Genomic DNA, 72089 nt, shown 5'->3' with positions numbered 1-72089 from the left:
TTACCGCATTCTCCGTACCATGGGTATCTCAGGATCGAGTGGGGTTTCTTTCACTACCTTCCAGCTTTGAGGATCCACCTATGAGTGGTGGCGCACCAATGAGTTAAACAGTCCAGATGAGGCTGCTTCACTGACTTGGACTCAGTTTTCAAATCTGTTCCTAAGAGAGTATATTCCTCAGAGCCTCAGGGATGCATGGCACGCAGAGTTTGAGCATTTGTGCTTGGGCACTATGACTGTCTCAGAGTATGTTGTCTGTTACACTAGTTTGGCTAGGCATGCGCCAGCCTTGGTTTCTACTATCTACGAGAGGGTTCACCGGTTTATTGAGGGCTTTATCCCCAGCATCAGATCTAGCATTCCTCGTGAGTTGGAGATGGATATTTCTTATCAGTAGGTGGTGAGCATTGCTAGGAGGATCGATGGTATGCATGCTAGGGAGAGAGAGGAGAGGGAGGCCAAGAGGTCTCGAGAGTCGGGCTATTATTCTGGTGCTCGTACCCCAGCTGCAGGTCGTCATGTAAGGGGTTATATGAGTCACCCTGTTCATTCAGCTCTTCCAACAACTAGTAGTGCTCCAGCTCTTCCTAGACTTTAGGAGCCTTATTATGCACTACCGGTATCTAGCATGCCTCCTATGCGAGGTGCTTTTAGAGGTCAGTCCACTAGACCTGGCCCCAACCATTCACAGCCACCACGTCCTCCTAGAGCTTGTTTTGAGTGTGGTGACACAGGCCATATGGTGAGGGATTTCCCTAGACTTGGGAGGTGTATAGCTCCACAGACTTCTCAGCCACAGCGTGCCCCGCAGAGTTATCAGGCTATGGTTACAGCTCTAGTTGCTACCCCACCTGCTCAGCCAGCTAAAAGGTGGAGGTCGGGAAGGTAGAGGTTGCCCGAGAGGGGGAGGCCAGGCCAGATACTATGCCCTTCCTGCTCGTACTGAGGCTGTTGCCTTCGATTCTGTCATCACAGGTATTATATTTGTTTGCCACAAAGATGCATCGGTTCTATTCGATCCAGGATCTACTTACTCTTATGTGTCTTCTTATTTTGCTCCGCATTTGGGTGTACCTCGGGATTCTTTGAGTTCCCTTGTTTATGTTTCTACTCCTGTGGGAGACTATTTTGTTGTGGACCGCATTTATCGGTCGTGTTTGGTTGCTCTTAATGGTTTTGAGACCAGATCCAATCTATTGTTACTCAGCATGGTTGATTTTGATATTATCTTGGGCATGTACTGGTTGTCGCCCCATTATTCTATTCTTGATTGTCACGCCAAAACCGTGACGCTGGCTATGCCAGGTGTACCGCGTGTTGAGTGGTGGGGTACTTTAGATCACATTCACAGTAGAGTTATTTCTTTTCTTAAAGCTCAGCGTATGGTTGAGAAGGGGTGTGTCGCGTATTTAGCTTATGTGAGAGATGTCAGTATTGATACCCCTTCACTTCATTCAGTTCCAGTAGTACAAGATTTTCCCCATGTGTTTTCAGCTGATCTTCCAAGCATTTCGCCTGATAGAGATATTGATTTTGGCATTGATCTGTTGTCGGGCACTCAGCCCATTTCTATTCCTCCGTATCGTATGGCTCCTCCTGAGTTGAATGAGTTGAAGGATCAGTTACAGGAATTGCTTGATAAGGGTTTTATTCGACCCAATGTTTCACCTTGGGGTGCTCCTATCTTGTTTGTGAAGAAAAAGGATGGTTCTATGCGTATGTGTATTGATTATAGACAGTTGAACAAGGTTACGGTGAAGAACCATTATCCTTTGCATCGTATTGATGACCTGCTTGACCAGCTTCAGGGTGCACGAGTGTTTTCTAAGATTGATTTGCGCTCAGGTTACCATCAGTTGAAGATTCGGGAGCCAAATATCCCGAAGACTTCTTTTCAGACTCGGTATGGTCATTACAAGTTCCTTGGCATGTCATTTGGGCTGACCAATGCCCCAGCAGCTTTTATGCATTTGATGCATAGTGTGTTCCGGCCATATCTTGACTCATTCATCATTGTCTTCATTGATGATATTCTGGTGCATTCCAGCAGTCAGGAAGATCATGAGCAGCACCTAAGAACTGTGCTTCAGACTTTGAGAGAGAAGAAGTTATATGTTAATTCTCGAAATGTGAGTTCTGGTTGGATTCAATGGCATTCCTAGGCCACGTGGTATTGAGTGAGGGTATTCAGGTGGATCCGAAGAAGATAGAGGCCATGTAGAGTTGTCCAATACCATCCTCAGCTACAAAGATCCACAGTTTCCTTGGTTTGGCTGGCTACTACCGTCATTTTGTAGAGGGGTTTTCATCGATTGCAGCCCCTATGACCAGGTTGACCCAGAAGGGTGCACAGTTTCAGTGGATGGAGGAGTGTGAGGCGATCTTTCAGAAGCTCAAGACAGCTTTGACCACAACCCCAATTTTGATACTGCCTACAGGTTCGGGGTCTTATATGGTCTATTGTAATGCCTCGAGGGTTGGCCTCGGAGCGGTGCTGATGCAGGACGGTAGGGTGATTGCATACGCATCCAGATAGTTGAATATACATGAGAAGAATTACCCTGTTCACGACCTTGAGTTATCTGCCATTGTTCACGCCCTAAAGATTTGGTGCCATTTCTTATACGGTGTGCCTTGTCAGATTTATACTGACCATCAAAGCTTGTAGCACTTGTTCAAGTAAAAAATATCTAAATTTGCGCCAGAGGAGGTGGTTAGAGTTGCTAAAGGACTATGATATCACTATTTTGTACCACCCGTACAAGGCCAATGTGGTGGCTGATGCTTTGAGTCGCAGAGCAGAGAGTTTGGGGAGTTTGACTTATTTACCAGCATCGGAGAGGCCTATGGCGATGGATGTTCAGGCCTTAGCCAGCCAGTTTGTGAGATTAGATCTTTCGGAGCCTAGTCGGGTTCTAGCTTGCGTGGTTTCTCGGTCTTCCTTATTTGATCGTATCAGGGAGTGGCAGTATGATGACCTTCACTTGCTTGCCCTCAAGGACAAGGTTCAGTACGGTGATGCCAGAGATGTGACTATTGGTGATGATGGGGTATTGAGGATGCAGGGTCGGATTTGTGTACCCAATGTTGATGGGCTTTGGGAGTTGATTCTGGAGGAGCCCCACAGCTTGCGGTATTCCATTCATCCAAGTGTCGCGAAGATGTATTAGGATTTGAGGCAGTACTACTGGTGGAGGCGGATGAAGAAGGATATAGTTGGATTTGTAGCTCGGTGCCTCAATTGTCAGCAAGTGAAGTATGAGCACCAGAGACCGGGTGGGTTGCTTCAGCAGATAGAGATTCCGGAGTGGAAGTGGGAGCGGATCACCATGGACTTTGTAGTTGGGCTCCCACGGACTTTGAGGAAGTTCGATGCTATTTGGGTGATTGTGGATCGGCTGACCTAGTCCTCGCATTTTATTCTTGTGTGCACTACTTATTCCTCAGAACGGTTGGCGGAGATCTATATCCGGGAGATTGTTCGTCTGCATGGTATTCCGGTTTCCATCATTTCAGATAGAGGTACTTAGTTCACATCACGGTTCAGGAGGGCCATTCAGCATGAGTTAGGTACTCGGGTAGAATTGAATACATCATTTCACCCTCAGACAGACGGACAGTCCGAGCGCACTATTCAGATTCTTGAGGATATGCTCAGTGCGTGTGTGATTGAGTTTGGAGGGTCTTGGGATAAGTTCTTGCCATTGGCGGAGTTTGCTTATAACAACAACTATTAGTCCAGCATTCAGATGGCACCATATGAGGCTTTATATTGGAGGCGATGTTGAACTACGGTGGGTTGGTTTGAGCCGGGTGAGGCTAGACTATTGGGCACAGACTTGTACAGGATGCTTTAGAGAAGGTTAAGGTGATTCAGGATAGACTCAATGCAGCCCAGTCCAGATAGAAGAGTTATGCGGACCGGAAGGTTCGTGATGTTTCCTATATGGTTGGATAGCGGGTTCTGCTTCGGGTTTCGCCTATGAAGGGCGTTATGAGATTCGGGAAGAAAGGGAAGTTGAGTCCGAGATTTATTGGCCCTTTTGAGATATTGAGGCTTGTGGAGGAGGTTGCTTATGAGATTGCATTACCTCCCAACTTGGCAGGAGTTCATCCGGTATTTCATGTTTCGATGCTCTGGAGGTACCACGGCGATCCGTCGCACGTGTTGGATTTCAGTTCAGTCCAGTTGGACAAGGATCTATATTATATTGAGGAGCCAGTGGCAATATTGGACAGACAGGTTAGAAAGTTGAGGTCAAAGAACATTGCATCAGTGAAGGTTCAGTGGCGGGGTCAGCCGGTCAAGGAGGAGACCTGGGAGACCGAGTGGGATATGTGGAGCCGTTATCCCCATCTTTTCCCCGACTTAAGTAATTCTTTATTTTATCCGTTCGAGGACGAACGGTTGTTTTAAAGGTGGAGAATGTGATGACCTTTTTAGGTCATCAGTTGTTTTAAAATAAAATTCTGCATTCCGAGGCCTTAAAAACCTCTTTTAACATCACCTTGATTTGCGTGCATAGTCAGGGCATGTAGCCGGAAAGCCTATATGTGAAATCTGTGAAAATGATAAATTTTGTCTATAAAATGACTTAATTTGACTTCAGTCAACGTTTTGGGTAAATAGACCCAGACCAGTGATTTGATGATCTTGGAGGGTCCGTAGGAAAATATGGAACTTGGGCGTATGCCCGGAATCGAATTCCGAGGTTCCAAGCCCGAGAAATGAATTTTTAATGAAATTATTTACTAAAATTGTTTAAAGGATTTGGAAATGAAATTTGATTAGAACATGTTGGTATCAGGCCCGTATTTTGGTTTCGGTGCCCGATATATGTCTTATATATGATTTAAGTTAATTCTGTGATGTTTGGTAAGAAACGGAGTCCGTTTGACGTGATTCGGACCTAATTGGAAAGTTCGGTGATTAAAGAAGTTTTGAGAAATTTCATTGATATTGAGGTTTAATTCAAGGTTTCTGATGTTATTTTGGTGATATGATACACGAATAAGTCTGTGAGATGTTTTTGAGGTTGTGTGTATATTTGTTTTGGAGCCTCGAGGGCTCGGGTGAGTTTTAGATAGGCCGCGGGGTGCATTTTGAAATTAGAAAATTACAAAATTTTAGCTGGTATGCCCAGGCCTGCAGGCTTCGCAAATGCGAGCTCGCAAATGCGAAGGCTGGATCACAAATGCGAAAGTCAACCCAGGCCTGCCTTGTTCGCAAATGCGATACGAAAATCCCTGTTCAGCCTTGGGTCGCAAATGTGACCCATTCTTCGCAATTTCCAAGTCCAAATGCGACATGCTGTTCGCAAATGCGAAGGTCCTATTTTCCTGAAGGGTTCGAAAATGCGAGCCCTATTTCACATTTCCCAACATAGTATTGCAAACCCCTGTTCGCATTTCCCATACCTGTGACCTGCAACTTTTATACTTAACCGATTTTAAACTCATTTTTCATATCCTCTCAAAACATAAACACCCTAGGATGATTTTTCAAAGGCTTCTTCTTCTCCAAATCAATTGTAAGACATTTTTAACTAGTTTTCTTCGATCATTAACATCTTTTAACATGATTTCAACTCAAAATCAATGATTTTCATGGGGAAAATTGGGTGTTTTGGGTAGAACCTAGGTTTTTCCAAAATTGGGGATTTGGACCTCGATTTGAGGTACGATTTCAAAACAAATCATATATTTGAGTTCGTGGGGGAATGGGTAATCGGGTTTTGGTTCGAATCTTGGGTTTTGACCATATGGGCCTGGGGGCAATTTTTTGACTTTTTGGGAAAAACTTTAGAAAACTCATTTTCATGCATTGGGGTTGATTCATTTAGCGTTTATTGATGTAATTAAGTAACTTGTGACTAGATATAAGTGAATTGATGGTGGAATTAAGGGGTAATGCTATAGTTTAATCGTGAATTGTGTTCGTGGCATCGAGGTAAGTCGCTTGTCTAACCTTGTGTGGGGGACCTTCCCCTTAGGATTGGTATATTTGGTAATTGAAATGCCTTGTACATGAGGTGACGAGTGTGTGCTTGTGCTAATTGTTGGAAATTCGGTTTTCTTTAAGTACTTACTAGTATGTTTCCTTTCCTATTTCTATCACTTGCACTATTAAGCCTGTTGTTAACTTAGGAAAGCATGTCTAAGTGACTTATTGCTTCATTTGATTTAACCTGCCTTACTTGAATTATGTGCAGCATACTACGCTAGAATCACTTATTGCCTTCATATGAATTTTGCTATTTCTATTTATCTTCTTGCTGCTGCTGTGTATTTATTTTGGGACTACAGATGTGGGATTCCGGTAGCTCCCCCTTGTCTGTTTACTTTGGGACTACGGGTTAGATTCACGGTAGATCCCCCTGCACAGTTACTTTGGGACTACGGGTTAGATTCTCAGTACATCCCTCTGCACAGTTATATGGAACTACGGGAATGCACCCGGTAGATTCCCCTAGTACTGGGTATTTACATTTGGGACTACAGATCGGGATTCCGGTATATCCCCGCGCATTGATAGTTGGACTACGGTACGGGATCTCGGGAGAACCTTTGGACATATATATGATGGACTATGGGACGGTATCCTGGGAGATCCACTGGACAGTTGTAATTGGGACTACAGGACGGTATCTTGGAAGGTGCCCCAATTGTTATCTCTATGTTGAGCTGTATTTCTTTCCGTGGCTTGGTTTGTCTCTGTTCTAGTTGTTGTTGTCCTATCACTTCTATGTTATTTCTTACTGTTGAACTTATTTATACTGTTTTATTCCACACTGTTAAACCTTATATTGTATTTAACCTCAGTAGAGCCCTAACCTTCCTCATCACTACCCGACCGAGGTTAGGCTTCGCACTTATTGAGTACCGCTGTGGTGTACTCATGCCCCTTCTGCGCATGTTTTTCATGTGCAGATCCAGGTACTTCTACTCAGGCCTACCATCCTTGAGGAAGGCGACTACTTAGAGACTTCGAGGAACATCTGCCGCGTCCGCAGACCGAGGAGTCCCTTTCTATTCTTGCCTTTTAGTATTTAGCCCTTCTGTACTTTCTGTTCTTATTAGATAAATTCCGGAGTTAGAGCTATGTAGTGTTTCTTTTTCTTAGCTTGTGATTCGTAGGTTTCCGGGTCTTGGATTTAGATATTGGTTTTGAGATCTATATAAATATGGTGTATGCCGAGCGGCACATTTAACACTGTTATTGCTTTATTTCTATTTTTAAATTGTTTTACTTCTGCAAGTTTTGGCTATCTTCAGCAAGTTTAGGCTTACCTAGTTGTAGAGACTAGGTGTTGTCACGATGGTTCACAGGGGGCGAACCGAGGTCGTGACATATTCCATAACTATCAAGTATTATAGCTCGGACCGTATTTTATCCTAAATTGATAACCTTCAACGAAACTCATTTTCTTTAATTCGTGTACCCTTTATCCTTCATGGCACTTACTTATCGCTTGTTGTAAATAGAATAAATATTCTAACCTCGGGATAATCTCATTTTCGAGATTTTTTTAATTTACTTATGGCGTATTTCTACATACAAAAATGTGTGGTGTAACATCACTCCCCCCTTTGGAATATTTGTCCCCGAATGTTATCTGATGAACTTATCATTCTCATAACCCATAGCTCCTATGAATACGTTAGTGCTTTTCTTTCCATCTAGGCAATTGTTCTGTGAATAAGTTCAAAGTCCAGGGCACTCCCCCCTTTAGGCCATTTTTTTACACTACGACTTATGGTCGGAATCCTTCCAGTCTCGTAACTGTTGCTACCTTTTATCATGCAGCCTGTACCACTCTGACCTTGTAAGTGCGCTTATGCGTCTCTTCTTTCCTTTTTCCTCCGATTTTTAGCCATTACTGAAGTTCTTCGCTCGGTATTTTGCCAAACTTACGAATATTGCTATATCTTATTTCATAGACCCAGTTATCCATCCGTATGACTTTACTATATCTAAGTATGTCATTTTATACCATAAATCTTACCTCGATTTCTGTTTACTGAGGTCTGCTACCAAATTCCAGGTTACTTTCATTGCTTATCCAATATGTATAAATCTATGTCCTTCAATGCTTTCACATTACCGTTCATCTTAAGAATGACGACCTAATCTCATCTCATACTTTATAACTTTTCTCCATCCATTGTTGATTCACCTCAATATTGATCTATAATCTACCCCTGATATCCTAACCTTTTATGTAATACTGCCACTAGGGTTCACATTTCATCGGGGAATATCTGAAATGATTAGACCGATCCACCCGGGGTGATACCATGCTTTCATAACCGTATCTTATAGCATCCCATTGCGATTCACCTTACGTGGGTATTATAACCCTGGCCAATTCATGAGATCCCTTTCTTTTCTTCGTCAGATCATTACTCAGTCGAAGGCCTAAACATCATCCTTTATCTATCACAATTACACCATCATGCTATTACCAGGGCAACATTCCATCTCTTCTAAATGCTATTAGTCTTAGACTCTTTTCAGTTCATTCAGGCTATAGTGAGCTTTGTATAATTTAGAGAAATTATCTGCTCTTCTTGTTTTCATGGGCTTAATCTTGAGGACTTGTCCATTTTCATTACCTTCTCACTCGCCCGTTCTTATCCTTACTCCTATCTTCTAGAACCTTGTCGTTTCACCATACAATAGCTTGCCACCTACACAACTCTATTTATATTACTTGCAATCTTTCAACTTGCTTGCATTATAGATTTCCTTATGTCATTTTGGAACGTCAAACGAGACATCACATCGTCTCTAACTCTTCTTTACTCTCTCAGTCAGGCTTTTCGATAGGCTGGAAGATATGCTACTGACGACGCCACTATTATTCTTAGATACTGAATCCCCGCGCTTTTACTCTTTTATCTGAAGAATGGACTATTCACGATCTTCTGCCTTTGAGTATCTCGTACATTATTCACCTTTACCTTGCTTATCTTAAAATCTCGCATCGTATCTTCTATCTCTTTCATGACCTCCCTTCCACCTAGGTGTAATTTACGTCCATAACTTGAAGCTCTACTATAATACTTGCACCTCTAGTGCATACATAATCCGATGGAAGTTTCGTACTGACTTCTTATGAGGCTGGTACTTTTCTAATTGGCTTTATCATAAGGCCGTTATAGAATATGGTTGTTGCACTATCCCTCTTGTACCTATGATATTAAGAGTGACCCTGTAATGTGCTTAATCACGATTTCTATGATTTTCTGGGTCCAATAATCAGATTCCTGATTTACTTCGTTGATGTAACTCTTTAGTTTCCTCCTTCTTCTGATCAACCTTTATGTAGGCTTAAGCTATCTCTAATCTGTAGTTCATGGTATTAGTTATTATGTTTAGCCTTTTATGGGCGCTATGGAATATTCATGATATAATCCTTTAACAATTCGATCTATGACCTGGGCTCAATTCTTTCTTTTAACTGATACTGGAATCTTCCACGGTTGTATATGCAGCAAGTATAAAACTCCAAACTCTTAAGTGTACCCATAACGTAACTAAGTCCAGATTATTGAGCGAATAATTCCTTTTTGTTCCTTCTCAGCTTTCTTTAAATGTAAGCTTTTACTTTTTCTGGTCTTTCTTCCCCCTTTCGTGTGCATACTTAGCTTACCTTAGTGCCCACGCACATTGGAATTCCATACAAGTCATATGATCTGGGATATCACTTCTGATTTCACTTCCCGTTCATTAGCCACGGTAGGTGCCACTTTCTTATGGAGTGCATACAATGTTGTTGTGATACTGTTGTTACAAGACCATTTCCTCTTTAGGTCAGTATGCTTAGGCTGAAGCCTTCTTCGTTATTCCCTCGGCTAGTCTTTCGTTTTAGTACTTAGGGAGGACCCTCTAACTCTTGTATTACTGCGAGCTTATTACATCGTATACTCGACGTACCTTTTGATGTCCTTCGTTTCCTATAATTATCCATAGTTACTTACCTCCATGCCCTTATGCTTGTAGGGCTGCTTCTGAACTGATATTTTGACTGTCTTCCAAGTGGCACTCTCTTTTATTTCTGTAACACTTATATGATGCCTTTAACTATCCCAACTCCTATCTGAATATTTCTCAAGGGTCACGATGTCATAACTGCAAGGATGAATTCCCCATGTTGGGGTTCCCTATGTTTATCTTGCACGATCTGCTGATTTGTCTGCAACCTCTTGTCTGGAAATAACTAGGCTCTTACCGAATCAATTATTAACTACTCGTTGACTCATTCTCATATCAATATTATGCATAATCCTTCTTGGGTTATTTCCTTGTCTTAACTTACCTCTCGCACTGGCTCCTTATTTCTCAATAACATTCCGGGCAGGAACCCTTACTTCCTTTCTTTGACGTCGCATTTGCATAATGTTCTGGAATCGTAGCATATCTGTAGGATTTGATAAGTGCAATTTCATCCCTTTTTTATTTTTATCGCGTTCCTTTTTTACCACTCTATAGTTACTAGAACCACTTAATTTTGACTTAATACCACGTTACTCCATATTCCCCCTTTAGGGAAGTACTAAGATTTAATGCTATGACGATCTACCTATAGATGTTTTACCTTTTCATCTTTGGCATCTTGTCACATCATCGAGGACCCTTACTTGCCTTGCGGTAATTCTTCTGTACCAAGGATAACGAAATTCCTTACTCGTGAGGGTGGCACTTAGTGTAACTGGCACACATAGTCCCTTAAGCTTAACTTTACTCACATTGCTTGCTTTAGGGAAGCGTCTTCCTGAATGACCATTCTCTGAATTTCTCATGAATCTTCTTCTGTTGTCCTTTATATTATCGCCAGAGAAATCTGAAATTCTCATGATGCCAACTATCATCCAATCACTCAGTCGCTAATTCACGTTTAGTTTATTTTGTTCACCAACCCATACTAATTTCTATTACTTTGGTGGTTAACTCTCCCTTTTGGTAATCACATTGGAGTCACGAACTTATTCCTTGAAATGAGGATATGCCTTTATGGCCCATACTCTTTTGTTATCTCAAGGACTGTCACCTTTCGTCTTTTCCTTCACTTGACTGTAGATTCTATAATACTATCTTTTTTTTTACCTAACATTGTCATCCATGTATCACATCTTACTCATAATGCTTCATTAACTCTCTTCTTATTTCATGCTAACATCTATGTCTATTACTTTATTCTGAAAACTCGAACAAGACATTCTTTTGCTATTAACTCCCTTTGCTCCATCCATTGGCTCTTTGAATTGCCTAACATTCCTCCTCTACTAGGGGCGGAAGCCACACTAAGATAATATTTGTCCCTTCAAGTCTCCCAGTGCCTATCGTTATAGTACTCATATCTGGTTGTACTATTTTATACTGCACCATCTGAGTGTCTCACAAGGAGATCCATTACCACATTTGCACTATCCTTCGGAAATGTCAACTAACTCTACCAATCCATCCCCCATTTTGGGTTACTCTAACCCCACCCGGATCCTGATAACCCTTTCTTCTCTTAAACTATATCTGTTAGCTCCCATAGGGCATAACTAAGATCGGTGTGGCCGATTGTACGTACATCTGTCACTATTGAAGGTAACTCAAAATGTTTATATCTCCCTTCCTGAATGGTAAATCATGATAATCTTTATTAACTGGGTATCTCGTACCCTTCTTCACCTTGTTTCTTTTACTTGCTGAAACTTGTGTCTACCTTCCAATCTTTTTACTGTAAGAGTGGATATGTATTCTTACCTTAGGGATCCTTACCAAGGAGCTTACACACACATGATTTACTGAAGACCTTACGTTTACTCATCATAAGCATGATGCAAAAATCGAATTCCTTTGACTCAACTCTTCCACAGCTATATCTCTTACCAAGCGTCTTTCTGGATGTAGTCATCGTTGCATTATGAATAAGATAGAGTTTAGGAAATTGAGTTCTTACAACTCATCTCTACCACATGATCTAGAGTAAGAAGAAAGAGTAACAATCCTAAATGCCCTATAGCCTCCTGCTTATAAGTGTTGTACATGACATACCCATAAACAAGACTCTACTAGACATGGCTTGTAGATACCCTAGGACAGAACTGTTCTGATACCACTTTTGTCACGACCCAAACCGATGGGCCGCGACAGGCACCTGGTACCTTACTCAACTGGGTACCAACATAACTTATCTTTCATATCATTATATCGTAGGTAAATAAACCGGAGTAAAGCACAAGGGAATAAAAATTAAGACATATGACATACTGGCCTATAAGGCCAAAATAACCACTCGTACACTGAACATAGGCTGACAAGGCCATACAATCTTTTACGTACATGACATTTGCCTACAAGCCTCTAAGCACACAGAGTTCTCATAAAGGCCGGGACAGATCCCCACCATACCAAACAATACACATCTAAATCATACTGACCAAATAAGAAACTCTAGAGCAGATGGAGTGCACCAACATCTTCTGTTGATTTGATCGCCTACTTGGAGGACTCTCGACCTATCTATCGAGAACTGCGGGCATGAAACGCAGCGTCCCCAAGCAAAAAGGGATGTCAGTACGAATATTGTACCGAGTATGTAAGGCACATAAATAAGTACATAAAAGACATGGAAGAAATATAGAGTAAATGACTCAACCTGTATGTTTGGATAACTCTGTAAATCATGAAATACTTATAGTGTCATGCATATTCATATGAATGTCATGCCGTACATAGGTACATATGTTCACAACATCAAGCCTCTGAGGACATCCCATCATATCATCTCGGCCACTATGGGCAAAATCTTCAACATATACTAGCTGATCAGGTGGTGGTGTGTATATAACGCTGTAACCTTTTCCCATATCCCACATACATATAATATACATATATACGCTTATATAATATCATCTGGTCATGGGTCAATGTATATGTATAAATGCATGAAATGCATATGAAATACGTTAACAAGATTTTCTCGAAATGCCATAAAAATCAATATACATTTCGGATAAACTTTATCAAATACGTAATTTTTTGGGACCCATGAACAGAAGATATAATAATTCATGGGGAATCAAGAATATAGACACCCCTAGTATTTCTATGAATAGAGTCATTTATGAAAGTTGCGTATTTTGCTCGTTTCATATGTATTATTTGGATCATGCCAAAAAGAAAGAAGAGATAGCCTTAACATACCTGAGCCGATTCTCTTGACAATCCTTCCAACACACGACAATTGCGACAAAACTCGTGACAGCAAAATCGGAGAAGGGAAAAATCAGTTTCCTACTTTGCGTGAATATTTGTTACCTTTCTCTTGAATTAGAAAGGTCAGTTTGTATGAACCTTTGAATGTTTTGACGTTATGACTAAAGATTTTAATCTTGAAGGCTTCTGTCTTGAAGTCTTCAACGTTACCACTAAGTTCTTTAACCTTGAAGACTTAAGTCTTGAATTCTTTATGACTAATTACTTAATTCTTGAATTCCTTAATGTTTTGCACCTTTCCCTAAATTGTATGAGTCATATGTACATAGACATAGTGGCTGCCACGTGCTGTGGGGTGGAAAATATTAATCATTATCAACTTATTAGGTAATTAGGTAATGTCCTGTCACGACCCTGGTTCGCCCTCCATGAACCATCGTGACGGCACCTAGTCTCTACGACTAGGTAAAAATAAACCAATTTGCAGAAGAAATAATTAAAACCGAAGTAATGAAATAAAACAGTAATTTAAAGTGTCGCTTGGCATACACAATATCAACTCTCGAAAGCTAAATACATTTACCAAAACCCGGAATCTCATGATCACAAGCCTTTGAAAGTCTACAAACGTCTAACTCCATAATATCTAATAAAGACACAAAGTACGGAAGGGTTAATATAAAAGGGAGAGTAGAAAGGGACTCTTCGGTCTGCGGACGTGGCAGATATACCTCGGAGTCTCCATGAACTCCTCGTCTCAAGTGTGATAAGTCTGAGTGGGGGTACCTCGATCCCAATGAATTCCTCTGAAAATATCTCTTAAAAATGCTCCCCAATGCTTCTTCCCGTTTAAAAAAAGGTGAAAATAGCTCAAATTCGCGAAGGCAAGAATTTATATGTTTCTGCCCAGCCAATCCGCTTTTGCGGTCCCGCTTCTACGGATCCAAGGTCGCATCTGCGACTTCTCATTAACTCAACATTTCCGCTTCTGCGATATGCTCCCGCACCTGCGAGGTCTCAGGTGTGGCCTAACTCCTGTATCTGCGGATCCAACCCATCTTCCTCTTGGCCGCATCTGCGGCTTCCCTTATCGATTCTGCGGGCTCGCACCTATGGTCCCCAAGCCGTAGCTGTGGTTATGATAGCAGAATTGAAACTTTAGCTGCAACCTCTCAACTCCAAACTTTCCGTTAACCACCCGAAATCATCCCGAGGCCCCCGGGACCTCAACCAAAAACACGAATAAGTCATATACCACTACCCAAACTTATACCAATCCTTAGAACACCAAAACAACATCGAAACGATGAATCAACCACGGATTCAAGCCTAAGAACTCCAAAACTCTAAATTTACACTTTCGATCAAAAAATGTCTATCAAACCTCGTTCGAATTACCTGAAATTTGCACACACGTCACATTCAACACTACGGAGCTACTCCAACTTCCGAAATTTCATTCCGACCCTTAGATCAAAATGTCACTATCGAACCGGAAACTTCAAAATTTGACTTTTCAGAATTTAAAGCCTAAATTAGCTATGGACCTCAAATACACAATCCGAACATGCCCCTAAGCCCAAAATCACCCAACAGAGCTAACGGAACCATCAGAATTCCATTTCGAGGCCATCTTCACACTGTTCCGACTACGGTCAAATTTTCCGAAACTTAAGCTCTCATTTAGGGACTAAGTGTCCCAAAACCCTCCGAAACTCAAAATAGAACATCCCGTCAAATCAAATAGCAGAAATAAACATGGGGAAAATAGTTAATAGGGGATCGGGCGTAAATCCTTAAGACGACCGGCCGGGTCGTCACATCCTCCTACACTTAAACATTCATTCGTCCTCGAACGAGCATAGAGACATACCTGAAGTAGTGAAATGATAAGGGTAACGGCTGCGCATATCCTACTCGATCTCCCAGGTTGCCTCCTCGACCGGCTGACCCTGCCACTAAACCTTCACTGACACAATGTTCTTTTACCTCAGCTTCCTAACCTGCCTGTCCAATATTGCCATTGGCTCTTCAACATAGGATAGATACTTGTCCAACTAGACTGAACTGAAATCCAACACGTGCGACGGATCACCGTGATACCTCCGGAGCATCGGAACATGAAATACCAGAAGAGATCCTACCAAGCTGGGAGGTAAGGCAAGCTCATAAACAACCTCCCCAATATGCCTCAATATCTCAAAAGGGCCAATAAACCTTAGACTCAACTTTCCTTTCTTCCCAAATCTCATAACTCCCTTCATAGGCGATACCCGAAGCAAAACCCACTCTCCAACCATATAGGAAGCATCACGAACCTTCCGGTCCGCATAGCTCTTCTGTCTGGACTAGGCTATACGGAGTCTATCTTGAATCACCTTGACCTTCTCCAAAGCATTCTGAACCAAGTCTGTGCCCAATAGTCTACCTCCCCTGGCTCAAACCAACCCACTGGCGATCTACACAGCCTACCATATAAAGCCTCATACGGTGCCATTTGAATGTTGGACTGATAGCTGTTGTTGTAGGCAAACTCTACCAATGGCAACAACTGATCCCAAGACCCTCCAAACTCAATCACACACGCACAGAGCATATCTTCAAGAATCTAAATAGTGCGCTTGGACTATCCATTCGTCTAAGGGAGAAATATTGTACTCAAATCCACTCGAGTACCCAACTCATGTTGAACTGCCCTCCAAAATCGTGATGTGAACTGGGTACCTCCATCTGAAATAATGGAAACTGGAATACTATGCAGATAAACAATCTCTCGGATATAAATCTCCGCTAGACGCTCTGAAGAATAGGTAGTACACACACGAATGAAGTGAGCGGACTTCGTTAGCTGATCCACAATCACCCAGATAGCATCAAATTTTCTCAAAGTCTGTGGGAGCCCAAATACAAAATCCATGGTGATCCGCTCTCACTTCCACTTCGGAATCTCTATCTGCTGAAGCAACCCACCCGGTCTTTGGTGCTCATACTTCATTTGTTGATAGTTGACACACCGAGCTACAATTCCAACTATATCTTTCTTCGTCCGCCTACACCAATAGTGCTACCTCAAATCCTGGTACATCTTTGCGGCACTCGGATGAATGGAATACTGCGAACTGTGAGCCTCCTCTAGAATCAACTCCCGAAGCCCATCAACATTCGACCCTGCATCCTCAATACCCCATCATCACCAATAGTCACATCTCTGGCATCACCATACTGAACCTTGTCCTTGAGGACAAGAAAATAAGGGTCATCATACTGACGCTCACTAATACGATCAAATAAGAAAGACTGAGAAACCACACAAGCTAGAACCCGACTAGGCTCCGAAAGATCCAATCTCACAAACTGGCTGGCTAAGTCTTGAACATCTATCGCCATATGACTCTCTGATACTGGTAAATAAGCCAAACTCCCCCAAACTCTCTGCCCGGCGACTCAAGGCATCGGCCACTAAAAAATAGTGATATCATAGTCCTCCAGCAACTTTAACCATTTCCTCTGGCACAAATTTAGATCCTTTTGCTTGAATAGGTGTTGCAAGCTCCGTTGATCAGTCTAAATCTCACAAGGAACCCCGTACAAATAATGACGCCGGATCTTTAGGGCGTGAACAATGGCAGCTAACTCAAGGCCGTGGACAGGGTAGTTCTTCTCGTGTACCTTCAACTGTCTGGATGCGTAGGCAATCACCCTACCGCCCTACATCAACACTACCTACATCAACACTACTCCAAGCCCAATCTTTGAGGCATCACAATAGACTGTATAAGACTCCGAACCTGTAGGCAATATCAAAACTGGGGCTGTATGTCGCGCCCCTTTTTTCCCTCTTTGCATCGGAAAATCGGGTTTATGACATTTTGGGTATATGACAACTCATTCCTTTTGGGAACTCGGTTTTGCATTTGAAGAGTCGCCACCTAATAATTTAAGGTGCATTAGGACACCTATAGGGTTCATTTCTAAGTATGTTTGATAACCAGAGATAGGGTAAGGGCTTGAAATTATCCTAAGGAGAAGGTGTTAGGCACCCCTCAAGATCCACTAATGTGGTTCCCGGCCAGATAGTTTTGTGAATTTTGTACAATTAGTAGATAGACAAATATAGGCTCAAATAGTAGGGGATTTAAGTTTGAACACACAAGAGTTTGAAAACAATTAAAAGGCGAATTTTGGAAATGAGTTATAGTTCTACAAATACTTGAGAATATAAAACGAGGGGGTACTAGGTTTATTTATAATATAGATAACATCAATGCGATACCCGGTATGACACTCCTTAAAAGAGGGGATACACGTGGTATTAGCGCGCCGGTCATCATATCCATATCTACCCTTCCCACCCCGTTAAGGTATTAAAGCGCGGATTGGTCTTGACCTCTATTGCATGCTATTACCCGTCCCAGTCCTATCAGTCCGAGAGGAATTTAGGACTATTATTCCTATAAGACGGAGGATTTTAGGATGACTCTTAGGTTTTTTAAAGGTAAATAAACTAAGGCGACATTCAAAACACGTAGGACTGCATACTAGGGGAAACATGTAAGCAACTAAGAGGCTCATATATACCTCCTCAAGTAAAGCACATAAATAGAATGACTTAAACACATTTAGGGTCAGAATTTAAAGTACTAACACATGGGAGTTTAAGTTGTTGAAGCAGACCAGTTTATTACACAACTCAGATAAGAAGTTCGAATCAGGTCTGCCTGCTGGTTGTAGTGGTTACTAATTAACAAAGGCGGATTTAGTCTTGTTGTTATCACCTAAGGCTTGCCAAAGTGTGTGTTGGTGACATCCTATAAGCATGATATCCATTTCTGATTCAGAATGTAGCAAAGCAGTGACAGTTTTACACGAGCGATTTGGATCCTATAGGCATGCTATCTAAACTGTATTAATAAAGGGAGTAGGTTGTTTAAAACTAATTTAGAATAGTACGAGTCAAACTGATTTTTAAACTAGACTGGTTTTAGATCCTATATGCATGATCTCTATTATTGCTGATTTTTAATTCCTATAGTCATGATATCTAGTTGAACATGAAATGAAGCAGGCAGGACTTACTTAAAATTCCTATAGGCATGATTTCTATGAAAAATACTCATTTTAATCTTATAGACATGAAACTAATTTCGAAGCCGATTTTAACCTTGTAGACATGACGTCTGATTATAGCCATTTAGATCCTATAGGCATGGTATCTAAGTGTGGTAATAAAACATGCAGAGTTCATTAAACAAATCCTATAGGGTTGATCTCTATCTGCGTGAAAGTGGAGCATGCAGAACTTGAATTAAAATAGAATACATCCTATAGGCATGTTCTCTACCCTTCTAATAGCTAAACATGCATAATTACCCATCCCTTTTAACTAACCAACCCCCAATATTTATTACAGACCGAAATGATTGAATTACATTAGAAAAATGCAAAAAGGATGTTACAACCATAGGAAGTCTGATTCTTGACTTCCTCTCTGAGTTATGGAATAAACCACCTCAAGTACCACTTGTTTCAAAGCCTTTCTCAGACTTGGGTGTATCAAAGTTCCCTAAGGGTCTCAAGGGACCCCGGGCAGTGCTAACACCCAGGTTTGCATAACCAGATAGAGATAAGTGCAGTGTGGAAGGGCCAGCCCTTATGTGTCCAAGTTCAGAGGGAGCTCAAGGGTCCCAAGTCAAGGCTCACACAAGAGGGGCAGAACCTAGGTTCTAAGAATATAGTAGAAGTGCAGAAATAGAGATTTATTTAAAACTGGGTTGAGAATGGTAAGGGGTATGGGTGATTTGAAAACAGTAGTAGTAAAGCTTAAACTACACAGAATCAGCAGTTGCACAAAGGGGTCAGTGGTTTGGAAATACATTGCATGAAGTATATGGCTCCAAGAATAATCAGGTTTGGACATGCACAACAATAGATGATACTGGCATGCCCACAAACCAGCCAGAGAACACAAACACAAAGAGGGGATGTGGGGTTTGGGGATTCATACACATAGGAGAGCATTAATTTAAAAGGGAAAGGGAACACATTTTAACATGCTAGTAATGTAACTTGATTGCAGAAACATAAGCAGAAGTAGACAAACATGAGAGAAGTTGGAACAATTACAGAAATATGTTGTTGATGCTTGAAAATTAACTAGGACATACCAGTAAAGAGGCAAAGTGCAGAAAGAAAAAGTAAGCAAATTTCCATAGCCTAGCCTTGGCTCTCATCGAGCTAGACAGAGCAGTAGCACAAGTAGCAATGGAGAAAAGAGAGAGTTTTGAGTGAAGTGTGTGTTCTTGAACTCAAATTGTTCATGTCTTTGAAAGAAAAGAGGGTGGGTATTTATAGTTTTGAAAACAGGTGAAGAATAAGGTGATAAGTAAAGTCTTAAGACAAATATGGAAATAATCACAAGTCAGAATCAATTATTAGAAGTGACTCCCTTTAATTAAGGAATCACTGTTTAACGGGTAGCAGCAGGTCTAATAAAGGAAGGAAAATAAGTTTGGAAATAGATTGATTATTGCCATAAAAGGGGCAGTAAAAGCATGCAGTAAACAATCAAGTCTAAGTACAAATATATGCTTATTTTGGGAAAGGATTCAGCAATGTAAAACATCACAGTAAAGGGAAAGGAATCAATTAATTTTAAACAGGCGAGTGAAATTAGGGGTCATAAAAGAAAAGCTTTTGCAATCAGTCACAAGACCAAGATCAATCAAGGAAGAAACATGATTCTGCACTTCAGTATATAAATAGAGTGAACAGAATCATCAGACATGCGAGGCCAAGGGCATTGGCAAAAGAAACAACATGCAATAGTAGCAGAAATAAGCATAGGATTCAGTAGTGAACAAAGTTAGATAGTCAAGGCTCACACGTATAGCCAAAGTGAAGAAGAGAGTCAAAACAAGTAAAGGTCTCACAGTAACAAGTGAGGAAACCTTTTGAGATGTTAGGGTTTCAACAATAGTCGAGTTAAAAAGATAGTGAAACTCAGAATAAGATAAGTCACATAATAGAAAAGAGAGTCTGAAACAGGAAACCTTTAATCGAGTCAAGTATACATTCAAACAAGCAGTCTCAGACCAAAAGACCTAGGGTTTTCCACAATAATCGAGTTTAAAAGATGGTAAAACTCAGAATCAAATAAGTCAAGCAAGAACGCAGAACTTAATCGAACAAGTACCCATTTAAACATGCAATTTCAGAACTCGGATGAGACAAAAAGGGAACTAGGGTTTTAGCATGCTGACTCAAGTAGAAAGAAAGCAAAACAAGTAGTTTGAACATAGTAAAATCATAAACCAACCTCAAGAATTAGAGAAGAGATTTTTAAAAGAGAGGTTAAGAGAAACCCTAATCGGAGAAAATGAAGAGTCATTTTGAAAGAAAAGTTGAAGAACCTTCGAGAAAACACTTAAGAAATTCATAACAAGTACAAATCTAAAGTAGATCAAAGTTGAAAGATCTTAAAGATTTGGGTTTCGGGAAACACCGAAAAGGTGAGAAAGACCTTAAAAGTTTCTGATCTAACTAGGAAAGTCAAGGATCTGCCTTGAAAGGCCATGAATGGCCGGAGAAAGGTCATGGTTGGCCGGAGAAAGGCCTTGAAATGAAGTCGAGCAAGGACTGGACCTGATCCCTTCGAGGCCTGGCCATGAAACTACAGAAACAAACACCCAGGAGCCATAGGAGGCTGATACATGTCTCGAATGACCATGAGAGGCCATGGATTAGGTAGGGGTTGAGGTGGATTAGGGTAGGGTTAGATGGCGGTGGCTAGGTTTCATGAGAGGTTTCATAGAGAGTTGAGAGAGAAGAAGGATTCAAGGTCGGCGTTTGGTGAAGAATTAGGTAGGGTAAGGGGTCTTTTAGTTTAAATTATGGAAGGGCGGATAGTGGTCGTTGATCTAATTTAGATCAACGGTCAGGATTAAAGGGGTTAGGTGGGGAATCCGGGTTGGGTCGTTTAAATTGGGTTAGGGGTCGGGTTTGAGCTGCAATTGGGCTGGGAAATTGGGTTTGATTTGGGGCTCAATTTAGGCTGAAATTGAAAGCCAATCTGGCTAGATTTTAAATAGCCATTTTTCCTATTCATTTTATAAAAAATAGTAAATTAATTTCTAAAAACAAATTAAAAGCGTTAAAATGATTTATAACATATAATTAACAATTTAACAATATAGGACTTGATTTTATGAATATAAACGCAATTAAATCTTAAAAGAGGCTAATATTGCAATTACGTGCAATTTAGCTTAAATATACTAAATAAATTTGTAGAAATATGCAAAAATTACCTTGACTATATTCTAGTATAAATATGAAAGTCCAATAAATTAATAATCAAAATAATAATTTTGGAAATAATTATTGTGTTTTTATGGATAAAAGAGGGAAATAAATTTATTTAAAAAACATTTAAAATTATAAAAAAATAATAAAACACTTGGATATGCTCACATATGCATATATATGCCATTTTGAAGTTATTTTGCATATTGAAAAAATATATAGGGAAAAAATTGGGTATCAACAACTGCCCCTCTTTACCGGGGAAGGATGAAAGAGTTGTCGGGTAAAGATATGATGGCCAATTTTGACCGAGCGAAATGGTTTGAAGAAGATAGGCCGCACTCTGGCTTTTGAGATGCCTACATGTCCCTGGTTTTACAGGAATCAGGCCATATGTAGTTCAGGATTCGTCGGCGGAGTATGCCGATGGAGACTTTTCAAGAACGGATGCAATATCTAGGGCCGAGCGATTGGTAGGTTTGTGGGAATGGTTAGGTTCGACATCGGTGCAGGAATTAGAGTGGGATCGCTCCTGCCGAGATGGTCGTTGCTTGCCGGTTTACCATCAATAAGAAATAATACAAGCGTATATCGCGCATAAATTTAAATATGATGCAAATTCTCGTCGGACCATGAATGTTGTCTTCGGATGGTTAGGATGACGTCCTTAGACCATGAAGTCCTGGTCCATGAGGCATACAATAAAGGATTCGCAGGCCATGAAATGATGCTCTCGGGCTATGAGGATGGTGCCTCCGAACCATGATGCCTTTGAATAATGATATGCAAAAGATTAAAAGGGGTCCTCAGGCCATGACATGGTGTTCTCGGGCTATGAAGATGATGCCTCCGAACGATGACGCCTTCGAATAATTTGGCGATCTTTCAGCCCATGAGATGCAATATGTGGCGATCTTTCAGCCCATGAGATGTAGTATTAGGCGATCTTTCAGCCTTGCAGATGCAATATGTGGCGATCTTTTAGCCCATGCGATGTAGTATGTGGCAATCTTTCAGCCATGCAGATGCAGTATGAGGCGATCTTTCAGCCATGCAAATGCAGTATGAGGTGATCTTTCATCCATGCAGATGCAGTATGAGGCGATCTTTCAGCCATGCAAGGATGAAGGCAGATGAAGGTAGAGCTTAACCTCGGAAGACAGAATGGTAGCCTTACGTAATGAGAAAATACAGATGGAGACAACGTTTAATCTCGGAAGGCAGAATGGTAGCCTTATGCAATGCAAATACAGATGGAGGTAGAGCTTAACCTCAGAAGGTAGATTGGTAGCCTTATGTAATGCAAAAATGCAGATGGAGACATCGTTTAGTCTCGGACGGTAGAATGGTAGACTTATACAATGCAAATGTAGATGGAGGTAGAGCTTAACCTCGGAAGGCAGAATGGTAGCCTTATGCAATGCAAAATGCAGATGGAGACAGCGTTTAGTCTCGGAAGGCAGAATAGTAGCCTTATGCAAGAAATAAAATGGCAAATGGTAGTAGAGCTTTCTTAGCTGATAGCAGATTGCGACATTGTGATTGTTGGGGACATTGTGACATACGAAATATCACTGGTGTCTGTGGATAGCAAATGTTGGTAAGTGCAACGGTTCTGAGAGTTGTATTCCTGAATAATGTTTGTCCCATGGGTATATAGTATGTTTGATGATTTCGTAGTCCAAGTGCCTGCATCCAAAGAAAAATCGTGAGTTTTGTAAAAGGGGAGGTTCATATACTCGCTGGCTTTGCTTGACCTGCTCGACTTTGATCTGGTGATACTGTATGTATCATTGGGGTAGCGTTGCTAAACAAAGCAATTTCAATAATATGCATGATTTTGTAAAAATACGACATAATAGTTTTTTTAGATGAACTGACGATTGTGACGTGGTTCGGGACATTGCACCCTTTCTTGCAACGAAATTTTCAGGGTCCTCCTCAAAACTCTGCCCCAGTTTGATGGGTTGACGCTTCTGACTGTTACTTGCGACGATCGGCTGAAATTACTTCGGAATTTTGAGGGTCCTCCTCAAAATTCTGCCCTAGTTTCCAATTGCTGGGGGAGATAAAAATTTTGTTGAATTGTGACCGAACCCATAGGGCTGCTTAAGTATCCCCTCTTAAGCGGGAATCAGGTCAGGCGTAGTTCAGTTTACATCATATAAGGAAAGCATAAAGATTACACATAGTAACGCTTGACTGCATCTAAATTGATCGGCTTTGGCCAGACTTCTCCGTCCATTTCTGCGAGTATGAGAGCTCCTCCTGTCAAAACCCAGTAAAACATGTATGGACCCTGCCAGTTGGGAGAGAACTTCCCTTTGGCTTCATCTTGATGTGGAAAACTTTCTTCAACACCAGCTACCTCGATGTGAACTATCTTGGCTTGACACTTTTGTTGAGGGCTCTGCACATTCTGTTCTGATAGAGTTGACCATGGCAGACTGCATTCATTCTTTTTCAGTCTATAAGGGCTAGTTGCTCATAACGACTTTTACCCACTCCGCGTTGTCGAGCTCAGCTTCTTGTATGATCCTTAAGGAAGGGATTTCTACCTTAGCGGGAAAGACAACCTCTGTACCGTAAACCAGCATATATGGGTTGCCCCGATTGATGTGCGGACTGTGGTACAATACCCTAGAAGAGCAAATGATAACTTCTCGTGCCACTGTCTGTGATTCTCTATCATTTTCCTCATCCATCCAGATCTGATGATAACCAGCGAAGCAATCTACGAATGACTGTAGCTCATGCTTGGTGCAATTGTTAATCAGGATGTGTATATTTGGCAAAGGGAAGTCGTCTTTTGGACTAGCCCGGTTGAGATCCCGGTAGTCGACACAGACTCTGACCTTCCCATCCTTCTTTGGCATTGGCACAATGTTCGCCAACCATGTCGGGTATTCTATTACCCTGAGAACCTTAGCTTTGACTTGCTTCGTGACTTCTTCCTTGATTTTCAAACTCATATCAGGCTTGAACTTTTTGAGCTTTTGCTTTACCGGTGGGAACGTTGGATTGGTTGGTAGTTTATGAGCCACAGTAGACGTACTTAGACCATTCATGTCATCATACGACCAGGCGAATATGTCCTCATATTCCTTTAGAAATTCTGTGTTTTCCTTCTTTTTTTTGATGGCGATAAGTGAACGCTGATTTGTCTTTCCTTAACGTTTTCAGCATCTCCCACGTTAACAATTTTGGTCTCGTCCAGGTTGGACTTAGGGTTGTTCTCAAAGTTCTCAACTTCTCTAATAATTTTGTCAAGTATGTCATCTTCCTCTGAATTAATGCCAGTTTATTGCATTGTCTTATTGCATGTCATAGTCATTGGTTCATCAAGATAAGTAATAGTAATGTTGTATAAGTAAAGTAATGAGAGAAAAATAACAATGAGTTTTGATTCATAAGAAAAGCCAAAATGCTTTGATAAATTGCATAAATGTTCTGAACATTGGAGATCTTATTGCGGGAAGTGAAAATTGGAAAAGAAAATCATTTAGTAAATAAAATGGTGCATGATGCTTGTTTTAGCCTTGCTACCCTGAGGCTCGCCGGGCTCTGGTTGTCCTGATAGTCCAGTTATTAAGGCATGCCCCTCTTCTCACAGCCTGTATGGAAGGGCCTTCCTCCCCCTCCTCCTTGAGAACAACACAACAGTCCATGTCATTGTCTTCTACGAACAAGTTTTTCACTGCTGCTAGTGCTTCTTCTTTGTCTGACCCATAAACAATGTTGGCCTACTGGAAAGTCTGCTCCAAATGTGGTATTGGCTGCTCCAGTGGATAGTAAGGACTGTGCCATGGTGGTGACCAGTTGTTGAAATCCTCCCAGGTGTAATCATATCCCAGACCGAAAGTAGTGTCATGCTTCTTGAGTTTTATGGGCTTAGAGATTCCTTGGAGGTTCTTATCGAGCCCCTTGCCAGGTTTGTACCCACTCCAATTCAGTATACTCTCGATCTTGTTATCCCACCATTTGTCCTTGTCAACAGCATTTACCCGTTCGATGTGATGGTAAGTTTTTCCACCTAGCTTCCTTCTTCTTTCGATTGCCAGAATGTTCTGACGACTGTATATAGGGTTGGTACCATCGCTTTTTTGAATGATCACCTTTTGGTAATTCCATTCGAATTTTACTACCTGATGTAGTGTTGATGCCACAGCCCCAGTAGCATGAATCCATGGCCGTCCCAATAGTAGGTTGTAAGATGTTGGCACGTTTATCACTTGGAAATCGACATCGAACCATGTCGGTCACATTTGCAAGCATAGAACAATCTCGCCAATGGTGGGCCTATGAGAACCATCGAAGGCTTTCATATTGATTGCCCCATCCTTTATCTTGTACAGTCCTTTACCCAACTTTTTGAGTGTTACTAGTGGACAAATGTTGAGACTAGAACCTCCATCGATCAGGATTCTAGTGATAAAATAGTCCTCGCATTGCACGGTGATGTGCAATGCCTTGTTGTGCCCCAAACCTTCAGGTGGCAGCTCGTCCTCATGAAAGGTGATCTTATGGCTCTCCAGCACTTGTCCTACCATGTTAGCCATTTCCCTGCCAGTGATGTTGCTTGGTACGTATGCTTCACTCAGCACCTTTAGCAGAGCATTCTTGTGTGCCTCAAAATTTTGTAGCAAAGCAAAAATGGAGATTTCCACTGTTGTTTTGTTCAACTGGTCGATGACCGAGTATTCCTTGGCCTGTATCTTTCTCCAAAGGTCGTCTAGACCTATTTCAATGATGGGTGTCTGGTTGGAGGTCTGCTTGCTCGACTCAGTTAGATGTTCAAAGGTATAGACTCTACCAGTTCTTGTCATACCATGTGCTGCAACAGTCTCTTCGAACCTGACCTTGCCTTTCCTCCTTGCCTCGGCTGTATAATCCCAGGGTACAACCTTTGTATGGAATGGTATCATGGTCAACATTGCCACTGGGATCGGCGTGGCTATCCTTACTCTGGATGGTGCATATGCCTTGGGTGGTAAAACTGCAACTTCAAACGGTGTGGGTGCATTTGGCGGAGACACGAATTCAACCTCAATTGGTGTTGGTGTCTTAGCGAACAATGTTGCTTCAAATTCAAGTGGTACAGACAAGTTCACCTCAGCATCCTCAGATGGTTAAATCTGGACTATGATTGGATTGAGAGTAACTATTGGCTTCTTTGGGTCATCACCTTCTGCGATCAACCCGATTGATCCCTCGGGATCCCAATCATCCTCTACTTCAATCATGTGGATACCTCCACCCTTATGGTCTGGCAGGGGGTTGTTACGGACATTTGGAGCGGATTCCTTTTCCACAATAATCTTGTTATCAATTAAAGTCTGGATCTTGTCTTTCAAGGAACGACATTTATCGATGGTGTGCCCTTTCATGCCGGAGTGGTATGTGCAGGATTTGTTTGGGTTAACCCACTGAGAAGGGTTCTGAGGGGTTGCAGCAGGGATGGGGGTGACATAACCAGTAGCTTTGAGTCTCTCATACAACTGGTCAATGGGTTCAGCAATGGTCGTATATTGTTTTGGAGGAATGCGATCAAAATTAGGTTGGGGTCTAGGGAAGTTTTGGTGTGCAGGAGGTGATTGATAGTGGGATGGTTGAGCGTTGTAGGTTTGGTAGACATGTGTGGGTTGGGAATATCTAGGTGAAGTAGGTTGATATATGGGAAGTGAAGGTGATTGATAAGTGGGTGGTGGAGCTTGATAGAAGGGTGAGGGTGCTTGGTAGTTCGGAGTGGGCGGGTATGTGAGTGGAGGTGTTGGGTAAGTTTGGTATTTGATAGGGGATTTGGTCCTTTGTGCAACCATTACGGCCCCCACGTCCCTTTTCTTGGACACACCACCGGATTGTAAGGCCTTATTTGTATCTTGCAAGGCCTCGAAGTTTGTAACCATACCGCTTTTGATACCCTCTTCAACTCTTTCACCCAATTTGATAGTGTCGGAAAATTTGTGGCTTTCAATCATCATTAGTCATTCATAGTATTGTGGGTCTTCGGCTCGGACAAAGAATTTGTTCATTTGTTCCTCCTCTAAGGCAGGTCTAACCTTAGAAGCTTCGGACCTCCAGCGAGTAGCATACTCGCGAAACGTTTCTGTAGGCTTTTTCTTTAGATTCTGAATACAGAACACATCCGGCGCATTCTCTGTGTTAAACTTGAACCTGTCCATAAAGTCGGACGCCATGCATACCCAGCTTGACCTCTTCTTTGGATCTTGGCTGATGTACTAGTACAACGCATCTCCTTTCAGACTACTCATGAACATCTTCATGCGGATTCTCTCGTCTTTACCTACTCCAACCAGCTTGTCGCAGTACGTCCTCAAATGGATCCTTAGATCACCTGTACCATCAAACATCTAGAACTTAGGAGGCTTGTACCCCTCTTGCAGTTCGACATCAGGTTGTATACAGAGGTCTTCATAGTTTAGCCCTTCGATTCCCTTGCTTCCCTCAATGCCCTGGATCCGGCTAGTCAATTTCTTAAGTTCCTCTGCCACGTTTCTAATAAGCAAATCATTTTCATCAGACTCGGGTATGGTTGAGATAGGTTGGGCGGAGTGTGGCATGGTCTCTACATAGATAGAGGTGTTATGGTAGGTGTGAAAGTGGTCGTTTGTGGAGTCTTGGGGTTCTAGGATAAGTAGTGGAGTATTGTTTGGGGTATGGCATGTGTTGCATTGGGTCTTTGGTGGAACAGTGTGATGGCGGGAAACGGGATGATTCTGTTGCTTTGGGATATTTTGAGGAGGTGTAGGATTTTTGAGTGTTGGGAAAGTTGACATCTGGGGTGCCGAGGGAAAATGACAGGCTTGCTAGATTCCGAACCTGATCGAGCTCTTCTTGGAATTTCAACAACTTCTGTTCCAGTTGTGACACATTTTCCTTAGGAACCTGAGTACCATGGCCATTAGTGGCCTCTACCCGTTCAATTGGATTCTCTTTTCTAACGTTGTTCAAATCTTCCATCTTGCTTTTGTTCTTGTTTTTGACAAGGCTAAGAGGAGGAGTGGGTGGAGGGCCTCTGGATCTCGTGGAATAGGATGATGTTGCTAGAGTGCACGAACTAACCTTGGGGAGGGGAATAATAAAAAAAAGTAAAAACAAAAAGGTAACAAAGTTTGTGAGGATCATAAAAAGTGTTGCAATATTTAAACATATAGTGCGGGAAAGTAAAGTGCGTCCTAATTTGGGGACCTCTTTGCGCCCGAGGTAGGCCTAGCAACAAGTTGGTTTGGAGAACTTAGGATGTTAAATGCCTCATTTTATTGATAGAAAATAAGACGAATCCCAAATTGACACTAAGTAAACAGGAAATAAAAGTCACTAATGGCCATTGGCCTTATTACATTTATAAAGTGAAAAGATAAACTCCTATCTACTTGGTCCCAGAAGGACCTTCCCCAGATTCGGCATCCTTGGCTTCGTCGAACAGCTTCCCCAACTCGCAAAGTCCCAGCAACAAGTATGCTCTGGCTAGGTGTCCGCCTTCGCTTCCTTCAGCATTTTGACAGTCTTCGACCCTTTTAAGAAACTTTCTCTCCAATTCCACTATGCCTCGCTCCAAGTATCCTAGTCGTTTGTTGCCACTGACAGCCATGTCCTTCCATTCTTCAATCAGCTTTTGGTTGGACTCTTGTATTTCGCAGTGTTCATTTTTGCATTCTTGGATCCTTTTGCGCAGTTGGTTGTATTTGACTTGTGCCTCGGCCCTTTCATCTATAATCCTATGCAAACCCTGGCTAGCCTAGACCATCATGATTGTCTTCCAACCAACCTGAGTCTGGCTTGATGGCATCTCTCCCCATGATGATCTTGCAGTGCCACATATGCTGAGCTTGGCACTTGTAAGGACTATCATCATTCTGGAAGTCATCCCGAAAATGACTCATCTTGTCGACCCTTGGTATAACCTGCTTCCTACCTGCTTACCTCACAACTCGGAGAGGGATGTAAGGGTATGTTCCTCTCAGACCAATTAGTATCAGGAAAGGTGCATCTCTAGATTTGGCGATAAATTCTTCGGTTGGAAACCATTCGAACACCCATTGGACCCGTTCCTCAATCAGATTATCAAATAGCTCAACCCATCCTTTGGCATCCTCCAGCTGAGCGAACATATTGGGGATGTAATTCATTCGCTTTGGATGATGGAAAGCAATGTGATCATCCCAACCCTTCGCTGAATCTCTTGTCGGTATTCGCCCTTTTGGAGATGTTCCATGAGCCAGAGTTGAAGTAATAAATTGCATCCTTTAAAGTGCTTTGCTCCTCGTTGACACTTCTCCATTAGGGTCTTAGTTACCATAGTCAGCCTGGTATGGATTCTTGCTTTCTTCATTGGGAATACAATCAGGCCCAGGAAACAAAACATGAAGACGAAAACCCTACGATAGATGTGCCCCAAGGATGTGATGGCAAACTCGTCAAGGTAGGTACGGTAGGATTTCCTGTGACCGTACCTTTCATACAAATAGTCAAAAGGGATATAGGATTCCTTCAGACATGTCGATTCGGGATTCTTCTTTAAACCCATCAATTTGAGGAAAACCCCTGCCTTTGCGGTTCTCTGGCATTAACAAACCCGGAGTTTCCCACACTATATCGGCCAATCCTCCTATCTCCTCTATCTAGGGTTTCATTTCAATGTCTCCAAAGCGGAACACAGCCCTTTCACAATCCCAAAACAGTATGGCAGCTTCTATGATCTTATTGTTAGGTTGGATCTCCAGAAGGGATGGTAGATTTCCCAAATATTTTCGGACGAGAGTTTGATCACTAGAGTGGAGATCTTTCCACCAGCTTAGCAGTCTTGGGTGGATATTGGTGACCATGCCGAATCTAGGGACTTCGTGCCTCCTATTTCTGCAAAACAAATAAGGTTAGGCCCTTACCCCCACCAGACTCGACTATTTAATACCAATAATTAGCATGAAGCATTTAGTTCTCCAAATAAGTGCACAGAACGTGGTGATGTCCGTTTGGGTTTAGGGAAACCCAATGGACTTTGGACAAGGCTATCTTAAAGGATCATTATGTGGACAACATAACTAAGTCGGCTAGGTTTGACTATGATGCATGCACAATTTGAATAGAGTAAGGTTTCTATGGAGTTTTAGACTGGTACCCTTGACTGGACAACTCAAGGGGGAAGGCACAGAACCATCGACTGCACCGCTGATCGACTGGTTTTACCATAAATATGCCTTTCCGAATTTAGGGGGTAATGATATAGGAAGACGCGACCACTTATTATAAGCGTTGCTATGGTATTTGTTTGGCACGAGAGGAGTATGATGTTGAGAATGATTATGCAACAATTAAAATCATGTTGGAATGTATTTGCATGTTAAGGAAGCGATAAAAAACAACAATGTCGTAATTTAAAGCACCAATAAAGGAAAGAAACGAAGAAGATATGTCAGTTTTGCTTTTGAAAAGAAATTAAATGCTTAAAAGAATTAAACAAGTAATTGCACATAAGGGAGGGTACAAATTCACAAGAGCAATCTGAAGTGGTAAAAGCCTAATATCCCCAGTAGAGTCGCCATGCTGTCGCGCCCCCTTTTTCCCTCTTTGCATCTGAAAATCGGATTTATGACATTTTGGGTATGGGACAACTCATTCCTTTTGGGAACTGGGTTTTGCATTTGAAGAGTCACCACCTAATGATTTAAGGTGCATTAGGACACCTTAGGGTTCATTTCTAAGTTTCTTTGATAACCAAAGATAGGGTAAGGGCTTGAAATTATCCTAAGGGGAAGGTGTTAGGCACCCTTCAGGATCCACTAGTGTGGTTCCCGGCCAGATAGTTTTGTGAATTTTGTACAATTAGCAGATAGACAAATATAGGCTCAAATAGTAGGGGATTTAAGTTTGAACAGACAAGAGTTTGAAAACAATTAAAAGGCGAATTTTGAAAATGAGTTATAGTTCTATAAATACTTGAGAATATAAAAGGAGGGGGGTCCTAGGTTTATTTATAATATGGATTAAATCAATGTGATACTCGGTATGACACTCCTCAGAAGAGGGGATACACGTGATATTAGCACACCGGTCATCATATCCATATCTACCCTTCCCACCCCGTTAAGGTATTAAAGCGTGGATTGGTCTCGACCTCTATTGCATGATATTACTCGTCCCGTTCCTATCAGTCCCAAAGGAATTTAGGACTACTATTCCTATAAGAGGGAGGATTTTAGGCTGACTCTTAGGTTTTTTAAAGGTAAAAAGACCAAGGCAACATTCAAAACACCTAGGACAGCATACAATGGGAAACATGTAAGCAACTAAGAGGCTCATATATACCTCCTCAAGTAAAGAACAGAAATAGCATGACTTAAACACATTTAGGGTCAGAATTTAAAGTACTAAGACAGGGGATTTTTAGTTGTTGAAGCAGACCAGTTTATTACATAACTCAGATAAGAAGTCCGAATCAGGCCTGCCTGTTGGTTGTAGTGGTTACTAATTAACAAAGGCGGATTCAGTTTTGTTGTTATCACCTAAAGCTTGCCTAAGTGTGTATTGGTGACATCCTATAAGCATGACATCTATTACTGATTCAGAATGTAGCAACGAAGTGACAGTTTTAAACAAGCGATTTGGATCATATAGGCATGCTATCTAAACTGTATTAGTAAAAGGAATAGGTTGTTTAAAATTGATTCAGAACAGTACGAGTCAAACTGACTTTTAAACTAGACTGGTTTCAGATCCTATAGGCATGATCTCTATTATTGTTAATTTTTAATTTCTATAGACATGATATCTAGTTGAACGTGAAATGAAGCAGGCAGGACTTACTTGAAATTCCTATAGGCATGATTTCTATGAAAATACTGATTTTAATCTAATAGACATGACAACTAATTTCGAAGCCGATTTTAACCTTGTAGACATGACGTCTGATTATAGCCATTTAGATTTTATAGGCATGGTATCTATGTGTGGTAATAAAATATGCAGAGTTCACTAAACAAATCCTATGGGCATGTTCTCTATCTGCGTGAAAGTGGAGCATGCAGAACTTTAATTAAAACAGAACATATCCAATAGGCATGTTCTCTACCCTTTTAATACCCTTGAATTAAGCATGATATCTATTACTGATTCAGAATGTAGCAAAGAAGTGACAGTTTTAAACAAGCGATTTGGATCCTATAGGCATGCTATCTAAATTGTATTAATAAAAGGAGTAGGTTGTTTAAAACTAATTTAGAATAGTACGAGTCAAACTGATTTTTAAACTAGACTGGTTTCAGATCCTATAGGCGTGATCTCTATTATTGCTGATTTTTAATTCCTATAGTCATGATAGCTAGTTGAACATGAAATGAAGCAGGCAGGACTTACTTAAAATTCCTATAGGCATGATTTCTTCAAAAAATACTCATTTTAATCTTATAGACATGAAACTAATTTCGAAGCCGATTTTAACCTTGTAGACATGACGTCTGATTATAGCCATTTAGATCCTATAGGCATGGTATCTAAGTGTGGTAATAAAACATGCAGAGTTCATTAAACAAATCCTATAGGGATGTTCTCTATCTGCGTGAAAGTGGAGCATGCAGAACTTGAATTAAAATAGAATACATCCTATAGGCATGTTCTCTACCCTTCTAATAGCTAAACATGCATAATTACCCATCCCTTTTAACTAACCAACCCCCAATATTTATTACAGACCGAAATGACTGAATTACATTAGAAAAATGCAAAAAGGAAGTTACAACCATAGGAAGCCTGATTCTTGACTTCCTCTCTGAGTTATGGAATAAACCACCTCAAGTACCACTTGTTTCAAAGCCTTTCTCAGACTTGGGTGTATCAAAGTTCCCTAAGGGTCTCAAGGGACCCCGAGTAGTGCTTACACCCAGGTTTGCATAACCAGATAGAGATAAGTGCAGTGTGGAAGGGCCAGCTCTTATGTGTCCAAGTTTAGAGGGAGCTCAAGGGTCCCAAGGCAAGGCTCACACAAGAGGGGTAGAACCTAGGTCCTAAGAGTATAGTGGAAGTGCAGAAACAGAGATTTATTTAAAACCGGGTTGAGAATGGTAAGGGGTAAGGGTGATTTGAAAATAGTAGTAGTAAAGCTTAAACTACACAGAATTAGCAGTTGCACAAAGGGGTCATGGGTTTTGGGAATACATTGCATGAAGCATATGACCCTTGGAAGAGTCAGGTTTGGACATGCACAGCAATAGATGATGTTGGCATGCCCACAAACCAGCCAGAGAACACAAACACAAAGAGGGGATGTGGGGATTCATACACATAGGAGAGCATTAATTTAAAAGGGAAAGAGAACACATTTCAACATGCTAGTAATGTAACTTGATTGCAGAAACATAAGCAGAAGTAGACAAACATGAGAGAAGTTGGAACAATTACAGAAACATGTTGTTGTTGATGCTTGAAAATTAACTAGGACATACCAATAAAGAGACAAAGTGCAGAAAGAAAAAGTAAGCAAATTTCCACAGCCTAGCCATGGCTTTCAGCTGGCTAGACAAAGCAGTAGCACAAGTAGTAATAGAGAAAATGAGAGTTTTGAGTTAAGTGTGTGTTCTTGAACTCAAATTGTTCGTGTCTTTGAAGAAAAGAGGGTGGGTATTTATAGTATTGAAAACAGGTGAAGAATAAGATAATAAGTAAAGTCTTAACACAAACATGGAAACAATCACAAGTCAGAACCCATTACCACAAGTGGCTCCCTTTAATTAAGGAATCACTGTTTAACGGGTAGCAGCAGGTCTAATAAAGGAAGGAAAATCAGTTTGGAAACAGATTGATTATTGCCATAAAATGGGCAATAAAATCATGCAGTAAACAATCAAGTATAAATACAAAATATGCTTATTTTGGGAAAGGATTCAGCAAGGTAAAACATCACAGTAAAGGGAAAGGAATCAATTAATTTTAAACAGGCGAGTGAAATTAGGGGTCATAAAAGAAAAGCTTTTGCAATCAGTCACAAGACCAAGATCAATCAAGGAAGAAACATGATTCTACACTTCAGTATATAAATAGAGTGAACAGAATCATCAGACATGCGAGGCCAAGGGCATTGGCAAAAGAAACAACATACAATAGTAGAAGAAATAAGCATAGGATTCAGTAGTGAACAAAGTTAGATAGTCAGGGCTCACACGTATAGCCAAAGTGAAGAAGAGAGTCAAAACAAGTAAAGGTCTCACAGTAACAAGTGAGGAAACCTTTTGAGATGTTAGGGTTTCAACAATAGTCGAGTTAAAAAGATAGTGAAACTCAGAATAAGATAAGTCACATAAAAGAAAAGAGAGTCTGAAACAATAAACCTTTAATCGAGTCAAGTATACATTCAAACAAGCAGTCTCAGACCAAAAGACCTAGGGTTTTCCACAATAATCGAGTTTAAAAGATGGTAAAACTCATAATCAAATAAGTCAAGCAAGAACGAAGAACTTAATCGAACAAGTACCCATTTAAACATGCAATTTCAGAACTCAGATGAGACAAAAAGGGAACTAGGGTTTTAACATGTTGACTCAAGTAGAAAGAAAGCATAACAAGTAGTTTGAACATAGTAAAATCATAAAACAACCTCAAGAATCAGAGAAGAGGTTTTTAAAAGAGAGGTTAAGAGAAACCCTAATCGGAGAAAATGAAGAGTCATTTTGAAAGAAAAGTTGAAGAACCTTCGAGAAAACACTTAAGAAATTCATAGCAAGTACAAATTTAAAGTAGATCGAAGTTGAAAGATCTTAAAGATTAGGGTTTTGGAAAACCCAGAAACGGTGAGAAAGACCGTGAAAGTTTCCGATCTAACCAGGAAAGTCAAGGATCTACCTTGAAAGGCCCTGAACTGAAGTCGAGCAACGATTGGACCTGATCCATTCGAGGCCTGGCCATGAAACCACAGAAACAATCATCCAGGAGCCATATGAGGCTGATACATGTCTCGAATGACCATGAGAGGCCATGGATTAGGCAGGGGTTGAGGTGGATTAGGGTGGGGTTAGATGGCGGTGGCTATGGTTGATGAGAGGTTTCAGAGAGAGTTGAGAGAGAAGAAGGATTCAAGGGCGGCGTTTGGTGAAGAATGAGGTAGGGTAAGGGGTCTTTTGGGTTTAATTATGGAAGGGCGGATAGTGGTCGTTGATCTAAATGATCAACGGCTAGGATTAAAGGGGTTAGGTGGGGAATCCGGGTTAGGTCATTTAAATTGGGTTAGCAGTCGGGTTTGAGTTGCAATTGGGCTGGGAAATTGGGTCTGATTTGGGGCTCAATTTAGGCTGAAATTGAAAGTCAATCTGGCTAGATTTTAAATAGCCATTTTCCCTATTCATTTTATAAAAAATAGTAAATTAATTTCTGAAAACAAATTAAAAGCGCTAAAATGATTTATAACATATAATTAACAATTTAAAAATATAGGTCTTGATTTTATGAATATAATCGCAATTAAATCTTAGAAGAGTCTAATATTGCAATTACGTGCAATTTAGCTTAAAATACTAAATAAATTTGTAAAAATATGCAAAAATTATCTTAACTATATTCTAGCATAAATATGAAAGTCCAATAAATGAATTACCAAAATAGTAATTTTGGAAATAATTATTGGGGTTTTATGGATAAAAGAGGGAAATAAATTGATTTAAAAAACCTTTAAAAATTATGGAAAAATAATAAAACACTTGGATATACTCACATATGCATATATATGCCATTTTGAGGTTATTTTGCATATTGAAAAAATATATAGGGAAAAAATTGGGTATCAACACTTTAGTCAAAGCTGTCTTGAGCTTCTAAAAGCTCGCCTCGCACTCTTCCGGCCACTGGAACGGAGCACCCTTCTATGATAACCTGGTCATAGGGGCTGCAATAGATGAAAACCCCTCAACAAAACGACGGTAATAACCCGCCAAGCCAAGAAAACTACGCATCTCTGTAGCTGAGGATGGTCTAGGCCAACTCTGCACGGCCTCTACTTTCTTCGGATCAACCTGAATACCCTCACTGGACACCACGTGGCCTAAGAATGCCACGGAATCCAACCAAAACTCATATTTCGAGAACTTAGCATATAACTTCTTTTCTCTCAAGGTCTGAAGAACTGTCCTCGGGTGCTACTCATGATCTTCCCAACTCCGGGAATACAGCAGAATATCATCAATAAATATAATGACAAACGAGTCAAGATACAACCGGAACACACTGTGCATCAAATGCATAAAGGCTGTTGGGGCATTGGTTAGCCCAAATGACATGACAAGGAACTCGTAATGACAATACCGAGTCTTGAAAGCAGTCTTCGGGATATCTGGCTCCCGAATCTTCAACTGATGGTAACCTGAGCGCAAGTCAATCTTAGAAAACACTCGTGCGCCCTGAAGCTGGTCAAACAGATCATCGATACGAGGCAAAGGATAACGGTTCTTCATTGTAACCTTGTTCAACTGGCGATAATCAATACACATACGCATGGAACCATCCTTTTTCTTCACAAACAAGACAGGAGCACCCCAAGGTGATACATTAGGCCGAATAAAACCCTTATCAAGCAATTTCGGTAACTGATCCTTCAACTCAGGAGGAGCTATACGATACAGAGGAATAGAAATGGGCTGAGTGCCCGGCAACAGATCAATGCCAAAATCAATATCTCTATCAGGCAGCATGCCTGGAAGATCAGTTGGAAACACATCAGGAAAATCCCGTACTACTAGGACTGAATCAACTGAAGGGGTATCAATACTGACATCTCTCACATAAGCTAAATATACGTCACACCTCTTCCCAACCATTCTTTGAGCCTTAAGGAAAGAAATAACTCTACTGGGAATGTGATCTAAAGTACCCCTCCACTCAACACGCGATACACTTGGCATAGCCAGCATCACAGTTTTGGCGTGACAATCAAGAATAGCATAATGAGGCGACAACCAGTCCATGCCCAAGATAATATCAAAATCTACCATATTGAGGAACAATAAATTAGCTCTGATCTCAAAACCACTAAGAGCAACCAAACAGGACTGATAAATGCGGTCCGCAATAAGAAAATCTCCCACAGGAGTAGAAACATAAATAGGGGAACTCAAAGAATCTCGAGGTACACCCAAATACGGAGCAAAATAAGAAGACACATAAGAGTAAGTGGAGCCTGGATCAAATAGAACTGATGCATCTCTATGACAAACCAGTATAATACCTTTAATGATAGAATCAGAGGCAACAGCATCGGTACAGTCAAGAAGGGCATAGTACCAGGCTTGGACTCCCCCTCTAGGGCAACCTCTACCTCCCCGACCTCCACCTCTAGCTGGCTGAGCAGGTGGGGTAGCAACTGGAGCTGTAACCATAGCCTGAGAAGTCTGTGGGGCACGTTGTGGCTGAGAAGTCTGTGGAGGCGCACTCCTCCCAAGTCTAGGGCAATTCGTCGCCATATGGCATGTGTTACCACACTCAAAACAAGCTTTAGTGGGACGTGGTGGCTGTGACTAGCTCGGGCCAAGTCTGCTGGACTGACCTCTGAAAGCAGCCCGCGCAGGAGGAGTGTGCTAGATACCGGAGGTGCATAGTAAGTCTCCTGAGGCCTAGGAGGAGTTGGAATACCACTGGCTACTGGAAAAGCTGAATGAACAGTGTGACTCATATAATCCCTACCATGACAGCCTGCAGCTGGGGTACGGGCACCAGAATAATGGCCCAACTCTCGAGACCTCTTGGCCTCCCTCTCCTCTCTCTCCCTAGAATGCATACCCTCAATCCTCCTAGAATGCTCACCACCTGCTGATAAGAAATATCCATCTCCAACTCACGAGCCATGCTAGACCTGATGTTAGGAATAAGGCCCTCAATAAACCGGCGAACCCTCTTGCGAACAGTAGAAACCAAGGTTGGTGCATGTCTAGCCAAACTAGTATAATAGACATCATACTCTGAGACAGTCATAGCACCCTGGCGCAAATGCTCAAACTTTGCGCGCCATGCGTCCTTGAGGCTCTGAGGAACATACTCTCTCAGGAACAGATCTGAAAACTGAGTCCAAGTCAATGAAGCAGCCTCATCCGGACTGTCTAACTCATAGGTGCGCTACCACTCATAGGCGGCTCCTCGAAGCTGGAAGGTAGTGAGAGAAACCCCGCTCGACCTTGATATACCCATGGTACAGAGAATGCGGTAACACTCATCTAGAAATCCCAGAGTATCATACGATGCTAGACCACTGAATACAGGAGGCTTGTACTTCTTAAACCTCTCAAGCCTCAGCTGCTCATCCTCGGAAACCGTTGCCCTGTCCTCGGGCTGATCTCGGACTGCAGGCGGTACAGAAATATTCTTGGGGACTTGCTCAACATGTACTCGCTACTCAAGAGTGCAGGCGGCGGGAGTCTGTGCTCCTCCCCCGGCCTAAGATGTAGTTGCAGCAAGGGGAAGCAACCCTACCTGAGCCAAAGTGGTGTACATGCTCATGAACTGTGCCAGAGTCTCCTGAAGTGCTGGAGTAGTAGTAGCAGTAGGCGTATCTGGTGTCGGGACTCTAGTTAGAACTGCTGGTTCTACCTCGGTGGCAGCTCGTATAGGTACTCTGGATGCACCACGTGTGCGTGCTCGACCTATACCTCGACCCCGGCCTCTAACGGCTGCAGTAGGGGGCGCGGGTGCCTGATCATCTCGGGTAGCGCGTGTCTTCACCATCTGTGAGAGAATAGAAGACAAAAGTTTAGAATTGTGATGTCAAAATCTCGCATGACAAGGAAATCAAATGTAGTCGAATTTTCCTAATAGTTACATAGCCTCTCATAGATAAGTACAGGTGTCTCTGTACCGATCAGCGAGACTCTAATACGGCTTGTGATTTATGACTCCTATGAACCTAGAGCTCTGATACCAACTTGTCACGACCCCCAGTTCTCCCTCAGTGAACCATCGTGATGGCACCTAATCTCTACGACTAGGTAAGCCTAACAATGCGGAAAATAAACCAATTTGCGGAAGAAATAATTAAAACCGAAGTAGTGAAATAAAACAGTAATTTAAAGTGTTGCTTGGAATACACAATATCAACTCTCGAAAGCTAAATACATTTCCTAAAACCCAGAATCTCATGATCACAAGCCTTTGAAAGTATACAAACGTCTAACTCCATAATATCTAACAAAGACACAAAGTACGGAAGGGCTAATACAAAAGGGACAGTACAAAGGGACTCTTCGGTCTGCGGACGCGGCAGATATACCTCGGAGTTTCTATGAATGCCTCATATCAAGCGTGATAAGTCTGAGTGGGGGTACCTGGATCCCAATGAATTCCTCTAAAATCTCTCTTGAAAATGCTCCCCAAGGCTTCTTCCCGTTTGAAAAGAGGTGAAAATAGCTCAAATTCGCGAATGCAAGAATTTATATGTTTCTGCCCAGCTAATTCGCTTTTGCGGCAATGCACTGCACCTGCGGTCCCGCTTCTGCGAATCCAAGGTCGCATCTGCGACTTCTCATTAACTCAACATTTCCACTTCTGCGACATGCTCCCCGGACCTACGACCTCGCAGGTGTAGCCTACCTCCGCATCTACGGATCCAGCCCATCTTCCTCTTGGCCGCATCTTCGACTTCCCTTATCACTTCTGCGGGCTCGCACCTACGGCCCCCAAGCCGCAGATGCGGTTATGATAGCAGATTTGAAACTTCAGTTGCAACCTCTCAACTCCAAACTTCCCGTTAACCACCCGAAATCATCCCGAGGCCCCCGGTACCTCAACCAAAAACACGAACAACTTATATAGCATTATCCAAACTTATACCAATCCTTAGAACACCTAAAACAACATCAAAATGAAATCAACCACGGATTCAAGCCTAAGAACTCCAAAACTCTAAATTTCCGCTTTCGATCAAAAACAGTCTATCAAACCTCGTCCGAATGACTTAAAATTTTGCACACACGTCACATTCAACATTACGCAGCTACTCCAACTTCCGAAATTACATTCCGACCCTCAAATCAAAATCTCACTGTCGAACCAGAAACTTCAAAATTCGACTTCTCGACATTTCAAGGCTAAATTAGCTATGAACCTCCAATACACAATCCGAACACGTCCCTAAGCCCGAAATCACCCAACGAAGCTAACGGAACCATCAGAATTCCATTCCGAGGCCATCTTCACATTGTTCTGACTACAGTCAAATTTTTCCAAACTTAAGCTCTCAATTAGGGACTAAGTGTCCCAAAACTCTCCGAAACTCAAAACTGAACATCCCGGCAAATCAAAATAGCAAAAATAGATACGGGGAAAGTAGTTAATAGGGGATCTGGGCGTAAATCCTCAAGATGACCAGCCGGGTCGTCACATGTCCCGTTACCCGGTAATTAACCAATTACCCAAAAAATTAAGAATTTTCTCAAATTACTTAAAATTCTATACATTTTTAACATACTTTATCCATCATACTATCATGGTCCTATGGTACCTTATAAGGCGCTAGCCCATAAATATCGGCTATTATAACTCGGACCGTATTTTATCCCAAATTGACAACCTTCAACGAAACTCATTTTCTTTAATTCGTGTACCCTTTATCCTCCATGGCACTTATTTATCACTTGTTGTAAATAGCATAAGTATGCTAACCTCGGGATAATCTCATTTCCAAGATTTTATCAATTTACTTATGGTGCATTTCTATGTACGAAAATGTGGGGTATAACAGCCTTGAGGTGGGATTTTTGGTCGTGATATTTGCCAAGCTCATCACTGCTTTTAGCCCAAGTTCAGGCTTACTACATATTTAGTATATGGGGTAGGTTTTACTCATACTACACTCTACACTTCATGTGCAGATCTAGGTGCTGCTAATAGCGGTGGTGGCCAGTGAGCTGTATCCGATTTTGCTTGGAGATCTCAAGGTAGCATTACATGTGTTATTCATATGCCTTAAAGTCCCCTATTTTATCTTATGTTCTTACTATTAAGTTTTCTAGATAATATTATATTTTATTCAGACCTTGTATTCCGTATTCTATATATCTCATGCACTCAGTGATACCAGATTTAGGGTGGATTCACTTGTATTGACATTTTTACTTCAGTTATTTGTACCATTCCGTTTTTTAGACAATTTCTTTCACGACCCAGCCTAGGGCCGAGACGAATAACGACACTAAGTGCCGATCACCACTAAACCTGGTATAATCTACTAAGAAGGAATATAAACTGATAAACCGAACAAGCATAAGCATAGCTGATAAGAACAATACAATCTAAAAAGCCGACAATGCTAATAGAAGCAAACATATAAAAACAAACTAACTGCACAGGTGCATCTCTACATGCCTCTAGGAGTGCTGAAGTGAAAAAGTACTAGACGGAATAGGGTCTTGCCATACCCAAACTACTGACTGTACACATGCCAAAATCTAAGTAACTCGGGGACTAAGCGGAGTGACTCTAACAACTGGTGGATGGTCTACTGATATGGCTCAAGTGCTAATCTATCTATACCTGCATGGCATGAAACTCAATGGACCGAAAGGGACGTGAGTACGATATGTACTAAGTATGTAGGGTGGAAAGCATACTAAAGTATGACTGTAAGTTGGAAATTTGAATATAAGCTAAAAGCTAAACAAAATCTGAACTAGGAACTAATCTGGAACTAAACCAAAGTTTAAGCAGAAACTATGTTGAAATTGAACTACTATCTGAATTGGTACATGTCTGCGTTATGAGCTATATCCCTCCGATCATGTAACTATACATCTAAACTAGCCTCATTTATAGTCATGCAATACAAACTGTATCTATTTACGCATATATAACATGCCTTACTAATGTTATGAGTTATATCCCCTAGTAGGTAAATATATAATCAATAGGTCTGGCTGGTGTTATGGGTTATCTCCCCCCAACATACAGTCAATAGGACTCCATGGAGTTATGGGCTATATCACCCTTGCGTAATCAATGTAAGCATGTATGAGGCAAAACATATGTGGCAACATCATATGGACTCAAGATATCACGAAGGAAACCATAAAAAGAATCACAAACGTAATCTGACGCTCGTCGTCCATAAGTTGGATGGAGGAGCATATCCCCATTTTAAGGAGAAACTGAGTATTTACATGAGATACTAAGGCTAATTAACTCATTAGGATCCCTCTAGAATCTAATTAAAAAAATTCCAACTCTTTGAATTTCCAAAATTTTGGTAGAGTTTCCCCTAAAACTGGATGATAAAAAAACAGCAAGCACCATAATATACACGAGAATGGATACCTATCCAAGTTGATAGCATCAATCTAAAGGGGATTCACTTCTCCACAATAGTGTAAAATGATCGACAAAACAGAATTATGAACGTAATGTCAGCTTATAATGACTAACTTGTGACATGAAAGTCTAAATACGATTTAGAAATAATCTAAGAATAAATACATGATAATTAAGTTTATATAATCTTAAATGAAGCTATTAGTATCATATGGGGGCTAGGTATACGTGAAAACATCAAAGTAACGAAATAAACAGAAGTCCAGAAGGCATAGGCCAAATGGGCGATTCGCTGTTTTTTGTTTTTGTGGTGTTTTGAGGTTCCAACCTAAACTAGTTTCTTACATAATTCAAATATGGAATTGAATATTATACAACACATGCTTAAATTTCCCTTAAACAACTCTTAAAAGATCAAGAAGAAAGGCTAGAACATAGTTAAATCAAATCATGCCAAAAACGAAGTGAAAACCCTACATACCTCTTGTGTTCTTGCTTCCAAACCTTATCCCCCTTTATCCACACCCTTCCTTATGCTTGTATGTGTCACGACTTAAACTGGAGGGTCATGACTAGCACCCGGGCCATACCTGCCGAGTACCAACGTACATTTTATCTAACCTTTCTTATTATTTATAAGGGCCGACGATATCAACATGAATAGTAGACATGAATCATGAGCAACCAACAATGATATATAATGACATGAACATACATAACATGGGTCGACAAGGATGTCATGAAGATATATATAAGGTACGAGCTTCCATGCTGCTATGACAGACTATACAACAAAAATCAGCCGACAAGGCAGTCCAAACTATACATGAGTCAACACCTGTCTATGAGCCTCTAAAGGAAAATAAATGCTATAACATTGCTGGAATAGGGCCCCGACATACCCATAATGTCTATAACAAAAGTTCATACCAAGACTATGGCAAGTCTGGATTAGGGATCTCGCTAATAACCGCTGAATTGGGCAGCCTACTGTGGTGGGGGAGCTTTGCCTACCTGTCTATCAGGACCTGCAGCACGATATGTAGTATCCACAAATAAAAGGGATGCCAGTACGAATAAAGTACTGAGTATTTAAGGCAGGAAGGCGTAAATAAGAACAGTAATGTAAATAGGGATAGAAAATATACAGCCTGTAACATATGAGTACCTCTGAGGGCTATTGACATGCATGATACATATATATATACATAAACTTTTTAAAATGTATGCCTCTGTAGGCATCATCATCGTATCGTACCCGGCCATAATTGGCTTAGTAAAAACATACCCGGCCATTATAAGGCTCGGTAAAATCGTACCCGGTCATGTGGAGCTCGATAAAACCTAATTGATCAGTGGTTGCATAATAGGTATCGTACCTATCCGACTATATCGTGGCTCAGTAGAGTAAAATAGGTACATATATAGTGCATACTAGACTCATTGGAATCACATTCTGAACCTTTCGGAGTGATGTAAGGTCAGTAACCTTCGTACACGTTATTAGGACTAACTCTTCATCATGGATCTTATAAGAATCAAGAAGTACCAACAACATTGATAACATAAGAATAAGAGAAGCAACATCAACATCAATCGTTCCATAAGAAGGGAAACAATGTAAGTACTGCTAGTTTCTAAGAGTGAAGTATCTTTAAAAGCTCGTTCATTACATTTTGTACAATCGGAGTCATTCAAAAGAAGAAGGAAAGGGATAGCCTCACATACCTTGTATATATTACCCAACCTCAAGCTATGCAAATGTCACGACTCCCTAATCTACAACAAGAGAAATGACAATGTCGTTATCATTTAAGCATCGTAACTATTACATATCGACCGCAACCTATTTTACGATGAACCATACAATACCTCCCCTAATTATATGACTTCCCACGAGTTAAAACAATCACGAAACAGCCCAAAAAACATCAATAATAATCATATTAAGCCTCCCAACATAGTCCACCAACCAACAACATACTAACAAGTCTTTCGATAGATAACTCACAAGTTTTAGCTTCAACGACTTAGCCTCAACATGGATAATCTTAAATACATGTAGAGTAAGAGGTTACTTACCTTTAAATGGATAGATAAAATCCAATTTGACCTTAATTCACCACGAAATATCCTTCCAATGCTGCCACAAGAACAAGGAAGCGAAACTAGGGTTTTCCGGCACTAGAATCACTTTGGAAAACTTGAAATCACCTAGGGTTGATATTAAAAACTTGAGGGAGTATTTTACAGAACATAAACCACTTAAAAAAACCTCCCAAGTGAGCTGGAACCACACAAAAATCAGCAACAAGAAGAACAAGAAACTTACTAGCACCACGGGATTTCGGACACTTGATTTGTGTTGTTTGCCCTTTGTTTGGGTCTTGGATCATGAGAGAACCTTGAGAGAGTGTTTTTAGGTGTCTAGGGTCTGATGATAATGAAAAGTAAAGAGTTAAAAGGGGGTTAAGGCATCTCATATATATCAATATATCTCAACCGCCTATATGGGCCCCATAGAGAGCTACTTGTGAAGTCTCGCAAAAACGCGAATATCTCTCTACTCCGACATCGTATCGACGAATGGTTTAATGAGTTGAAAACTAGAATCATAGATATTCAACTTGGTGGGTATATCACCCCATCATTGCAAGAAAATTTAGTAACATTTGACCTAAAGTATAAGTAAAATTATGTACGTAAGTTGCGACAACTTCTGTCGACTTTTGTTTCATAACTCGTTTGACTTCAAAACATATGATACGGATATTATATGATTCAAATACCTTAAAAACGACCTCTTGAGAATATTAAGAACCTCTAGTTTTACCCAAAAATATGGGTTACAACATCCTTGATTTGTTTAACTTCTAATACTTGTTAACCACTCTTATACACTCTTGTATCATTTAAGGCCAATATGATTAACTTCTTATCATCTCAAAGATAATCGCTTTTCGTATTTATGTCGACTAACTTACGGTGTGATCTAACATACATGAATATGGGTTGTAACAGTATAGATATGATAAAGAGATTACAAGATTTCTTAGCCATGAAGCTCTTTCCAAAACTTGAGCTATAAGGAGAAAGGCGGACTTCAAAGTCTTATCTATGTCATAAGGATCGTGTTTATGTGTTCACTTCTTGATTTTGAGTTGCGGATGATGGACTTGCTTCAAAACCCTAAGGAACATCTTGGAGAGCTATGGAAGCTCTACTTGGGCGTGAATTTTTTGCAAATAGAGGAAAAAGAAGGCTAAGTCTTCTATTTATAGTAAGGTTGAAAAGTCAACCACATGTGCTTCACCGGCCCTTCTTCCGATGCCCATATCTCTTTATCCAGACGTCGTATAAATGAGCGGTCGAGAGAGTTGGAAACTAACTTACATGACCTTAAATTTGGTATATAATATGTCCCCGAAATAACTCATATAACACACAAAATTAATTGCTCAAAAAACTTTGTTACAAGGCAAATCCTTAATCGATTCTTCCGCAACTTAAATCTGATTTTTTCCAAACTTTATATTCTATATTCAAACATCATATATAGTAATATTATAACTTTAAAATCATTTAAATCATGCTTAAAAATTCATTTACACAATATACGACATCACATATGTATGGGGTGTGACAATCTCCCAATCTTAAGAACATTCGTCCTTGAATATTGACTGAGGTATACAAAAGCATTAAGCAATGATCCATTACATACATGGAGTAGTGAAGAGGTGTGGATATATGGCTCTCATATCCTTCTTAGCTTCCCAAGTCATCTCTTCCACATTATTGCTTCGTCCTCAACCGACGAACCTGCTGATCTAAAATGGCAACTAGTACCTCCTCATAAGTTAATTGCTTGGTGATCTGTACATCATCAACTAGTACTACTCTAGAAGGATCTCCAATACACGTCCGAAGCATGGAGACATAAAACACTAGATGTACCTCTTGAAGGTCTGCTGGAAGGTCCAACTCGTATGTTACACGACCAGCTCGTGTGATGATCAGGTATGGACATATATACCTAGGGCTAAGCTTTCCCTTTTTTCAGAACCTTATAACACCTTTCATAGGTGACACCTTCAGGAACACCTAATCATCAACTTGGACTTCTAGATCTCAGTATCGATTGTCTGCATATGAATTCTGTCAACTTTGGGTTGCTAGCAATCTCTCCCTAATCAGCTTAACCTTATCCACTTCTTGTTGGATCATATATGGGCCTATAAGTTGATACTCACAAACTTCAAACCATCCTATGGGTGATTTGCACTTACGCCCATACAAAGCTTCATAAGGTGTCATTTTTATGATGGAATGATAACTATTGTGGTATGCAAACTCTATCAACGGTAAGTGTTCATCCCAGCTACCTTTGAAATCTAACATACATGCCCTTAACATGACCTCGAGCATCCATATGATTCGCTTGACCTGTCCATCTATCTAGGGATGAAAAGTTGTACTCAAATTCAATTGCTAGAAGTTAGCTGTAAACTGTGCGCCTCTACCTGAAATGATAGATATTGGAACGCTTTGGAGATGTACAATCTCCCTGATATAAAATCAGGCTTAATCTTCTATTGTATAGGTAGTGCTAACAAGCAAGAAATAAGTTGATTTAGTAAGCCTGATGACTATAACCCAAATAGAATCATACCTGCTCCTCGTACGTGGCAGTCATGTAATAAAGTCCATATTTACTACTTCTCACTTCCATGTTGGGATCTTTATCTCTTGTAACAAATCGCTAGGCTTCTGGTGCTCAAACTTAGCATGCTGGCAGCTAGGACACTAGGCCACAAACTCTACTATGTCACATTTCATTCCACCCCACCAATAAATCTGCTTAAGATCATGGTACATCTTAGTAGAGCCTGGATGAATTGTGTACCTGGAATGATGTTCCTCTACCATAATTTTCATGCGTAACCCTGCAGCGTCTGGAACAAAGAGCCTATCTTTATATCTGAGGACTCTTTTACTAGTAACTATGTAAGGAGACTTTTTATTTTTCCTGGCTACCATACTGTACTTAATTAGAACTGGATCTTCATATTACCTCTATTTCACTTCGGTCACTAAACAAGTGGTAGTCGTATTCTGAACTATAACTTTTGCATCCTCTAAATCTATCAATTTAATACCCAAACTGGCTAACTGATGGAGTTTATGAGCTAACTCCCTTTTTTTAGGCTGAAAGCAAGCTAAACTCCCCATGGACTTATGACTGAGAGCATCAACTACAACACTAACTTTACCTGGATGATAAAGAATGTCAACGTCGCAGTCCTTTAGAAGCTCTAACCACTTTCTTTGCTGCAAGTTCAACTCCTTCTATTTAATTATGTACTGGAGGCTCTTATGATATGTATAGATATCAACATTAATGCCATAGAGAGAGTGCCTTCAAATCTTCAGTGCTTGAATAATCGCTGCTAGCTCCAAGTTATGTGTAGGATAATTCTGTTGTGCTTCTTCAATTGTCTAGAAGCATAAGGAATTACCTTTTTGTGATGTATCAGCACATAACCTAGGCCAATTCGAGAAGCGTCACAATAAATAACATAACCCTCAGATCCCTCTAGAAGTGTAAGAACCGGAGTTGTAATCAACCTGTTCTTCAACTCCTGCAAACTCTTCTCACATTCATCTAACCACTGAAATTTGGATGCTTTCTGTGTTAATCTAGTCAATGGCGCTGCAAGGGAAGAAAAGCCTTCTACGAACCTCTTGTAATACCCTGCTAAACCCAAAAAGCTACGTACTTCGATTGGCGTTATAGGTCTAGGCCAATTCTTCATTGTCTCTATCTTCTGACCATCTACTTTGATGCCCTCTGATGATATATATGTCCAAGAAATGCTACCGAATTCAACTAGAATTTGCACTTCAAGAATTTGGCATACAATTTCTTGTCTCGGAGGATACCCAACATTATGCGCAGATGCTTCAGACTTGGAATAAACCAGAATATCATCAATAAACACTATCACTAATAGGTCCAGATAAGGCCTAAACATGTTGTTCATAAGATCCATAAATACCGCTAGGACATTAGTCAACCCAAACGACATTACTAGAAACTCGTAATAGCCATATTGGGTTCTGAATGATGTCTTAGGTATCTCACATTCTCTGACTCTAACCTAATGGTAGCCTGATCTCAAGTCTATCTTCGAGAAGAACTTAGCACCCTGAAGGTAGTTGAACAAGTCATCAATTCTGGGAAGAGGACATTTGTTCTTGATCATGACCTTGTTTAGTTGTTTGTAATCTATGCACATACGTAGGGAGCCATCTTTTTTTCGCAAATAATATTGATGCTCACCAAGGAGAAGTATTGGGTCTAATAAAACCCATATCAAACAAATCTTTCAACTGCTCCTTAAGTTCCTTTAATTCTGTTGGTGTCATCCTGTAAGGAGGAATAGATATTGGTTGCTTACCCGACACTATATCGATGGGAAAGTCAATTTCCCACTATGGATAAAGACCTGGAAGATTATACGGAAATACGTTAGGGAACTCATTCACTAGTGGAACTGATTCAAGAGTCAGTATTCCCTTCTCTATGTCTCAAACATGAACCCATGATATAAGCATCCCTTAGCGATCATCCCTCTTGCCTTAAGGTACAAAATAAATCTACCTTTTAGTGATGCAGAAACACCATTCTATAAATGACCCTTCTAGGAAATCTAAACGAGACCGTCTTCGCTCTACAGTCAACATTAGCATAGCAAGAAGACAACCAATCCATACCAAGTATAACATCAAAGTCAACTATTTCTAACTTAATAAAGTCAGCTATAGTACTAGGGTCACCAATCACAACCGTGAAACCTCTAAAAACTAGCCTAGCTACTATTGAATCACCAACTGGGGTGGCTACCTCAAAAGGTTTAATGGCATCTAGTTCTATCCTAAACTTAGTAGCAAGAAAGGGAGTGACATATGATAGTGTAGAACCAGGATCTAACAATACATACACATTCTGAGAATTCACTTATAAAGTACCTATAACCACTCTAGTGAAGCCTCCTAGTCCTGACGACCAAACAGAGAGTAGGTGCGGTTCTGGGGACCGCCTGTAGTAAGAGTTCCGCCTCGGCCTCTACCATGGTCTGCTAGTGTCTGAGGAACTTGCCCTTGCAAGCGTGCTGGTGCTGAAGAAGCTGCAACTAATCTTGCCGACTGAGATGCACCATTACCACCCCTAAACGAGCATTCTCTCATAAAATGACCTGACTCACCACAAACATAACATGCATCTTAACCCAATTGAAATCGGTCCAAATAGTGTCTACCACAATCAAAACACCTAGGGTAAAGTGAACCACCCTGACTAGAAACACCTCGATACTAGGACCTTGAAGCACGTGATTCCTGACTAGCTCTAGACTATGAGGGTCAATTAGATCTCGGCCCCTAAAATCGTGAAGGAGTACTAGCTGCTGTCGACGTAACAACTATATTGTCTAGAAGCACCAGATGTCTCACCAAAAGAATACTTGCAATGTCCACACTCGACTGAATACGTCCAATGTCCACACTCAAATGCATAGATACAGTCATATATTCACTTACTAAGTGAGGACCAAGTCTTGCTACACATGTGTACCATGTCCTCCATGTCTGATACAACTGCAAGAGCAAACCTCTCCAAAGAATTAAAGCAAAGGTTCAATTCTGCAATACTCATACCCCCTGTCTCAATGTCAGGAACTTATCCAATCATGCTCTACGTGTCTCTATAGGTAAGTAATGGTGGAGAAATGCCTCTAATAACTCCCTACAGGTAATTGGAGCAGTATTTGCTACCCTAGACATCTCCCAGTGGTATATCAACCTGCTGCTAGATCTTGTAATCTATATGCCACCAATTCAACTGACTTTCTATATATGGCATGCATAACTCTAAGGGCTCTAACTACTCTATCTAGAAAATTTTGGGGATCCTCTGTTGTACTAGATCTCGTGAAAATTGGAGGCTCTAATATGAGGAAATCAAGAATCATAGAACTTGTATCATCACCCTGAGGACCATTATTCTACCATCTGGACTGGGTAGCTACAATTCTAGTTAACAATCTAACTACATCCCTCATGTCGAAGTAGACGGAGGTGTGGTAGCTGGAGCACCACCTAACTTCTCCCTAAACAAACATAGTCCATGAAGCTCTGGATGGAACCTCATGTCTGGATCCTTATGCTCATCTAACTTAGGTGGTACTCTGCTAGAACCCTGGCCAGCAATGGTTTTGCCCTTCAAGGCAGTTGTGAATCTCTTTGGAGGAATCCCTACATATAAAATATTTCATTAGAAGGCTGAATTCTTATAACATAGCTCTATCGCACAATCTAGAGAAGAAGGAAGGACAACCATTCTATAATGCCCTGCAGCCTCATGTTCATAAGTATGGTGTGCAACTTACTCTTGAATAAGACTCCACTATACATGGCTTGTAGACACCCAAGGACTGAACTGCTCTAATACCATGTTTGTCACGACCTACCTAGGGCCGCGAAGGATAACCGACACTAAGTACTGATCATCACTAAACCTGCTAATAATCTACTAATCATGAATTTAACTGATAAACTAAACAAGCATAAACATAATTGATAAGAACAGTACAATTTTGTAGCCAACAAGGCTAACACAAGCTGACATATAAAAACATACTAACTGCACAGGTGCATATCTACATGCCTCTAGGAGTGCTGAACTAAATAAGTATTGGACGGAACAAGGTCACTCCATACCCAAACTAGTTGAATGTACACATACAAAGAGATAACTTACTCCCGGAGTAAGCAGCGTGACTCCAATAGCTGGTGGATGTCCTACTGATGTGGCTCAAGCGTTGATTTATCTGTACCTGCACGACAAGAAACGAAACACCTCAGAAGGGACGTGAGTACAATATGTACAAAGTATGTAGGATGGAAAGCATACTAAAGTATGAATATACGCTGGAAATCTAAATATAAGCTGGAAGCTAAACAAGAGTCTGAACTAGCAACTAATCTAGAACTAAACTGAAGTTTAAGTTGAAACTATGCTGAAATTGAACTACTATCTGAACTGGTACCTGACTGGAGTTATCCTCTATATCCCCCAATAAGGTAACTGTACATCTGAACTGGCCTCCGATATCGTCGTGCAATACAAACTGTAACTATATACACGTATATAACATGCCTGACTGGCGTTATGCGCTATATCCCCTAGCAGATAAATAGGACTGGTTGGTGTTATGGGCTATCTCCCCCAGCATATAATTAATAGGCCTCACTGGCGTTATGGTATATATATCCCCCCCCCCCCAATTATAATCAATGTAAGCATGTGTGAGGCATAAAACATGTGGCAACATCATATAAAATCATGAGATCACGAAGGAAAGCATAAACAGAATCACAAACGTAATCTGACGCTCGTCATCCATAAGTTTGATGGAGCCAATACCTATTTTAAAGACAAAATGAGTATGTACATTGGATACTAAGGCTAATTAACTCATTAGGATCCCTCTAGAATCAATTTAGAACCAAGGAACTTAATATTTGTCCCACTCTTTGAATTTCCAAAATTTCGGCAGAGTTTTCCTAAAACTTGATGATCCTAAAATAAAAAAAACACCACAATATACAAGGGAATCAATACCTGACTAAGATGATAACATAAAACTAAAGGTGGTCAAATTATCCACAACAGTGTCAAATGATCAACAAAACAGAATTATGAAGGTAATGTCGGCTCATAATGACTAACTTGTGACATGAAAGTCTAAATACGATTTAGGACTAATATAAGCATCAATACATGATAATTAAGTATAATATTAAATGAATATATTTGGATCATAAGGGGGTTAGGTATATATAAAAACAACAAATGAACGGAACAAACGGATGTTCGGATGGCATAGGCCAAATGGGCGATTCGCCCTTTTTTGTTGTGTTTTGAGGTTCCAACCTAAACTAGTTTCTTCGATACTTCCCATATGAAATTTAATACTATACAAGGATACAATACATGATTAAATTTCCCTTTAATAACTCTTAAAAGATCAATAAGAAAGGGTAAAACTTAGCTAAACCAAACCATACTGAAAATGAAGCGAAAACGCTACATACCTCTTGTGTTCTCGCTTACAAACATTGTTCCCTTTGATCCACACCCTTCCTTATGCTTGTATAGATAAAATACAGAGGTTACCATCTTTATCAGCCACTAAGCTCTATCCAAAACTTGATTTATAATGAAAAAGGAGGACGGCAAAGTCTTACCATGTCGTAAGGATCATGTTCGTTTCTTGATTTTGAGTTGTGGATGATGGACTTGCTTCAAAACCCTAAGGAACATATTGGAGAGATATGTAATCTCTTCTTAGGCATGAAATTTATGCAAAATGAGGAAAGAAGAAGACTGTGTCTTCTATTTATAGTAAGGTTGAAAAGTCAACCACATGTGTGCTTACTGATCCTTCTTCCGACGCCCATATTTCTCTATCCAAACATCGTAAAAAGAGAAGTCGAGAGTGTTAGAACCTAAATTTCATGAACTTAAATTTGGTATATAATATGTCCCAAAAATACCTAATATAACACACAAAATTAAAAAAAGCTTCGTTACAAGGCAAATCCTTAGTCGGTTTTTCCGCAACTTAAATTTGATTTTTCCTAAACTTTATATTTTATATTCAAACATCATACATAGTCATATTATGACTTTAAACTCATTTAAATCATGCTTATCAAGTCATTTACATAATATACAACATCACATAAGTACGGGTATAATAATCTCTTTTCATTATTGAAGTTTATTTTTGCATATTATTTGTTGGCTTGTCTAGCAAGCGGTGTTAGGATCCACCACGGTTTTTATGGGAGTTTGGGTCGTGATAAGTTGGTATTATAGCACTAGTTTGCATAAGTCTCGCAATTCATGAGCATGCCTAGTAGAGTCTTGTGGATCGATACGGACGTTTGTACTTATCTTTGAGAGGCTATAGGGCTTTAGGAAACTTACCCTTTATTGATTCCTTTCATGCGATTTTATTTTGTCCTTAAGCCTATATATTAAATTCTTTCCTACCCATTTTGTACTCAGTTCTGAGTACTCAATATCATATGGGCACCGACGAGCTTTGATGATGATACAAACATGATGAGGGATTTTTTCTCTTGTGTGGGAGGTTAGAATATTATTGTCGCTTTGCAGATGAGTTATTAGAGCCCAAGTGTCACACCTCCTTTTTCCTATCCCCGAGGGAGATATAAGGGAGTTTTTTCAATTTAAGTGACAATCAAAACAGGATTATTTCATTTAAAGATTCAGAGTCACCACTTGGGATAATTTATGGTGTCCCAAGTCACCGGTTTTAATCCCGAATCGAGGAAAGATTGACTCTGTTTTACAGTCCGCGGACACAGAAATCCGGGTAAGGAATTCTGTTAACCCGGGAGAAGGTGTTAGGCATTCTCGGGTTCCGTGGTTTTAGCACGGTCGCTCAACTGTTATATTGGCCTAATTATCTGATTTTAATACATGTTTTAGCCTATGGTATATTTTAACTTATTAGCCGCTTTTAATTAATTTTAGGAAGATTTAACGTTATCTAAAACACATCTTGAACCATGCCACATGAAATGCACTCGCAGTCCACGACACATTTTATTTACGTTGTTCAGAATTGGAGATGGGTCACATGAAATGCACACCCGAGTTTAAGGAAATTAATTTAAATTACGTGCCTAAAGCAACTAAGCACTTTCAAGTTTGCGAGGGCCATGGAAAATTCAACTAAATAGCACACCTCGATTCTATTTGTCAAAGAAATCTTGATCTAATTCTAACAGGGCCATAAGTTATGGACAAGATATTATTGTGGAAAACACCCTTCAATGGCAAGAACTAATTTTTGGAGCAGCTAAATTAATTTCTTTATAAAAAATGAGCTATATCAGATTTAATGCATCAAACCAAACGGAAACGGAAATAAACAAACGCAATCTGTCCCATTACAAGGGCCAATAAAGCACTACCAAAAATTCGAGATGCCAAAAATTTGATAGTAACAATCGGATCCAAACACATGTGTCACAGAGAAAAATAGAGGGAGATGCAAAGCTAACCAACTCCTTGCTTCTTAGCTTTACCATTTGAAATGGTTGGCAATTTTTTGCAGAATACTCAAATTGGCGTGGAATTTCATTTGGCGCAAGAGACATCATTTAGGAAATAATGAATGGAATCATCATACTCAAAATATAGCAATGTTAAAACCATAGTGTCTTTATGTCCAACAGTACGTTTGCAAATTTAGAATACAATTAAGACACTCCAATGAATGCAACCCAATTATAAATAATCAAGTTATTTACAAAGTCATTGTGGCCACAATTTGGGTAATCATCACAGTGCTACTCATATTGCCAAAGAATCTCCCAAACTTTACTGCCGACATCGAATTAATATGATAACTTCCAATAAAATTTTTAGACGTTCATACATGATGGTTCTCAAACTTGACTGAAGCTAGTTGGATTTTATTTAGAATTAGTCCAAACCATTATATTCACATTAGGCAACAAACTATATTTGAGCACTCCACCTTACTTCAGTGAACAAACAAAATTCCACTAATATATTCAAATACTCAAAGTAAAGAAAAATCTTCCAACAACAACATAATATAGGTAAATAAAGCGACACTCATATATACATGCCAAAACAAATATAAGTACGGACAGATAGGAAATCAAACAACAGTCATGATTTAGGAATAGAAAAGTTCATCAACCAGCTAGTTCAATCAAAACAATAGGAAATCAAAGTGATAAATGGCACCTTTTAAAGAAATTCGGATGAAGCCTTTTCCATTGTTTGATTCAATACAAAATTAATTCCCAAGTGAAAGCTTCAAAATAGAGCTTGAAATAAGCCACAACTGCCGAATAATTGAGCGATGACACCCAGCAATCTCGGAAGTAACACAGTCCCGCAGAAACAGTAGCAATTTCCTTTACAAAACCGAATTTTGGAAGCTCATTTCCTTCTCAGATCTGTTTTGTAAGATTCAAAGAAGCAATAGAAAACCATTTTTCAGTTGTTTCGTGTGTGCCGATGGGGAGATGAGGAGGATGAAAGCGAGATGAGAGAATCAAGGAGAGGGTATCACGGCTAGTTGGTGTTTTTCGCAAACAAAGCTGAAGAAGACGACTTAGGGTGTGCCGTTTCTTTAGGGGTTGGATCTGATGGATTTTGTCACTCTCCTTTTTTGTTTTTCTAATTATGTTTTATATGTATGTAGGGGTAGGGTAAAGGGTAATGGGTATTTGGGTGGGGAGATTGGGTTTGGGTTCGTGAAAAGATAAAGTGAGCGGATACGAGCGATTTTTTGAACGTTTGAATACTCCGTGGGAAGCATTTTTGAAAGATTTGACCGCACTCTGCTTCCGAGGTTGCCTACATATCCTTGGCTATAAAGGAATCAGGTCAGCGTAGTTCGAGAAGTTTCGGTAGCTGGGACTACCATGAAGCTGTGATTTCACTGTTGCTACTGCTGCTGCTAATGCTTACTAAACTCCTTATTACACCATGATAAAATAAAAGAAGTTAGACTAAACTATGATCTATGCATTGCAAGAATCCTATCTATATCTTCAAACTTGATCTTGTAGTTCCTGTTGCTTTGTCGACCCGTACTCTCCACGTGAAATTCCTTTGTTGCTGACTTGAATTGTAATCGGAGATGCTTTTCCTTTTCTGTAGGTGGACGCTTGACTACTGAACTTGATCGTCTTCCTTCGAACATTGCTACTTTCCCTTCGTTCTTCAGGTGGCTCGTGATTACCAACACTTGAATTGCTGCTTTGTTCTCCAAGTGGGCTCCTGATTACCGACGCTTGAATTGCATTGTTCTCTAGGTGGGACTCCTGATTGCTAAACTTGAACTGTATTCCCATGCTCTCTAGGTGGGCACCTAATTGCTGAACTTGAACTGTATTCTCGTGCTCTCTAGGTGGACGCCTGATTGCGGAGCTTGAACTGTATTCCCGTGCTCTCCAGATGGGCGCCTGATTGCTGAACTTGAACTGTATTCCCGTGCTCTCCTGGTGGGCGCTTGATTGCTGAACTTGAATTGTATTCCCGTGCTCTCCAGGTGGGCGCCTGGCTGCTGAACATGAATTGTATTCCCACGCTCTCCAGGTGGGCGCCTGACTGCTGAACTTGAATTGTATTCTCGTGCTCTCCAGGTGGGAGCCTGACTGCTGAACTTGAATTGTATTCTCGTGCTCTTCAGGTAGGCGCCTGATTGCTGAACTTGAATTGTATTCTCGTGCTCTCCAGACGGGCGCTTGACTGCTGAATTTGAGTTGCTTCTCCCTATTCTCCAAGTGGGTACCTGATTTCAACAAAAATAGACAAAACAAAGAAACTTTTCTGCCCCATTTTGGTAGCTGGGCACATATGTGAGTGTTAAACTGAATCATATTACCAAATATTACTAAGAATTTGAAAGCTAGATCCCGTTATCCAGGAGGGTCCTGATAGCTCCAAGTTAAACGACAGTTTTAAATCTAAATTATATCTCCTAAAGGTATTACTTTCGCTACATCTTGTTATCTAAGCCGTTCTTAAAACTACACCCCATTATCCAGGAGGGTCCTGACAACTCTTAATTAAACGAAAATTTTAAATCTAAGTTATATCTTCTGAAGGTATAACTTCCGCTACATCTTGTTATCTAAGAAAGTATTAAAGCTACATCCCATTATCCAGGAGGGTCCTGAAAGTCAAAAATCAAGTATTATCCTAAAAGTGACAATTTTTACGGCTGAATTACACTACCCTACAGCAGAGCCTACGCTAAATCTTGTTATCTAAAGGAAGTCTTAAAGCTAAATCCCATTATCCAGGAGGGTCATGAAAGCCCTTAATTGAATCCTATCTCAAGCATGAAAACTTTGAAACCAACTTATATTTCTTTGGGGTGCATTTATGCTAGATCTTGCTACTCATGAATGTTTTGAATTTTAACTGAGTCCCATTTTCCAGGAGGCCTGAAAATTTACGGTCAAACCTGTCTGTTGCTTGTTTTTCCTTACGGAGGGTTTCTTCGAAACAAACAAAATTTTCTGCCCATGTTTCAATCAAAGAAAAATCTTGTCAGTTTAAAATATTGTGGTTGGTTTATGGCCATGACTTTGAAGGCGATTGCTCCTCTACTTCCCATGATAACTGTGACTTCGACTCGAAGACCTTGCTAACCACTTTCTCTATCATCCTTATCACAGAAAATACCTCTTCTCCGTTCAGACCCAATACCCTATATCTGTTGCATTGCTCATGAACTGACATTTACCAAACCTTTGTGTCTCACATGAATCCCAAAGCACGTCAATTACCACCCACTCAGTGTGTATGTTGTTCTTTCTTGACTTAAACTATTGGCCTTGGCCTTGAGGTCTATTGCTCTTTCACTTGCCATGTTAACTTTGATTTCTGCTTGGAAGACCTTGCTTGTCACTAGTTAGCCACTTTCTTTGTCAATCTTATCACAGAAAATACCTTTGATCCATTCACCCTACATCCTCCATCTGTTGCATTATTCATGAATTGATATACACCAAACCTTTGTTTTTCACATAAATCCCAAAGCATGTTGATTGTTACCAACTCAGTGCGCACGTTGTTCTTTCCTAACTTATGCCACTTTGATGTGCTGGCCAGATCCCGTTTTGTGCAATTGGAAAGCTGGTGGCAATTTGAAGTCATTTCTCACTTATTTTGACAAAATAGACTCAGGAAGAGGAAGTAAACAAGACACAAGGAACATGGTAAAGGACAAAGGAAAGAGATGATTCCTAACAGGAAAACTACAAAGTAGAAACCTATCAGATGTGGATACCAACTCTAATGACCATGACATGCACCTGTGGCCTATTCTGGTTAGCAAGTCTGATGTTCAACTCCTGTTATACCCCTAAACCGTGAAACTGGGCTTTAATTCTCCGATTATCCAATCTGATTCACAATCCTTATTCGACGTGTAGTACCCGAAGGATTTTCACCATCAAGCCTCTCTCATTTTGTTCTTTCTCTCAACTTACCGTCGCCTTACGGTGGCCGCGAGGGTTTTCACCAATAAGACTCTCTAATTTTTTATTTCTCTCAGCTCTCGTCGCCTTACGGTGCCCATGAGGGTTTTCACCAATAAGACTCTCTCATTTTCATTAATTTTCTGCTTGGACCAGAGTGTTGCCCCTGATATGAATTACCTCTCCTTGCTTGACTTGGCATCTCTTGAAGACTGATCGGAAGGTCTTTTTTGGACCGTAACGTGGGCTTTTGGATAGGGTTAAAAAGAAAGGATATCAAAGGCTCAAAACAATTCACATGGGTTCAAAAATTACAACTTTCGGAATCAGATTTTTTACAACAACCACAACTTCTGCCTTAGTTTCTTGCTTGGGGACTTTTGGATTTTTATTTTGATGGGACCGAACCGTGAGGCTGCCTACGTATCCTTTAAAGGAATCAGGTCGAACGTAATTCATGTCATAGGAATTACTTTATTATTGTGATTTTCTTTCCTTTTCTTTCTCTTTCTCTTCTTTTCTTTTCTTTCTTCTTTTTCTTTTTTTGTTGTTTTATTGTTTTGTTTTTTTTTCTTTTTCTTTTTCTTTTTTTTTTTACTTATCGTTTACTCTTGTGTTTCTGATCTTTGCTACTGATTCCGAAAGAGGGGTATGAAAGAAAATAAATAAGGCTCAAAGGGGTAACGAAGGATAAAGTGTTTAGATAGCAGGACAAAATGTCTTCGTCATTCCAATCTCCAAAACATGTCAAGTACAAACAACACAATTAAACAAACCAAGGAAAACATTTATAACATCTTTTGATTCTACCAGACTTGACAACCATATCCACACGTTCGCCATTTACATCTGTTAACTACAAAGCACCATTGGACAACACTCTCACTCTCATTACCACGAACAGCCCCCGTCAGTTCGGGCAAACTTTCCTTTAGCTTCAACCCGATGCGGCATGATGCATTTCAATAGGGTTACTTTATGTTCTATCTTCCCCAATTTCACACAATTCGGGCTTGAAGTGATCTCAAAATGCCTTTACTTATTTCCCTCAAATGTCCCCATCATCTTCAAAATTGTTCCATTGCTTCATGACTAGACTGATTTTTAAGACCAGGCCTAGAATTTTGCATGCATGTTATGTCACTAAAACCAGCATTAGACAAAAGACAAAATGAAAGGATAGAAAAGAACTAAACAAAGAAAATGATTGGAAATAACAAAAGACAGGAAATTGCATTAGACAGACGGTGAAACGGTTCAAATAACAAAACAAGTAAAACAAACTGGGGTACAACCCTGGAACAAAACTAGGTAACACTAAATGAGTTCCTACGACTAAAGGAACTAAGCAAAACAAAAGGATAGAAGGGTTTGAGTCACAAGACAATATCCGTGTTGTAACCCTTGAAATAACCCGGACAACAGAAATGACAACAAAATAAACCACCAAAAACTCCTCCTTGGCTAACCAAGAAAGGAGTGTCTTTCCAATCACCAAACTCAATATCTTAGTCATTGACTTCTGCATCAACAATACTGGGACCTCACAAGTCTCCATCACATTATTCTTAACAAATTGCTTTTGGGTTCCCTTTTCCTGCTCGTTTTTAGGATCAACCTCTGATATTGCTGAAAGCTTCATAGTACGTGGACCTCCAAGGATCTCAGAAGAGTTCTCATATTCCTTTTCAAAATAAATCATACCCACCATATGTGACTCATTATGAACAGGCGATGGACTTTGGCTTGTGTTTGCTGCATCTAGATTTTGCACGGCAATGTCACCTGCATCAATAAGCTTCTGAATTGCTTTTTTCAGATTACAACACTTCTCTATGTCATGCCCCGGGGCATCTGAGCAATATGCACACCTTTGAGAAAAATCAAACTTCTTTGAAAAGGGGTTTGACATTTTTATCTGAATCGGCTTCAACATGTCCACTTTCCTTAGCCTCTGGAACAGACTGGCATATGATTCTCCCAATGGAGTGAAGGTTTTCTTCTTCCGCAACCTCTCGTTCTTAAATGCTTGATTGGGCCGAAAACCTAATCCAGGGGGGGTTCGGTAGGCTCGTGGGGGTGGATAGGCATTTTGTGGAGCTGGGTACTGGGAAAGTGATGTACGACTTTGGGAGTTCTATGCAGAGAAGTAACATTGGGGAGTGTCATCTGGTGCACAAGGATATCCACGGGGGCGATTTCGAGGCTGGAAGTGTTGAGCAGGAAGGCCCATCGGATCATCTTTTCTATTTCTCTTTCTTCCACCCAAACTTACTGAGATGTTTTGAATGTCTTTCGTAGTATATTTCAATGCAGAATAGCTTATGATTTTGCTTGACTTGATTCCCTCTTCTACCATCTCCCCTATTTTTAACACATCATTGAAAGACTTTCCCACAGCCGGGATCAAATAGGTGGGCCCCTGGGCTTGTAGGAAAAGCTCAACAATTTCTTCTTCACCAATCGGGGTACTGACTCGAGAAGCTTGCTCCCTCCATCTGAGCCCAAACTTCCTAAAGCTTTCCTCCGGCTTCTTTTCCATTTTAGATAGAGAGGAGCAGTCTGGGGTAACGCTTGATTTGTATTGAAAGTATCGAACAAAATCTTGAGCCATGTCACCCAGTGTAGGCCATTTACCGATATCTTGACGATTATTCCATTCCAAAGCTGCCCCAGTCAAGCTCTCACTGAAATACGCCATCAACAAATCATCTTTCTCGCCAACACTTCTCATTTCACTGCAATAATCCCTCAAATGGGCTACCAGATCTCCACACCCATCATACAAGTTAAATTGTGGCACTTTAAATCCCGCGGGCAGGCGAATGTCAGGGGACACAGACAGCTCTTTGCAAGTCATGCTATCCTGGTCTCCCATTCCTTGCTTGTTCCTTATGGACTGTTCTATGCCTTTCAGCCTCCTGGGTATCCCATCTCGCCCTTCTCTTCCTGTGAATTTCTCATGTACAGCATGAAGCTCATCCCCAGGGCTCTTCTTGTATGAGTCAGGAACCTTGCGGGTAACCTCTACAGGGTAGTATTGGTCATCATGAGCTTTGAGTAGATATTCATTGTTGGGAATAGTGGATATGACATGAGGGCAATTTTGAGGAGAGGTAATTGGAGGAAGAGTGATGGAGCTACTAGGGTGGTTGGGAAAGCTGTGATAAACGGGTAGATCTGGAGAGTATGGGGAATCATCCGGCATTATGACCGGAGTTTGGGTAAAGGCAGCATCTAAGAAGCTAGGTGGTGGCGAGGGTGGTGCCTTCCCAGTCATCGAGGCCTGATACATGTCCGTCATGTGTTGTCTCAACATTCTTACCTCATCAGCCAAACCAGTGTCCTGTTCAACCAACTGCTTTCGGGCACCGGTATCAACCAACCCAGTTTTGTTATTGTCCGCCATTGCCTTTTATGTTGTAGAGAGGAGTTACTACTTCGACAACCATAAACCAACCACCTTTCTGCTATGAAGATATCAAAAGGAACAAAACGGGGTCATCCCGTTAGCGTTAGGGCATTAACAACTAAAATATCACATTGCGTGCAATGCACCTAGTCACAGTTATCGGTTCTAGAATGACTTCGAAGGTCATAAGGTCACTTGGCATCATCCCAATTTGTCCATTTGAATCTTCTCTTTTCTTTTCTTTCCTCGCACTTCTTAGCTCGCTCATTTTCTTTCCCCTTTTTCTTTCTGATTATCGCTCTTTTATTTCCTCTCATTTCTCACATCCCATGATTTCACCTCTTTTTTTTCCTTTTTCTCTCTCTTTGTTTTCCTTTTTTTCTTTTCTTTTTTCTTTCAATAAATAAAAAATGATTCGATCAAACCTTATGTAGATTGCCTACGTATCATGACGCCGCATGAATCAGATCGTTGCATAGTTCTGGAAGATCGAGAGTAAAGCACATAAACTAACGTTTCCTTTTTTATTTTCTTCTTCTTTTTTTTCCTTTTTACCTTAGTGACTACTCCGATGATAAAAGAGAAATAAAAGAAGCAAATTTTTTTTTTGAATTTCCTAGACTGAATGCTCTATAACCTATTCTAAATTCAAGCTTAACGAGCATGTTTTTTTTCTTTTTTTTTCTTTTTGAAAAAATACTCTATTAAGGAAAATCCTAGAAGAGAAAAAACCCTTTTTTATTTTTTTAGGAAGAAAATCTAAAGAATAAACCACATCAAAGTATTTGAATTTTCATTTGATATCCTGACGCAAGATTTCGAAACAAGCAATAAACAAAATAAAACCAAATGTTTTTGGATTTCAATTTTAATTGCCTAAAGGAAAAATTCTAATGAAAGACAAAGTATGTTTTTTTTATGTACAATATCCTAAAGTTCTAATGAAAATAAAAAGAATTTTATTTTCTATTTTTCACTAATTTCCCAAAGGAACGCCTCAAAAGAAAATCTTTTTGGATTTTAAAATTAATACCTTAAAGAAAACTTTTAAAGAAGTACTAAAAGAAAATTCTCTTTTTTTCTTTTGAATTTTGGTCCCAATATAGTAAAGGAAATATAAAAATAACTTTTATTTTGATATTAATTGCCTAAAGGAAAACAATCTCAAAGGAATTATTTTTTCATTTCTAGAATTAGTATTCTAAAGAAAACTTATAACGAAAATATAAAAACGCAAAAAAAAAAATAAAAAAAAATGGATTTTTGACTTGTAACACATTCCCAAATGCAAAAACAAAAGACTAGGCAAACTTAACTAGACAATACAAACTCTAACATCACCTAAAAGACTGAATATTACTATACCAGACTAGAAAATAAAACAAAAATAATTGACTCAAAAACATAAAATGGCTCCTCGAGCAGCTCCTGAAGGCAGTGATCCTAGGTATCTGTCATGCTCAAACTCCGGTAAGTAGATCCACACCTGTATAAGAAAACTTAAACCAACACTATGTGAGACAATAACATTACCTAAGACACCTGCAAGACATGATTGAGGCTATTTTTGCAAAATGGCTTATTTGGCCAAGAGGTGGCTAGAAGTGAAAAATTTGGCTAAGACCCCGTAAAGCCAAGAACCTAAGATTTACTAGGAAGACCAGACCCTATGTAGGTTGCTTACGTATTACGCCCCGAAAGACGAGAATCAGGTTTGCATAGTTCGGGCAAATTGGATACGGGCAAGAATTAAAAAAACAACTAATTTTAGAGAAAACATTTTTTTTGTGTTTTTTTTTTTGAAAAATGATGAAACATGCAAAATCATTTTGGATTTTCTTTTTCTTTTTTTTTTGATTTTTGATTTTTTGGAAAATGATGAAAAAGTGCAAAATCTTTTTTTTTGAATTTTCAAGCTCTTTTTTTTCCTTAACAAAAATGTGACAGAAAATATAATTAGGCTCCACTCGCTTTATCTTCACACTTCACCCTCTCTTTTTTTTTTCTTTTTTTTTTCATTTGCCCTCAACTATCATTGGTCCGTCAAATGACCCTTTTACCCTTAAATAAACGCAACATGTAGCACATAGGATGCATCAAGATGGTCTGTTATTTTGAGTACACCTGTCCTAGACGGACTCAACCCCTGTGTTGAGTCCCTAAGTCAAGTGCACATGATGCAAACAAACGTTCCTACTAGGGATCTGGCATGAGGCTGAGTTATTCTAGGTTTAAAAACCTAGGTTTATTTGTTCTAGACCTGGCTTACCCGAGCGGACAGCTCGAGCCGAGGGGGAGCAGCGTACCGGGAATACAGAAGCTTTACCGGCTTTGCAACTTGTCCGAACCTCGTTCTAAAATTTGGGATATGAACAGAAGAGAAGTCACACGAAGTGCACACTTCTCCATGATTTAGAAGACTCAGAGAGAGGAAGGGCTTCGTAGCAGTTTATATACAGTTCACAGAATATCAAAGAGGTAAAAGCAATAATTAGCCCATTAGGCCCAAACATGTAACAAAATCAGATAATGGATAAAGCCAACTATAACAATTAATCTAAGCTCGAATTCTTGAACCCTGAACCAGAGATTCTGGGTTCTATTCCCCAGCAGAGTCGCTAGAGCTGTCACACCTCCTTTTTCCTACCCCGAGGGGGATATAAGGGAGTTTTTTCCAATTTAAGTGACAATCGAAATGGGATTATTTCATTTAAAGATTAAGAGTCGCCACTTGGGATAACTTATGGTGTCCCAAGTCACCGGTTTTAAATCCCGAATCGAGGAAAGATTGACTATGTTTCACAGTCCGCGAACACAGAAATCCGCGTAAGGAATTCTGTTAGCCTGGGAGAAGGTGTTAGGCATTCCCGGGTTCTGTGGTTTTAGCACGGTCGCTCAACTATTATATTGGCCTAATTATCTGATTTTAATACATGTTTTAGCCTATGGTATATTTTAATTTATTTGCCGCTTTTAATTAATTTTAGGAAGATTCAACGTTATCTAAAACACGTCTTGAACCACGCTACATGAAATGCACCTGCAGTTCATGACACATTTTATTTACGCTGTTCAGAATTGGAGTTGGGTCACATGAAATGCACACCCGAGTTTAAGGAAATTAATTTAAATTACGCGCCTAAAGCAACTGCGCACTTTCAAGTTTGCGAGGGCCATGAAAAATTCAACTAAATGGCACACCTCGATTCTATTTGTCAAAGAAATCTTGATCTAATTCTAAGAGGGCCATAAGTTATAGACAAGATATTATTGTGGAAAACACCCTTCAGTGGCAAGAACTAATTTTTGGAGCAGCTAAATTAAGTTCTTTATCAAAAATGAGCTATATCAGATTTAAGGCATCAAACTAAATGAAAACGGAAATAAACAAATGCAATCTGTCCCATTACAAGGGCCAATAAAGCACTACCAAAAATTTGAGATGCCAAAAATTTGATAGTAACAATCAGATCCAAACACATGCGTCACAGAGAAAAATAGAGGAAGATGCAAAGCTAACCAACTCCCTGCTTCTTAGCTTTACCATTTGAAATGGTTGACAATTTTTTGCAGAATACTCAAATTGGCATGGAATTTCATTTGGCGCAAGAGACATCATTTAGGAAATAATGAATGGAATCATCATACTCAAAATATAGCAATGTTAAAACCATAGTGTCTTTATGTCCAAAAGTACGTTTGCAAATTTAGAATACAATTAAGACACTCCAATGAATGCAACCCAATTATAAATAATCAAGTTATTTACAAAGTCATTGTGGCCACAATTTGGGTAATCATCCCTGTGCTACTCATATTGCCAAAGAATCTCCCAAACTTTAATGCCTACACCAAATTAATATGATAACTTCCAGTAAAATTTTTAGACGTTCATACATGTTGGCTCTCAAACTTGACTGAAGCTAGTTGGATTTTATTTAGAATTAGTCCAAACCATTATATTCACATTAGGCAACAAACTATATTTGAGCACTCCGCCTTACTTCAGTGAATAAACAAAATTTCACCAATATATTCAAATGCTCAAAGTAAAGAAAAATCTTCCAACAACAACATAATATAGGTAAATAAAGCGACACTCATATATACATGCCAAAAAAAATATAAGTACGGACAGAGAGGAAATCAAACAACAATCATGATTTAGGAATAGAAAAGTTGATCAACCAGCTAGTTCAATCAAAACAATAGGAAATCAAAGTGATAAATTGTACCTTTTAAGAAATTCGGATGAAGCCTTTTCCAATGTTTGATTCAATACAAAATGAATTCCCCAGTGAAAGCTTCAAAATAGAGCTTGAAATAAGCCACAACTGTCGAACAATTGAGGGATGACACCCAGTAATCTAGGAAGTAACACAGTCCAGCAGAAACAGTAGCAATTTCCTTTACAAAACCGAATTTTGGAAGCTCATTTCCTTCTTAGATTTGTTTTGTAAAATTCAAAGAAACAACAGAAAATCATTCCTCAGTTGTTTCGTGTGTGCCGATGGGGAGATGAGGAGGATGAAAGCGAGATGAGAGAATCAAGGAGAGGGTATCACGGCTAGTTGGTGTTTTTCACAAACGAAGCTGAGGAAGACGACTTAGGGTGCGTCGTTTCTTCAGGAGTTGGATCTGATGGACTTTCTCACCCTCCTTTTTGGTTTTTCTAATTGTGTTTTATATATATGTAGGGGTAGGGTAAAGGATAATGAGTATTTGGGTAGGGAGATTGGGCTTGGGTTGGACAAATTTTTGGTGCCATTTATTTAGGCTAATTTTGGCTTTAAAATGGCCCAAGTTCCGAATTTAAACCCAATTAAATAAACTCCTTATTTCCTTTTCTTTTTTCTTTTTCTTCTTTTTATTAAATTAAAAATCCTAGAAATTAAAATCTTAGATTATCTAAATATGTGAAAGTAATCTAATTAACTAATTCTAAAAATTATAAAAGCATACTTAATCCTAAATTAAAAGAGAGAAAAAAATCAATAAAAGGAAAAAGTGTAACAATGAAGTATTTTTGTGATTTTCAATTTTTTATAAAACAAGTAACTACCGATTAATCCTAAAAATATAAATATAAAGCTTAAATGCCATGCTTGATTTTTTTTGGTAGTTTTCATGATTTAAATATAACTTAAACATGCAAGAAAATGCAAACAATTAATAAAAATCCTATGAAAAATCTACGAACATTGCAAATAGTGGGAAAATATTATTTTCTTAAATTTATGGGAGTAACTCACATAGGGCAAAAATCACGTGCTCACACCTAGTGTTGGTGATGCCCACTGGTTCAGGGTCTTAAACAGTATATTGTGTTCATGTTTTGGCCTTGATGCGGTGTGGGAGTAGATTGGTAGGGTGATTGCTTAAGCTTACGGCTGTAGCAACATATGAGAAGGATTACTTGGTTCACGATTCGGAGTTTGGAATTTGTTCCATCAGAGGTGAGACATTTGGGCTATAAATGTTCAGGACTTGGTTGATAGATTCATGAGATTGGGTATTTTTTAGTGCATTAAGGATTGTCGGTATCAATGGTTCCCATTTTCTTGTCCTCAAGAATACGACATTGTGAAGTAGTGCTACGAAAGTGGTTCTTAGTGGGGACGATGTGTTGTGACTTCGAGGTCGGATATGCATTTCCAGTATTGATGGTTCGAGGGAGATAATCCTCAAGGAGGATCGTAGTTGCGGTATTCTGTTTGTACAGGTGTTACAGAGAAGTATCGTGATTCGAGGAAACATTACTTGGTATCTTTCATTGTGTTTGATTGTCAGCAGGTCGAGAATGAGCATCGGAGATCGAGTGGTTTACTTCGAGAGATGGCCATACTGATATGGAAGTGATAACATATCATTATGGGAATTGTGGTAGGGTTGTTGATACTCAATTTTGTCCTCATGTTTTATAAAATATTCCATAGACTTTCAAAATATCATTTTGCATTACTACCCAATTTACAAGAGTCATATAAGTATTTTCTATAATTTTCTATAATTCTTAAGCTTTAAAGCTGGGAAGGATGAGAAAGAAGAAAAACAAACTTACCTTGAATATGAGGAAAGCTGGGAAGACTTGAGGTTAAAGAATTTGGGGAAGAAGGGACGAATTTTGGATAAGAGAAGTTAGAGAGAAGCTCATATTTCTAAAACATCGAAGCTCTACAGAGTGGGGACTCTGAGATAAACCCTAAAAATCTCAATAGATCTATTAGAAATCGGAACGATTTATCTTTGCAAAACAGAGAAAGGAAGCTCTCGAGTCTAATGTTCAAAGGCCAGAATAAGGCAAAGGAATCTTTGAACTCTAATGCTTAAAGTTTTAACTGTGTTCCTTCTTCAACTTTCTTTGTCAGTAGCCTGAATCGGAAGGAAGAGAACCTAGAGCTAGATCTTTCCTTCTTTCTTGATTTTCAACCTTTTTGAGGAAAACTTTTGCAGATCGGAGCTTCTGGCAGATCCGATTCAATTCTACATTCCTTCTTTCTTTGGTAAGCTCTATCTCTCTCATCAAAATCAGTGAAATTTACTCTCATTGTCAGCCCATTTGCAGTTTCAGCTCTTTTAATTTTTTAAACCCATTTTCGGTTTATAAGCTTTGTGGCGCTGAGATTAAACCGGTGTTTTGGTTTCCGTATTTAAGAAACTGTTATTACAAATTCTTAAAGTCCTTGCAATTACTGAAGTTTTAGTTCCGTCAATTTTAATCGGAGATTTTCGTTTAATTTTTGAGAAATGGGTTTCTTCACTATTTGTTCATCCTAGTATAAGGTAAGTGTATTCCATTTTTATTTACTATTTCTTCATTTTCTAAGGTAGATTTCAGTTCAGATTCGTTAGGGTTTTGGGAGCTGCTCTTTTATTTACTGTTTCTAAGGTAGATTTTAGTTCATTTTCTAAATTTGAGGATTCCCTTCCTGCTCTTAGCCAAAATAAATAAAACAGGAGGATTCCCTTATATTCTCGTTTTCTTCTTCTCCTTTCCTGGTACATTTTATATTGTTGGGGCTATACCAGTGGTAGCGGTGATAGCTCCTTCTGGTTTTTGGGTTGTGGTATTTTCTATGTTTTCAGGAATTCTCGGAGTATTGGAGACAAGTTGGGCGCACGAGCACTGGCAAAGGAGAGTAACCTGGGCGAGTGTCAGCAAAGGGCAGTAGGAAGTGGTGCGTGAGCGTACAACTACATCGAGTACAACAAATCAGCCACAGGTTTTGTTATCGGGAGTTGGTACCTCCTGTTTTACCGTTTCCCTTTTGGTGTTAGCTAAATTATTGTTACTTTACTTAGCAATAGTTAAACCTTTCAACTAGGATACTAGTTACCACTTGTTTCCTTCTAGTTTGATTTGTGTGCGTTGTGCACTAGCGAGTCTTCTATTGTTGTAGGTGTAGTGGCTGCAGTCTGGGATGATAGAATAAGGGCATGTCCTCGGGTGGGGCAGAGTGTGGGGCTGGGGTCAGGGGATGGGTCGGGTAGCAGGGGAGGTAGAGGGGGCAAGGGAGCCTATAGGTTGAGAGTCGGGTCATGGAACATAGGTTCACTAACGAGTAAATCCATAGAGTTGGCGAAAATCCTGCAGAAGAGGAAGATTAATATAGCGTGTGTCCAGGAGACTAGGTGGGTAGGATCGGGGGCAAAAAACGTGGATGGGTATAAGTTGTGGTACTCTGGTGTCGTGAGGGGTAAGAATGGAGTGGGTATCCTGGTAGATAGCCATCTTAGAGAGTCCGTGGTAGAGGTCAGGCGGGTGAATGATAGACTAATGACTATTAAGTTGGTGGTGGGTGAGGGTACTTTAAATGTCGTTAGTGCGTATGCACCGCAAGCAGGCTTGGATGAGGATATTAAGAGGCGTTTTTGGGAGGGGTTGGATGAGATTGTTCGTAGTATACCGCCTTCTGAGAGGTTATTCATAGAAGGAGATTTCAATGGTCATATTGGGTCATTTGCAGGTGGGTACAATGAGCTGCATGGCGGTTTTGGTTTCGGGGAGCGGAACGGAGGGGCATTTCGCTGTTGGACTTTGCCAAGGCTTTCGATCTAGTCATTGCGAACTCGAGTTTTACGAAGCGGGATGAACATTTGGTTACTTACTAAAGTTCGGTGGCGAAGACTCAGATTGACTATCTCCTCCTCAGGAGATGCGACAGGAGGTTGTGCGAGGACTGCAAGGTTATCCCAGGTGAGACCCTCTCAATGCAGCATAGGCTTTTGGTGATGGACATTTGTATTAGGATAAGGAGGAAGAAGAGGTCAGTACAAGGACGCCCCAGGATTAGGTGGGGTGCCTTAACTAAGGATAAAGCTAAGGAGTTGGAAGGAATGTTATCGGCAATGGGAGCTTGGAGAAGTAATCGGGATGCAAACACAATGTGGTCGACGACGGCGGACTGTATAAGAAAGGCGGCGAGAGAGGTGTTAGGGATATCTATGGGCCACAATGGTGGCCACAAAGGGGATTGGTGGTGGAATGCAATTGTCCAAGGTAAAGTGGAAGCAAATAAGGCGGCTTACCTGCGGTTAGTAGGGAGAATTGACGAGGAGGAGAAGAGAGAGAACAGTCAAAGGTATAAGGTAGTTAGGAAGGAGGCGATGATGGCAATGACGGAGGCTAAGACGACAGCTTTTGCTCGTCTGTATGAGGAACTAAGGAACAAAGGTGGGGAGAAGAAGTTATTTTGACTCGCTAAGGCGAGAGAGAGGACAACTCGGGATCTGGACCAAGTGAGGTGCATAAAAGATTACGACGACAAAGTTTTGATGGGAGATGACCATATTAAGAGGAGGTGGCAGACCTACTTTCATAAACTTCTAAGTGAAGAAGGGGATCAAGATATTATACTTGGGGAATCGAGGAATGCCGACAGTCACCATGAATTAAGTAATTGTAGGGACATTGAGATCAATGAAGTCATGGAGGCAATGCGTAAGATGAGAAGGGGCAGAGCTACCGGGCCAGACGAAATTCCGGTTGAACTGTGGAGGTGTGTGGGTAGAGCAAGCTTGGAATGGCTTACTGCATTGTTTAGTGTTCTATTCAAGACTAATAGGATGCCTGAAGAGTGGAGGTGAAGTACAATGGTCCCGTTGTATAAGAACAAAGGGGATGTCCAGAGTTGTAACAACTATAGGGGCATCAAATTACTAAGTCATACCATGAAAATTTGGGAGAGAGTGGTAGAAATGAGAGTGCGAAGGACGGTGTCTATTTCAGACAACCAGTTCGGGTTCATGTCGGGGCGATCTATCACAGAAGCTATCCACCTTATTAGGAGGATGGTGGAACAGTACAGGGATAGGAAGAAGGATCTCCACATGGTGTTTATTGATCTGGAGAAAGCGTATGATAGGGTTCCAAGGGAGGTCTTATGGAGCTGCTTAAAGGATAAAGGGGTCCCGCTTGACTATATTAGGGTAATTAAAGACATGTATGATGGAGCTAAGACTCGGGTTAGGATAGTAGGAGGCGACTCTGAACACTTTCCAGTTATTACGGGGTTGCACCAAGGGTCTGCACTCAGCCCATTCCTATTTGCCCTAGTGATGGATGCACTGACTCATCATATTCAAGGGGAGATGCCATGGTACATGCCATTCGCTGATGACATTATTCTAATTGACGAGACATGAGGCGGCGTCAACGAGAGGCTAGAGATTTGGAGACAAGCTCTTGAGTCTAAAGGTTTCAAGTTGAGCAGGACGAAGACGGAATACCTCGAGTGCAAATTT

At 40.3% G+C, this 72089-nt stretch overlaps 1 protein-coding gene across 26 annotated transcripts; it reads right to left on the bottom strand.

Moving 5' to 3' along the window:
- Positions 1 to 36262: 36262 nt before the first annotated feature.
- On the bottom strand, positions 36263 to 67013 carry LOC107768811 (uncharacterized). Of its 26 annotated transcripts, none has more exons than XM_075233124.1 (13): positions 66581 to 67013; positions 55680 to 63831; positions 53305 to 53332; positions 53114 to 53178; positions 52961 to 53015; positions 51913 to 52065; positions 51624 to 51699; positions 45135 to 45236; positions 44885 to 45016; positions 44531 to 44581; positions 43733 to 43830; positions 43284 to 43392; positions 36263 to 39229 (listed from the first exon to the last, which is right to left on the bottom strand). In XM_075233124.1, exon 13 carries the CDS (start codon positions 37972 to 37974, stop codon positions 36655 to 36657), a length of 1320 nt encoding a protein of 439 aa, XP_075089225.1. In that variant the 5' UTR covers positions 37975 to 39229; positions 43284 to 43392; positions 43733 to 43830; positions 44531 to 44581; positions 44885 to 45016; positions 45135 to 45236; positions 51624 to 51699; positions 51913 to 52065; positions 52961 to 53015; positions 53114 to 53178; positions 53305 to 53332; positions 55680 to 63831; positions 66581 to 67013; the 3' UTR covers positions 36263 to 36654. The 26 variants fall into 26 exon arrangements, with proteins under 26 accessions (XP_075089225.1, XP_075089226.1, XP_075089219.1 ...); XM_075233125.1 differs by having other exon boundaries at positions 51913 to 52048; XM_075233118.1 differs by lacking the exon at positions 51913 to 52065 and having other exon boundaries at positions 53290 to 53332.
- Positions 67014 to 72089: the final 5076 nt, after the last annotated feature.

Source organism: Nicotiana tabacum, chromosome 16, assembly GCF_000715075.1.
Source record: "Nicotiana tabacum cultivar K326 chromosome 16, ASM71507v2, whole genome shotgun sequence".
Taxonomy (NCBI): Eukaryota; Viridiplantae; Streptophyta; class Magnoliopsida; order Solanales; family Solanaceae; genus Nicotiana; species Nicotiana tabacum.
The sequence above is the reverse complement of the archived record's forward strand: the minus strand, read 5'-3'. Positions and strand labels throughout refer to the sequence as shown.

What these genes read in the sequence shown, in the direction of transcription:
- LOC107768811 (XM_075233114.1), bottom strand. Translation starts at nt 37,974, where the DNA reads ATGGCGACGAATTGCCCTAGACTTGGGAGGAGTGCGCCTCCACAGACT.